The sequence below is a fragment of the Vigna unguiculata genome, chromosome 9, assembly GCF_037176805.1.
Source record: "Vigna unguiculata cultivar grain cowpea cultivar isolate G323 ecotype 2 chromosome 9, ASM3717680v1, whole genome shotgun sequence".
In the NCBI taxonomy this organism is placed as follows: Eukaryota; Viridiplantae; Streptophyta; class Magnoliopsida; order Fabales; family Fabaceae; genus Vigna; species Vigna unguiculata.
In genome coordinates this window covers 2,929,859-3,001,947 of record NC_140800.1, presented here as the reverse complement: position 1 = coordinate 3,001,947, position 72,089 = coordinate 2,929,859, and the positions used below count along the sequence as shown (strand labels likewise).

General features: G+C 29.0%; 6 protein-coding genes across 8 annotated transcripts; 3 read left to right on the top strand and 3 right to left on the bottom strand.

Moving 5' to 3' along the window:
* Nucleotides 1–7,126: 7,126 nt before the first annotated feature.
* On the bottom strand, nt 7,127–9,414 carry LOC114164244 (uncharacterized). The gene is made up of 9 exons (XM_028048833.2): nt 9,059–9,414; nt 8,811–8,973; nt 8,644–8,687; nt 8,457–8,534; nt 8,220–8,373; nt 7,953–8,105; nt 7,740–7,850; nt 7,491–7,556; nt 7,127–7,375 (listed from the first exon to the last, which is right to left on the bottom strand). Exons 1-9 carry the CDS (start codon nt 9,307–9,309, stop codon nt 7,280–7,282), a joined length of 1,116 nt encoding a protein of 371 aa, XP_027904634.1. The 5' UTR covers nt 9,310–9,414; the 3' UTR covers nt 7,127–7,279.
* A 7,828-nt stretch (nt 9,415–17,242) lies between these two features.
* Nucleotides 17,243–18,788, top strand: LOC114196260 (Ribosomal protein S16 family protein). Its single transcript, XM_028086847.2, has 3 exons — nt 17,243–17,515; nt 17,679–17,724; nt 18,095–18,788. Exons 1-3 carry the CDS (start codon nt 17,383–17,385, stop codon nt 18,315–18,317), a joined length of 402 nt encoding a protein of 133 aa, XP_027942648.1. The 5' UTR covers nt 17,243–17,382; the 3' UTR covers nt 18,318–18,788.
* A 3,315-nt stretch (nt 18,789–22,103) lies between these two features.
* Nucleotides 22,104–25,324, top strand: LOC114164754 (nucleosome assembly protein 1;2-like). Its single transcript, XM_028049510.2, has 11 exons — nt 22,104–22,283; nt 22,390–22,433; nt 22,606–22,701; nt 23,109–23,201; nt 23,441–23,519; nt 23,595–23,656; nt 23,774–23,958; nt 24,074–24,251; nt 24,339–24,382; nt 24,505–24,697; nt 24,979–25,324. Exons 1-11 carry the CDS (start codon nt 22,238–22,240, stop codon nt 25,045–25,047), a joined length of 1,089 nt encoding a protein of 362 aa, XP_027905311.1. The 5' UTR covers nt 22,104–22,237; the 3' UTR covers nt 25,048–25,324.
* A 1,583-nt stretch (nt 25,325–26,907) lies between these two features.
* LOC114196121 (DNA repair protein recA homolog 3, mitochondrial-like) lies at nt 26,908–32,880 on the top strand. Its single transcript, XM_028086653.2, has 8 exons — nt 26,908–27,175; nt 27,278–27,335; nt 27,700–27,917; nt 28,335–28,422; nt 29,230–29,402; nt 30,387–30,533; nt 31,528–31,662; nt 32,099–32,880. The coding sequence occupies exons 1-8, from the start codon at nt 27,104–27,106 to the stop codon at nt 32,498–32,500; spliced, it is 1,293 nt and encodes a 430-aa protein (XP_027942454.1). The 5' UTR covers nt 26,908–27,103; the 3' UTR covers nt 32,501–32,880.
* Nucleotides 32,881–38,895: 6,015 nt separating this feature from the next.
* LOC114162306 (putative transcription factor bHLH041) lies at nt 38,896–43,954 on the bottom strand. Of its 3 annotated transcripts, none has more exons than XM_085666264.1 (8): nt 43,881–43,954; nt 43,117–43,239; nt 42,876–42,981; nt 42,761–42,775; nt 42,583–42,645; nt 41,837–42,493; nt 41,311–41,706; nt 38,896–39,174 (listed from the first exon to the last, which is right to left on the bottom strand). In XM_085666264.1, exons 5-8 carry the CDS (start codon nt 42,631–42,633, stop codon nt 39,091–39,093), a joined length of 1,188 nt encoding a protein of 395 aa, XP_085522390.1. In that variant the 5' UTR covers nt 42,634–42,645; nt 42,761–42,775; nt 42,876–42,981; nt 43,117–43,239; nt 43,881–43,954; the 3' UTR covers nt 38,896–39,090. The 3 variants fall into 3 exon arrangements, with proteins under 3 accessions (XP_085522390.1, XP_027901949.1, XP_027901948.1); XM_028046148.2 differs by lacking the exon at nt 43,881–43,954 and adding an exon at nt 43,712–43,857; XM_028046147.2 differs by lacking the exon at nt 43,881–43,954 and adding an exon at nt 43,334–43,705.
* A 19,614-nt stretch (nt 43,955–63,568) lies between these two features.
* On the bottom strand, nt 63,569–67,590 carry LOC114162232 (cytokinin dehydrogenase 3-like). The gene is made up of 5 exons (XM_028046050.2): nt 66,818–67,590; nt 65,795–65,922; nt 64,845–65,123; nt 64,429–64,697; nt 63,569–64,337 (listed from the first exon to the last, which is right to left on the bottom strand). Exons 1-5 carry the CDS (start codon nt 67,464–67,466, stop codon nt 64,046–64,048), a joined length of 1,617 nt encoding a protein of 538 aa, XP_027901851.1. The 5' UTR covers nt 67,467–67,590; the 3' UTR covers nt 63,569–64,045.
* Nucleotides 67,591–72,089: the final 4,499 nt, after the last annotated feature.

The following is a 72,089-nucleotide window of genomic DNA, read 5'->3' as shown; positions in this document are numbered from 1 at the left end:
AAAATTAAGATAAGTGTTAATGTAATATTCAAGCTATTATTATAAATATATAAGAAAAAAAACTAACAATTGGAAAGAAAAAAATTATTATCATTATTGTCATTTATTATAATTATTTTTATTAAAAGCAAACACCTATAGTAGTATTTTAGAAATAAATAGAATTAAATTAAATTATATATATATATATATATATATATATATATATGTGTGTGTGTGTGTGTGTGTGTTTTATATTGTGTGTGTAATCTATTCTTTATCAATACTTAGTTATTAATTTTTCAAGTAAATTATATAATAAATAAAATAGTGCTACTTAATGTACTAAGATTATCATAATTATTTAATCACTAAACTTATATATATAAATATATATCATTAATGCTAACTATTTAATTATTCATTAATTAAATTTAATCTCAGCTATTGTAAATTAAAATTTTTGTCTTAAAAAAAATAGATAAATAAAAGTCTGCGAGTGTGAAACATATTAAAATTTTAAACTATATAATAAATAATAATAATACGAATAATTTAATTATATATTAATATAATTATGTCTATTAAGTTTGTTAGATTTAAACAAAGGTTATTCTAAAGCTTCACTTTTGTTAATGATAGTTAACAATTTAAGTCTATCTTATTATTATTATTATTATTATGATTATTATTATTATTATTAGTGGTGGTGGTGGTGAAACTTATATATGTAACGCCCCATTTAATTTAAAGCGCAAAATTAAAAAAAACGTCACACCGAGATAACAATGTAGCGTAGTCTTGGAGTCCTTAACACAACTCCTACAAACCGGACACACCATGATGTCAAGGGAACACCAAATAAAGTCTAACAAATAAGAAATGGGTAGCAAAGCGTAAACAATACATGGGTCACAGCCCTAACGAAAATCATGAAGGAAAGAAATATAAAATCCAGCCCCGACGGCTAAGCAGCGGAATCGCCATTTCCTTGTTGACCGCGGGAACCTCGCCCATCTGCTTCAATCAATTAGATTGATGATCATCGCAAGAAAGAACAGCCACATACAATACAACCATACAACCAAACGGGTAAGCTAGAGCCAATAACATATGCATCATACAATCAATTATATTTTCATCATCCCATACCCACACAACAACCAAGCATGTCATGACTCTTCATTCAATACACTACGACTCGACTCGACTCATCCGGATACGTATAACCTGGTCGGATTCAGCGGATGCCCGCACTTGTGGTGGATACCTCTGCTCACCCCCGAGCTGCTCACCCCCGAGCAAAGTGTTACAAGTGTTACGATGAATCAATTTTTCCTCACCACAAGGTTAGCCCTTAATGAATTTCAGGCCTCCTGCTACTCTCACCACAGGAGTCAGTCCGCTCTAAGTGAGACTAACTGGCTCCTTAGAGTGTCAGGATGCAACCTTAACTTGAATCCTTACCTAGTTATACAGATGGGGCACCACCATGGGCACCCACTAACAGGGGCCATAGAATTACGTCCCGACCACTGAAGCGCGACGCTGAAAGTCTCACCTAGAGACTCCAAGGAATTATGCACTGACACTTACCAACCATATTCACACAACCAAAGAATATTCACCATGCATAAGCATACATTAATCGTACTAACCTTTAAAGCCAAGGCCTTTCATGTTCTAGGCCCAACCCGTTTCCACTCATCATAAACCATCCATGTTCATAGGATTTCCATTCATCACATTTTCATGCCACTTTAACAATGACCAATTCACTTAGTTCACATGCCAACTTTCATACCAAACCCATCACTTATAATTCATGAATCATGCTATGTATACATCATACTCCATTATATACATGTCCCTCATCATACATTCATACCCAACCAAAACAGATCATCCAGAAATAAACAACCATCCAATCACCGCACTGTTTCGCCCAACACCTCGCTCAGGTTGAGGGATCTCGCTTAGGCGAGACAATCTCGCTCAGGCGAGTCCCCCTCCGCCTAGGCGAGGGCTCAATACGGAACAGGGCAGCAACGCGGGATCTCGCTTAGGCGAGACCCCTCTCGCCTGGGCGAGTTGTTTGCTCGCTCAAAAATTTGAACGGGTCGCCTAGGCAACCTTTCGCGCAAACTGGTATGGGCGAGCCTTCGTCAGACTCGCTTAGGCGAGTCCGACTCACCTGGGCGAGATTAACAGTCCTCGCCCTGATTCACCTGCAACAGATGCGTTTTTCCGATTCAACAAAGCAAAATCAAGCACCACACGACCCGCACACAGAAAGCAAAATTGTCCCTAGGATGGTCAGCAGGCTAGAACGAACGGTAAAACAGAGGGAAGGGGCGGGTTATTATCAAACCCTAACGGTAACAGTGAACATAGACCATGAAAATAAGAAGCATGAGCTGAGGAGTGACTTACGTAGAGTAGGAACTGGATTTGAAGTTAGCTCAAGTGAACCTTAGGACGAACCCTAGCAAAGCGTTCAGTGCGGAAAGGAGAGGTGACGGTTGCTGAGTTTTTTTGTAAGAGTGGGAAGTGTGAGTTAGGGCAACCTGAAAAGGGTTTTATCAATTGGGCCAGCCCTAGAATCAAACACAAGAGGGCAACCCTTAACTTTAGGGTAGAAATGGCCAACCAAACTTTAATGGACCTTACAATATCTATTCATATTTTTTATGACAAAAATAATAATAAAATTCTAATCATAAAAATAAATAATTTTTACAAGTTTATATTAAATAAATTTTTAAAATAATCTTTTTATTATAGATAATTATTTCAGCTTAAATTGGAACATAATTTTTTTAATTTTAAAAAAATAGTTACTTATTACAAAATAAAATTGAAAAGCAAAAATATATACATAAATAAGACTAATCATCTTTATATAATAACTAGCGTAACACAGGCGCGATAGCGCCTGTGTGTATGTATTTTTTAAAATGCGTGATATTATATTAGTAGGTGATAATATTATAATATTATTAAGTTAATATATATTTTAAAATTATATTTATTAAAAATAAAGTAAAATATATCAAAACAGATAAAAGAATAACCATTGATAAATAAAGAAGAAGAGAAGAAACAGAGACATCTGATTTTATAAAAAGTTTGTAAAAGTAACGGTCAATTTTTTAAAATTTAATAAATTGTTATATTTAAAGGGTAAAATCAGTATTTTGAAAAGTGGACACAAAAAGGAAAATCCCCTTTATATATTGTTATAGATGAATATATAAAGATTATAGATTATAAATATCTTAACATCTTAAAACATAAATAATGAATGGGAAAAAAAAGTTGAGAAATAAGATATGTTATAAAGTGTAAACTAGTTTATAAAAAATATTGTATATCCAACACATATAATCTAATTTAACAGACATTTGTAAATAAATGTACCTCTTATTTAATTTCAAATATAAATATGCATTGTCCACCATAAAACGTAAATTTAGAAATATGTGACCGAAAGTTTGAATCATAATATAAAATATATAAAGTACTTTTTATGAGAGATTCTTAGTCTCTTATAATACACAATAAATATTATATATATATATATATATATATATATATATATATATATATATATATATATATATATACTATTTGTTTAAAATGTTTAAAATATAGTATACAACCATCAAATTTTTGTAATGAGAAAAGTGAAAGGATTAAAAATAAAAACTGTCCTAAAATAATTTATAAACGATTACCACTCTTAAAAGTTTTTATATAGTATCATTAAATTTAAACTAAAAAATTGATATACTCATTAACTATAATATACAGATACAATATAAGTGTTGTATATGATAACTATATGATACGAGGATTCATTTTATTTTAAAAATTACTAGCGTAACACAGGCGCTATCGTGTCTGTGTATGTATTTTTTAAAATGCGTGATATTATATTAGTAAGTGATATTATTATAATGTTATTAAGTTAATATATATTTTAAAATTATATTTATTAAAAATAAAGTGAAATATATCAGAACAGATAAAAGAATAACCATTGATAAATAAAGAAGAACAGAAGAAGCAAAGACATCTGATTTTATAAAAAATTTGTAAAAGTAACGGTCAATTTTTTAAAATTTAATAAATTATTATATTTAAAGGGTAAAATCGGTATTTTGAAAAGTGGACAAAAAGGAGAATCCCCTTTATATATTGTTATAGATATACATTTATATTTATTATTATTATTATTATTATTACTATTATTATTATTATTATTATTATTATTATTATTATTATTATTATTATTATTATTATTATTATTATATCATCGGTGGTGTTGTTGTTATCCCATTTTCATCTAAAATAAAATATCATCTTTATCTGTATTTTTATATATGAACATTATATCCTCATTATGTTCTCCATCGGAGGATGGGTAGTGTATTTGTCCTTCTACGATCTAAATATATAAAAATAAATAAATCAGTAAAAATACAGATATTATTATGTATTAAATGTAAAAAAAATACATATTTTTTATGTCAAAATCAAGAAAGAAAGTATCATTGTATTGATATCGAATAAAAGTATAAACAACAAATCGATAAAGGTTAGCTAAAATATTTGAATATTTTTAACTGTAAAATAACCTTTTGAAGAAAAAATTTAAAATTAAAATATTAGATTGAAAACTTGAACTTCATAATCAGTTAGATTATATTTTATTATATAACATTTTTAATCAATAAACTCTTAGACCATATATTATTTAAAGTAAATAATCAGCTGAATATAACAATTATTTATATATTTAGTTTTTAGTAGACTAAAAAAATACAATCTCATTAAAAAAACAATAAGTTTAAGTATGTTAGTTTTGTTTGAACTCTCTTTAACATAATTAAGCATGTACTATTTAAATATTATTATTTCCGTGTGTGTTATTTAAAAAAAATGTTAACAAGCAATTAATTCCGAAGGAATCCTTAAAGATTTCAAAGTTATAAAGCAAAATCTAAAAGGTAAAATTAAAGATTTAACCCAAAATGTATTGGATTAAAAATAAAATATGTTAAAATATTCCTTTCAAATATTTTTCAACACTAAAAATGTTATTATCAAAGATAATTAAAAAAACTTGTTAAATTAATAACAATGTATATGTCACATCTATTTACAAAACCCAACATAATATTTCTTTTATTAAAATACTATTTTATTTTTCATAAAGTCTAAAATTAAAATTATACTTTCTATTGTAAAATATTATTTTTTCTTTATTTTTAAAGTCTTTTCCTCTTTTTTAAAAAGTTGCAAAAAAAATGTAGGTCAAAATTTGTTCATTGAGAAACTGAAATTTAACATGTTTTTTTTTTTTTTTTTGCCAGAAATCACTATTTATAGTTGAGAATTTGACTCTCCATTGCCGAACTTACATAATAAACAAGTGTAGATAAAAAGTGTGTGGGGATCTATTCGTGGATTTATTTATTTAATTTTTGTTAAAAAAACAGGAAAGACCAAGTTATGAGCAATTTTAATAACTTTTTTGTTGTCATGATACACATGAGAGTTAGAAAAAAAAAATAATGGTTAAATATGTTTTTTAACTTTGAGTGAAAATTGAAATTAGTATTTCTTAAAAATCTTAAACCAATTTAGTTTTTCATTTTTAAAAATATATGAATTTAGTCTTTTAAACAAATTTTTTTAAGTTTATTTGACGTTTCAAACACGTTTCTCAAATAACATTGAAGCAAAAATATATAAAAATATATCAAATGATATAAACAAACTAAGATACTATAATAAAATGTGTTTGAAACGTAAAATCAACTTAATAAAATGTGACTAAATTGATTTAAGAGACTAAATTGATTCAAAGTTTCCAAGAAGAACTAATTATAATTTTTTTCTGAAAATTGAATAACCAAAAACATATTTAATCCAAAAATAAAAAAAAATAATTTCAAAAATAAGTCATCCCAACAAAACTACCTAGGCAGTGGATAGAGTTACAACATGATATTCAATTTCACTAGAAGAATAAGAAACAATATGTGTTCATTGTTTTTCCAGGAAATGAGAGTCTCCTGGATGAATGAAAAGAAAAATACTGTTATAGACTTACCACCTCGAGAAGGTCACCAGCCAAATTAGCATTTGAGAAGTCTCTCATTAAGCAATGCAAAGAAGGTAAAAGTAGGAATTTCCTATAAAAAAGAAGAGTGAATTTGACAACTGTTATCACATCTCAATAAATTCCGAGTGTAAAATACTTAGATAGTTGTGTAGTTTACAATTTGGTTCATAAATTATATGATTTGCAGTTTCTGAAAAAAAAAATTGCACAATAGTTTTATAATTTGTCAAAAAGATTTTATAAAAATATTTACAATTTTTACCGGATAAATTGCATCAAGATTTGCACTTTTTTACTCATTAAGTAATAATATTTTTTTATTGAATTGTTTAGTAATTTTTTTTTAATATTTGTGGAGTGTGTCTTGACCTATGATGTACGGATACGATACGTGTATACGTATCCGATATGTCGATACGTTTATTTTGAAAATAATAAAACATGTACACAATATATGGATATTGAAAAGTGTGTACAGTAATTCTTAAAAACATAATAAATATATGATTGTTATTGTGTTAATCCAAATTAAAATTATATGTACTAAAGTTATCAACATAAAAAAATATAAATTATTCTCATCATAAAAGTATCACTATAAGAAAACTATTAAATAATGGCCAATTTTAGTAACAAAAAATATGTTAGAAACCAATTTTCTAATTAGAGACCAATTTATAAACTAATTATTTTGGTAGCCGAAACATTGGTAGCTAATGTTAATGACTAACTTAGAAACCAATTATTTTCGTAGTCAAAATATTGGAATTTAGAAATTATTTTAATGATTAATTTAGAGACTAATTATAACTTTTTGGAACTATTTTAGTTGCCAAAAAATTTTAAAAGATACTTAACTTATAAGTATTGATAAGATATCATAAAGGATCAAATAGAGATACTTGTCGGATACGGATACGTGATCCAAGTTGAAGTATCATTGTAGAGATTAAATGTATGGTGTGTTTTCTTATTTATGATAAGTGTTAAAAGGATCTTCTTCCCATTGCATAATTATCACAATTTCCGTGGACTAGGAATATATAGATTTAATGGAACAGAATCTGCCAAATGATACATAATACTTTCTAAGATCTCACAATATCAAACGTGCCAAATATTACTCTCACTTTCAAATCCACAATTACAATGCAAATTGCTCAACAATTAACACCACACAGATATAGCAGCTAACCAACTGGAGACTGATGATTGAATTTCCATCTCACCATTTTCATATACAGACAAAGGGGTGACAGTAACCTGTTTATCATTCCAAATCGAAACATGGAACAAATTAGCATAATAATATAGAACAATGCTTCATTCCCAAAAACAAGCATAGGGTAGGTACAAAAACACATAAATTATCACTCACAAATCCCTCTTCAAGTGCTCTACGGTCTAAATCATCCTCTTTATTCTCCTGCCTTTTTTCTGTTAACTGCAAATGACAATTCAGACCATCAATGCAATTTGTTGTCACACAAAACCACAACATGAAGAAGAAGAAGAAGAACATATTCTCAAACGTGTGATTTTATCAATCCTCATATTGTACCAAATTTAAACTAGATTCATGTGAGAACCTTGCTTAGCAAATGATGTTAAATGATGTTAATGGTACCTCCATTCTGAAGTATTTCTTTATGCTTTGTTGAGGACTGAATTTCCCAGCAACACCAGTTGATTCAATCTCCACGTTCTTGCGGTTTGAGTTTACACGGCGTGCTGCTGCCTGAAGAGTTGTATATGATACAATGCAAGTTCCATTAAAAAAAAAATGAGACAATTGAAAGAATGTTCCTATGAAGAAGAAAAGTAGATGAGATATTCTTACAGCAGCAGAGGCATCTCGTCCTAGTTTTGCTAACATGATTCCTACACTTTGCTGGTTTGACATGTAATGGCCTGCAGAAGGGTTCCTGTTTGTTGACACAGCTTGCCAATTTAAAGAAGCTCTGTTTGAACTTTGCCTTGTCACTTTCACACCCTATTCACAAAATGTATTGGGAAATTTACAATCTTTAACTAAATGTGTATGATTCATTTCAGAAAATGGAGTTTAAAATTTTTGGCAAACTGTAGAATATGAAAATATGATGACCTTGTTTGAGAGAGGACAACTTGGGATCGCTATATTGAGGAAGCAATTCTTGGGGAAAGTCCCTTTCTGAATATCACTTATGGCTGCGTGAATCAATGGTAAACATACACTAACTGCATCCTTCAAATCACTTTCACAACTCACATTCTTTTCCCTGCAACACGTTGCATAACGTAGTTCACAAGATCATAGGAGGGACAAAAGAAGAATAGGAAAATAAGAATGTGTGACATATACCAGTTCAATGATATACAAAGAGAAGGCACACCACACATCATAGCCTCTCTAGCTCCAGCAATAGCTCCAGAATACAACCTACATCAGTAAAAAAACACCAAATGCCAAAGTTTGAAAGCTGAATTAGAAAAGCAAAATAAAGTTGGATTGTATAAGATACCAAAAGAAGAGTTCATAACACACTTACGTGTCATAACCATAAGTTGCTCCTTTGTTTACTCCACTGATTACCTGGTTTCAGAGTAATGCAATTAAAATGGTGGTGTGAACACTGTACATATATATATATATATATATATATATATATGCATTTGATAGTTGATGATAGAGTTTGTGCACAGCACCAGAACCTACCAAAACAGGTTTTGACCAAGAAAACAATGCCCCCGATAAAGCCAAAGAGACACAATCTGCTGGGGTTCCTGACACTTCAAAGGCATTGGCACCACCAACTTGTGCTGAACACACAGCTAGTGTCTCCCCAGTGGTGACCGAGTGACCACACATCGATCTATCCCTGCATCACCAAAATCCCATTGTAAAGATCCTTGAGGGTTAAATCAACCTAAACTCACGAAAAATCATGTCTTGAGGAAACTTACGATTGTGGGGCACAGACATGAACATCAAGAAGAGCATCACGAAGGAGTGCCTCGACGAGGAATGCTAGACCTGGAGAATCTATGCCTTCACCATTGGTGACTAGTACCACAGGTTTTGAAGAAGCTTTGGTTGGTTCCTTGGCTTTGCTGTGGTGCTGTTCCTGCACACTGTCCTTTCTTCGGATCAGTGCTTGTTGGAGATTGGAAGCCAGTGCATGGTTCAGGAAGTTGTTCTTCACCGATGTAGCCATTGCAGACAGAAACTTAGTACCAAGTGAGACAAAGCGAGATAGATGCTCTGTGAATTGTACTTTAGTCTCTCTGCCAGATTCAAATTACATGCTTCTGGATGTTTACATTTATAAGGTTGTTCTTTTACTTCTACATGTTCTAGATTATTTTTTATCCATTGTTAAGTAACAGAAGTAACACATTATCTTTGTTCTTTTATGTATTTTAGTTAAAATGGAAGAAAATAGAAAAAAAAAAAAAAACATGTATTTTGTTTTGCTTGACTGTACAGAAAGTTAAAGTAAATTAACTTTCCTAATTTAAATTTCAAAATTTTCACTTTCTTTTCACTTTGCACCATCTAAGTGATAAGGTGTTTTGTTTTCCCTGGAATTTAATGTAAATATCTTGACGGTGTATAGTTTTTTTATAATATGAATTCAATCTCTGTTATAAAGGCATCACACTTCAAATTTTAATATAAATAAAAAAGTTGAAGAATATGTCACTGCAGTAATTTATTCTTTCAGGAACACATTTATGTGTGTTCTGAATCACTCCACATTTACGTTATGATCATATTAAAGTATAATTTATGATCGTGTGTGAAAAGTGGTTGAACATAAACCGGTGCAAGGATCTTCTCGTTCATCAACTTCTTCACATGTCTATCAGTGTGACCATGCTGCTTCTTTCTGTCTGATATGAAAACAGTGTCTGTCAGATTATTAATTTGCACCTGCTCTGCATAACTTTTCAACTGTCATCATAGATTCATAGGTTGAGCCAAGGAAAATCACAGCGGCCAAAAGGCTCTGCATTATTATTATAGAAAAATGATAATTTAACAAATTTTTTGTTTCAAATTTTGATAAGTAAATATTTTTGGTAAAAAAAATTTAAAACTTAGTAATTTTATCAACTTTATCAAAAATTTGTTTGTTAAAAAATTAATATAACTGCTATTGATCTCATTGAGGAGAAAGAAGCAGGCTAATGTACCTATCGACCTAAAACTATAATTAATGAAGAAATCAGAAACTTTTAGTTATGCAGGACTATTTCAGTTACTTTATTTTTCACTTTATTTCAGAGTTTTATGATTTATTTGTTTTCCAATTTTAATGTGTTCAATGCATCTTATATATTTTTTTAAAATAATTTTTTTAAGGATAAATATGATTTTAGTCCTTAAACTTTGATCAAAATTAAAATTCGTATATGTTCGAAATTTTGATACATTTTAGTTCTTAAACTTTAAAAATGAATAAATATAGTCTTTTTAATTCAATTACGTTAACATTTTTTTTAGATGTTAAATGCAATTCCTAGCAAATATTGAACGGAAAATGTAACAAACAATGTAAAACTCCAATATTAACATAAAACGCATTTGATATGTCAAAAAAAAAATCACGTAATTAAGTTAAAATGACTATATTCATTTATTTTTAAAGTTTAAGGACTAAAATATATCGAAATTTCAGACAATGACAAATTCTAAGTTTGAGTTAAAGTTTGGAGACTAAAAACATACTTAACCCAATTTTTTACTTAATTTAACCTTATTTTAATCATTCATTCGTATGACACCTGAAATATTTTTTTTATAAATATACTATAAATTTTAAGTTTAAGTTTAACTTAACCTTACAAAATTAAAATTTAAAATAAAATTTATACTTATTTATTATATTATAATAGAAGATATATAAATTTCAATTATAAAAGTAAACATCAAGTGGTTCTATAATAATATGATAGTAAATGAATGAATAAATTCAATAAACAACAAATTTTGTTAGGATAATTCTAATATTATATTAAAATATGAATTTTTAACCTGATAATAAAATTTAGATTCCCTTATATTATAGACGTAAAACTTTAGTTTATGACAAAAAATATCTATTAAAAATCAAACTTATTTTATGAATATAATAATTTTAGAAACGTATTCAATTGAATTAGTATTTTTGTAGATGTAACAAATAACATATTTTATTATAAAATATTTCAAATTTCTTTTATCCTATTGACTTATACCTTAAAAAAAATTCAATCCACGTACAAAGTTAATGTTGATATAGTATAGTTTGTATATAGATCGGAAATAATTTCAACCTAAAACAATGTGCCCTGGATATACTTAAATGTCTGTAGGAAAATGAGAGAAAATAAATTAATTAATAAAGTAAGTGAAAATAAAGTAAAAACTATATTTTTTTAGTTAAAAAAACAAAGAGAGAATTAACATAAATAAATAAATAATAAAATATTATCGGTATAGGTCATTCATTTTTTAACCTTTTCTATAATAGTGTGATTACAAAAAGTTGGTACGTGTAGAAACATTTAAATTAAAAGCGTGAGAATTATAACGTTAGTTCAAAATGTTGAAGTGTGGAAGCAAACCATTTAAGTCCACCATTTCAAATAAATTTGAATCTAAAAAGGCAAAAGTTTTTCCGTTAACAACGGAAAAGGTTCCCCAACTTATTTTCAATAAAGCATGGCCTTGTTAATTTTAATGTATAAAGATGTTTATTTCATATTTTCTTATTTTTATGAAATAAAAATATTCTTAAAAAAATTTCAACTTCCGTATTACAAATACAAACATAACTATATTCATGCATTTAAATGACCTCCCATTAAAAGTGGTACTCATGAATAATGATGCGATGCAAAATGAAGTGACGAAAGTAAATTAAGGAGGGAGTGGGTACACCTAATAGATATTTATTGGATTTCGAAGTGGATGATTTATTTCACGTTCATCTGACTACAAAATTTTGAATAAGTGTTTTTGAGTAAAAACAATCATGAGATGATCGTATTTTTTTAATGATATATATTTGTAGTTTTTTAATTTATAGACCTATATGAATAACAAATAAATATGATCACCAGGTTGTGTTATTATAAATGGATTCTATTTTTATCAAATATAATATCATATATATTTCTATATAATATCTTATATGTTATAAATATTATTTTTCTCTTATTTTTGAGCAGTTAATATATCATTTGGATCACATAGGTTTATCCTTCATTCATTTGTCATTTTGGATCTACCAAATAATAATAATATTATTATTATTAATTATTTCTTCCTGCATCTTCATATAACTTTTTATTTTTATTTTATCCTTGCACTAATTATGGTACTTGCTCCTCCATTTTTATCTTCTTATCCAATTCCCTCTCCACACCCACACAATTCTTCTCCAGCATGAAATGAAAGCCTCCACATCTTCTTTCACATGGATTTAGTAGTAGAAATCACACAAGTCGTATGCTCGGATTTCAGATTTTGTATTAGATTTGTTGGTACTGTTTTCTATTCAACATTAAAAATTAGGGGTGACAATTAGGATAAGGCTCGCCAGGCTGGTCCGTAAAAAAATGCGGGATAGGTCAGGGTAGTGAGTCCGCAGGCCCGTAGTGACCCGATCCGCATAAGCCTGCAGCCCGTGCGGGTCGGCCCGTAAGCCCGCATGAATTTTTTTTTTAATTTTTTCACTTATGTATATTAATTATTTTTTTATGGACTCTTGCATTAACGTTTCAAATTCTTATATAACTGGAAACGAAGTCAAGTATTATGTATTTTTTAATGTGCTAAAATTTAAATAATACATTGTGTATGTCATAGTATGAATATGATGAAAATGTTGAATTATCAATTTATCATCCAACTCCCCAAAGTTTTTCCTTAATTTTGTCAACTTCTTAAAGTTTTCTAATTTTTAAACATTGAAAATTTTATCATAAAAAAAAAAAAAGAGGGTCAGCCCGTGGACCAAGTGCGTGGCGGGACGGGCCAGTGTTTGCAGCTCGCACAAAATGTGCGAGGCATGGCGAGCACAAAATGCACCTTTAATATCTGACCCTTCCTTTGGTGCTTACTAAATATTTAATATAAATTTTTTGTTGTATTTAGATTTGCGAGTATTTTAGCTTATTTTTACATTTACACATTGAAAAGAATACAAATACATACATTTCTAATTTTGAAGATAGACCGAGAAAAAAAATACTAGTCGACTAGTTTTCTTCTCTTTGCAGTTTTTAGGTTTAATTATGCCTTTGGCTCCCATTTTGGAGTCAAAATCTCAAAATGGTATCCAAATTTTTAAAAGTTTCAAATTGGTCTCCTTTTTTGTTAAAACGTCTCACGTTTGCCCTTTCCGTTAAGTCAAAGTTGACGCCGTTAGAGGGAGTGCCACGTGTCAGTTCCTCGATTTTTTTAATTTTTGATTTTTTTTTAATTTTTAATTTTTAATTTTTTTAAAAAAATCAAAAAAATTGCCACGTGTCAAACTATCATCGTGCCACGTGGTAGTGACATAGTGATGTGGCAGTTACAGTGACACGTGTCAGTATTACGCCAAGTGTCATTTCCTTAATCTCAATTTGGTCCCTCTATTTTAATTTGTCTCAATTTAGTCCCATTTTTTGTAAAAATTAGCATTTTTGTCCCTCTCCAAATTGAAATCAAATTTAATTTCTATATAAATGTACACAAATATTTCCATCAAAATTGATATTTCAAGTAAATATTTTTAACCAAATTAAGTTCATTTAATTAATATTTTACATTGAACTTTATTTAAAATGGTTTAAAAGTTGTTAATAGAAAATAATGTTAATAGAAAAAAATTCATAAATTAACTAGTTCATATAACAATAAAACACATATAAATTTAAAATTTGAAAACAATTTTAAGTAAAGTTGAATGTGAAACATAATTTTAAATAAACTTAGCTATGTTAAAAATATATAATAAAAATATCAATTTGAATAAAAATATCAAATTTAATAAAAATATTTGTATAACATTTATATAAAATTAATTTTTATTTCAATTTGAAGAGGGACAAAATTGCTAATTTTTACAAAAATTGGGACTAAATTGAGACAAATTAAAATAAAGGGACCAAATTGAGACTAAGGAAATGACACCTGGCATAATACTGACATGTGTCACTGTCACTGCCACGTCACTTTGTCACTGCCATGTGACACGATGACAGCTTGACACGTGGCACTCTCTCTAACGGCGTCAACCTTGACTTAACGGAAATGGCAAACGTGAGACGTTTTAACAAAAAAAGGGACCAATTTGAGACTTTTAAAAATTTGGGTACTATTTTGAGATTTTTACTCCAAAATGGGGACCAAAGACATAATTAAACCAAGTTTTTACTACATTTTTAATAGTCACATTGTTGTAATTTGCATAATCGTGTTACTTTTCAAATTTTAGTCATACTATTTATATTGAACTTATTTTGTTTCTTATAGTGTGTTAGTGAAGATCAAGATGAAGAAAAATGATAAAAAATCTAAATGGTATATGTGAAGATCAAGAGGAAGAAAACTAACAAAAAATCTAAATGGCGTGTGTAAAGACCAAGATGAAGAGGAATGAAAGTATAAAAAAAATATTCATAAATTGTATTATCCCAGTAAACATAGTACTTTTTAAATAATTGTAATGGGAATTACCCGGTAAAATATTTAATGATTTTATGGACCTATTATTATTGGTTTTAGATATTATTGGAGTCATGGATAACGTGAGGTCTAATCCTCAGTCCAATAATGTTGTGTTTCATATAAAGGATTTCAGGTTAGTAATAATTTAGTATGCTTTGTTTTTTTATTATTGTGTTTTCATTTATGACTTCATATTGTTAAACTATGGTGGTTTCCTTCTACAGTTATGATGTCATTGGGTGCACGTTGTGGGATTCATATTACTTCAAATTTATGAGTAATTGGAGGGGTGACCCAGATTCATATATTGTTGTCGTTATGTTGACGCGGGCTAAGATAAGTTGTGTTCAAATTTGTCCATTTAATTTCAGTGTTTTGTGGTTTTGTCTATACTGATTTTGCTATTGCTTTTGGGATATAACTATATGTTAGATACATACTAAAAAGTTGTCCAAGTATTCCAATTGTTCAGAACAAACATAAGATATTTCCATCAAAACCACATACACCCTTTAAAAAATTAAACCTTAAGTACATGAATTACATTTTTCTGCTCATTGTCTATCACAAATTTCATTGCATCACCAGCTACTAAGAGACTATCTTTGCATAATCTTTTTAAGCCACATGTCATATAGGATTCAAAAGAAGTTTTACCAATCCACCAAATTCAACAAGGTCAACGCTTGGAAGTTCCATTTGTAATCAAATACCTCTTTCGACCCTTAACCAAAAATTGTCTAGCAAAATTCGAGTGTAGATACTGCAAACAAAAAGCAAATGCTTTAGACAAGAAATCGAAAACAAAATAACAAGGGAAAACATAACATTATAAACAAAAAATAAATAAAATAAATACCAAAGGTGAAGTTTGAACATCATATTCAATTAACTTCTTCACCATGGCCATTGTGACTATTATCATGGTCATCCCTAATCACCGCACCAACATTGTCAATAACAACATCACCATCATTGTCAATAATAGCATCACCATCATTGTTCAACCTAGCAACTGAAACCCTCCCATACATCATTTCTATTATTTCATGTGAGAAAATCTTATGAAGAAATATATTCTTTCCTATGTAATTTAAATGTAGGAAATCGTTGTTGTTCAAACTTAATAATTCATGAAGTTTGTCAAACTAGACAAAACAATATTCCCATTTATATTTGTGTCCACATATAACACAAACTTTTTGTATATAGAGCATACAATTCAACCTTGGAGTCAAGTTTAAGTTCATGTCCACAAAATATTTGAAATTCCTCTAGCAAAAGTATATATGGTTGTTCACAAACACGAGAAGCAAAACCAATATTACTAGTAATAAATATATATAAACAATATCGTAATAATAGATAAGGAATAAAAGATTATACCTTCGATGCATCGAACTTGACTTTGAAAGATTGGAAAAACCTAGGTGAACATGAAGGATTAAATCGTAAACCAGATCTCGACTGTCCTACAACAAGATATTGGACTTCATTCCAATCTAAGTCAAATACTCTTAACCTAAAGTATCTATCACCATAGTAGAGAGTACAAACGTATGCAACATCATCTATATCATAAAAGCCTAATATCTCTTTGCCACCGATAAACTTCCTCTCAGTCATAAGACTTTTCTCGAATACAATATTCAAAACGTTTTCCCTCGGATTTGAGAAATAGTTTGTCTCCATCAACAACGTTTTACCCCATTGCAAAAAGAAACCTTCACAAAAAAACTAAAAACTCTTGGAAAAACAAAATACCCAAGGTTGAAAGTTGAATGAAAACAAAAATTGATCTTTAAAACGAAAATGATTTTCGTAATCCAATAAGAAAAATGTGTCCATGAACGAAATCATGAACATGATTGAGCTTTGGAAGAAATTGTTAAAACTATAGCGTTTCGTAGTTGACATTTTTTCCTCCTTACAACTAGATGACATTCACGGTCCGTAAGGGTACACTTTTTCTTAATTCAGCAACTTATATATGGAAAATAAAATGATAAAACTCTTTAAGGACAAATATAGGAAACTCAAACGCCAAATCTTTACACAGACTACGAAATCAATGTGTAGAAATATCAAAAAGACATCGAAACCTGATTATTACTATACCAAAACCACAATCTTCAGGTTTATTCTCAAATGTAATCATTTCACTATCTAAAATATATTTACATGTCCACATAAATTATATCGATAATAACAATAATTTAATTTAATTTTTTATTAATATAATATATAATATTTAAACAAAATACCTACCATGATAATAAAAAAAAAAAGAAAAACTCGTACATACACACTTGTTTTATACTAGTTTAACCTAAAACACATTTTTTAATTAGTATTCCATGCATTTTCAATATAAAGTACTATTACATTAACTTGGTAATTTGAAATAAAGAAATTATTTTATCCAATAAAATGATAAATGTTCCACGATGTGAGCATCAGAAGCCCAATGCGTCGTCGTTCAGGGCAAAAGAAAGTGTTGAGATTGAACAACGAAACACAGTTGCAGAAGGAAACGTGGCTCTGCGACTAAACCCAGAACCCTATTATTGCTTTGGCTCTGAAAATGGTGGTGAGGATTCGGCTCTCGCGGTTCGGATGCAAGAACAAACCCTTCTATCGGGTCATGGCTGCTGATAGCAGATCTCCCAGAGATGGCAAACACCTAGAAGTTCTCGGTTACTACAATCCCTTACCAGGTTCTCACAATTCCTTTTTTTTTTTTTTTCTTAATTTTGCTTTTTCTAATTCCCAAAGATGATGTTTTTTTTTCCAATGTCCAAAGGGGATTAGTAAGATTCGTGCCTCTTACCGATGTCATCGTTCTTATCGATGTTATCGTGTTTTGTTGTTCCCTCTCAGGTCAAGATGGTGGCAAGAGAATGGGTCTCAACTTCGATCGGGTGAAGTAAGTGATTCTTTCTTTCTATGCCAGTTTGGGGGAGGTGATTCATATTTCAATAATTGTAGTTTTAATGAAATGAGCAAAATTGTTAAAATTCCTTTGTAAATTATATTTTTAACTTCAGTATAAGCTTGATTTAGTTTATGGAGAAACTTTTTTTTTTCATCTTCTAGAACCGTTTTGTAAGAAAATGTACCTCATCATGTCCTGATTAGAGTTAATTTAGTTGTTTCTGAGAAAGAAATAGAAGATTTTCTGGTTGTGTGAATATCCTGTTAGAAATTATTCACCAGGGACTTTTCTTGTTGACAGAAATGAGGAAGCTCTTGTCATTTTTTCTCTGATACTGTTGTTTTTTCTTGTTCTTCTTTAGGTATTGGCTTTCTGTTGGAGCTCAGCCTTCAGAGCCTGTGGAACGGCTTCTATTCAGAGCTGGGGTTCTGCCTCCACCACCTATGGTGGCAATGGGGCGTAAAGGTGGACTGCGTGATACTCGCCCTGTCGATGCTCTAACCGGGCGTGTACTGAATCAAGAGAAGCCGGCTAATGAGAAGAACAATGACCATGAACATGAAGCTGCTGAAAACCCTTTTTAGGATGCCCACCTTTCTGCTGACTATATTATTCTAGATATGTTTTTGATTTCTAGTTTACCAATTGGCTTACCGGGAGAACTGAATAGAATAACTAGTGTTTGTTTGTAGAAGTTGGGTTCTTTTCTGGGGTAAGACATTCATCAATTTTGTTGGCCAATAACTGTTATGTGTAATTGAGTCAATGGAAGTGAATTGGTAGGCTATCCTGCTCTGGTTTGCGTGCTACTTTTGTTTTGAGGAACTTCTTAAAGCTGCTAGGGCGATAGCAAAGGTAGTTCATTTCATTTTGGTCTTATTCCTTCATTGCTCTGTAAAGGGATTTGTGGTATTTTGTACTCTCCAGTTGATTTCTTTGTTTCTGTGCGTGCATTCTTGAAATGTTACCCATTTATCCTGCTCTCATACCGCATTCCTGAGAGTATGTTATTCTATTGTGTAATGAAGCCTGAGAGCTATTTGTTTGTTTGGTAACTCAGGTAGCAATTGTCTGAGTTTTGGGTCTGAACTGATATGGCGATTGTCATTCTATTGTTTAATACTTTGTAGCAAATATCGGGGAACTCTAGTCAGCTACTGCTACCTAATTTTGGGTATTTGGTTTATGATGTATTTGTTTATTCTCCAAATAATCCTATTGTGTGCGGATGTTTGTGTATGATAAGTGTTGATCATTGTGGCTGTTCAACGAATGATTATAGCCACAGGTTTCTGTTGTTGCCTTGCTCTGGATTTGACCACAAGGATGACATTTAATCCTGAGAATTGTGTGGCTTGGTTGGGTAGGAGTCTGTCTTGTTTGACAAAGACTTAAAATTTGAATGTTATCACCAAACTTTCAATTCATGGCTTATTTATTTCTGTTTATGGTAAAAGGGTGAATCCTGATATTGTTTAAATCCTTTCAAGATTATATTCGACCCCTTGCATCTTCCTTATATATATATATATATATATATATATATATATATATATATATATATATATATATATATATATATATATATAACATTGGCTTATGAAGGTATGACATTAGTACTTAGTTTGTGTTTGTTTTTTAAGATGAATTTGGAAGAGTAAATTTAAAGGGAAAGAGAGGGGAATGTGAAGTTGAAAAATGGTGAGAAATGAAGGAAAATGAAAGATAAGTTTATGAAAGTCATTCGGTGATGGGATCGGTTTGATGGATAAAAGATGTTTTAATTGGTTACTATGTTATCTTTGGTCATAAAACTAATGTAATTAGTGTAAATTATGATAAAATGAACTGTGAGTTATCATTTAAAATAAAAGAATTAAAATTGATAAAACTATGTTGAAATAAAAATGGGATTGAGAAAGTTGAAGTAAGTTATTGGTGAATAGTTTAAATAAATTTGAATAAGAATTTTGGTATAGAAATTATTATTATCTATAACTACATATAAAGAATATTTTCTCTGGTCCACGATTTTTTATTTTTAATTTACTCCTTATAATATAATTATGTATTTATTTTTTAAAGACTAACAATTGTTTTTCATGTTTTTTATAAATCTATTCAAACAAATTTTGTTTTCATTCATAAAAATTTATTTTCTCAATTTATTTCACTTTCTTTTTTAATAAATAAACATTTACTTTGTATATTAACATGACAATATTACATTATCATCAATTATTACTATAATATTATATATCTATATGTATTTAAAAAATGTATATATATTACAGACTTTATTATTATTATTATTATTTATAATATTAAATATGTTTTTAGTATCCAAATTTATGCATATCAAAATATGTCTTTGTACAAAATTGTGATATATTTACATCTCTAAAGTTTAAAAATAAATAAATACATTCCTCTTAATAAATTAACTATTAAATCAAAAGACATATTTAATTTTTATTTATATTATTATTATCACTATTGTTTGTATTAGATTTTATGTTATTGTTGTTATGTTAAATATTTTGATATAATTTCTTAAGCATTACTTAAGTATGATTAAGACATTTGCTCATTCCAAAGTATTTGTATTATACAACCTACAAATCTCTCTTTTGTGGTAATATCATCAACCATGACAAAACATGTACAAACTTGTCATAAAATCCCAACAATTCTACTCAAGCGATCCCTAACTTTGGTAAGCACGTAGAAGTAGCAACAACCTTTAATAGTTTTAACGAGTTTCATACTACTTTCTATGTTTTTTTACTAAGAAAAAATATCACTTAACAAACACCAATATTCACCAATCTCCATTGGAATGTGTTGTTGACAATGAATTATAAACATGAGAAAAAGATCACGCTTTTTCTCACAAAGTTAAAGTGTAATCTTCCTTTTGAAGTTGCTGAATTCAAGTTCGACTTTTCTCAAATAAAGTTTGATGTTTTTGTTTCACCATAATCTAATTTTGGTGTAATGCAAAAAATGTAACACCTTTAATGATTTATAAAATATAACAATATAGTATTAAATTATTTATCCATTATAAAACACACACATAAACTACATAAAAAAAAAAAAATCCTTTGTGACTTGATCATCTTCACCCACTATGATGAAGAAAGCAAAAGCAAAAAATAACTATATATACAAATAAAATTTATATTTTCTATTTGATTTATTTAGAATTTAATTATCATTTGAGTTCGTCAACATTATTTGTATTTTTAATGTTATTTTCCATTGTTATTCTCATGCATATTCGTGATATTTATGTTTTTGTGTTATACGTGTTTTTAGTATAATTATTAATTTTATTAGTTTAAATTTAATACTCTACCACAATTAATTTGACATAAGCATTATTTTTAAAACATAACAATACTTTTTAATTATCATTTAATAATTATTTATCATTCTAATAATCAATAAATCTAATATAATAGTAAATGTTCTACCATTAATCAATTTGATTCCAAATATACAAATATATTTGCAAATTAAATTTATTATTAGAGTATGTTTTAAATTTTTAACGATGAATTTACCACATTATCAATATTAAAATTAAACTAATGTTTATAATATTAGCCTAAATAAACTGTTTAAAATTTTACTGCAAATAATTATTCTTAAATAATATTTGTTCTAACTATAATATATTTATGTTAGTGATTAATTATATTTTACATAATATTAAATGATGAATAACTGTGACAAATCCTTTTCAAACAACTAATTTAGTATAATTTATTTATTCTTTAAACAACATCTTTAAAATTTGCAATTTCTCAAAAGTAACAATAATAATAATAATCTATCATCTAACTTAATGTAATACATTTGTTTTTAATAATAAATCACACATTTACTAATAAATTTTAATTAATAGTAATAATGAATTTAAAGTATTTTCAAAATTTATTGATAAAATTGATTAATTTTAATATAATATGATTTTTTATTAGTAGTTTACATTTTCCATGTAATAATTGAAAACATCGATATTAGTTTACTTTTATTATATTTGAATTAAATTTGTTGAAATTTATATTTTTTATATAATTTTCAATTTATATAGAAATTCGAGCCCTACAAATTCTGGTACGTTTATAGTAAAAGAATACCAAATTGAGATTCAAATTCGATCTCAGAACCCAAATTCTAACCTACAAAGTTAGGTGTACTTGAGTAAATTTTTTCAAAAAAGTGTAGTTGGATAATTTTCCTTTTTTTTTTTTAAAAAAAAATGGCATATTGGTGAAAATTTTGGAAAGATTTTTTTTTTAGCACATTGAATTATTTAATTATGAAAATAAAATAGTAGTATTAAATAATAATAGTGTGAGGGTAAGGAGTGTTGTGTTTAAAAAGAGTGGGAGAAGAAGATTCGACGGCATCGTCAAACCCTGCTTCATTCCCCTCTTTCTAGGGTTTTAGTTCTCTTCCTGTTTCCCTCTTTTCCTCTTCAACCTTCTTCTCAATGTCCAACAACAACGATAACATCACCATGACCGATCTCACTTCTGGTTCTTTCTCCTTCCTCTCGCAATTTCATCTCTCTTTCTTTCTTTTCCTTTCTAAATCTTCTTTTTCAGTTCAAATTTGCTGAGTTCGTTTGGTTTTCGTGTGCAGCCCTCAACGAAGACAATCGCGCCGATCTAGTCAGTGCTCTCAAGGTATGCTTTACTGTTTTGCAGTTCCTGAAATCGAATTTGTTTACTCTCCATAAAGTTTTACAGATAACGATTCTTCTGCTTGCCTATCCAGAATACAAGTTTTTTTATGTTTGCTGGAGTTTTGGATTAGTTTATTGGTATATGATTTTTGCGGGACTGAATTTGTTTGCAGAGTAAGATACAGAGTCTGGCTGGACAGCATTCGGATGTTCTGGAGAGTTTATCGCCTATCGTCAGGAAGCGTGTTGAATCTCTTAGAGAGATTCAGGTATATCCTCTTGTTAATTTTTCAGTATTGATGCTGCTTCTTCTCGACTACTTATATTTTTTAACTTCAAATTTTAATTTGGGGGAGGACTGATTTGTTGAGTTTCTGATTTTTGTTGAACTTTTGTATAATCAGAAGTTAGCTTTGACTTGATGCAAAACTTTTTTGCGATGATGTAAACTTCTTTTTTAAAATATTTTATACCTTACCCTGACTATCTGTATTTATTATGTTAGGTAAAATAATTGTTGAGTTTTTTTTGTAATATTTTGAATTGGTGTTTTTATTGTTTTTCACTAATTGTTTTTCACATGAGCTTCTCCATTATTAATCTGTTATTTTTAAATTAGCTATTGTGAATGTGTTGTTGCGTAGTACCAGCTTCTTAATGTTTATTGATTGTGCAGGGCAAACATGATGAACTAGAGGCAGAATTCTTCAAGGAGAGAGAAGCTCTTGAAGCTAAGTACCAAAAGTTGTATCAGCCGTTATACACCAAGGTATCCTGAGTATTCTGTAACGTATAGACATGCATGTGATATTTAAGTTATCTTTCTGTTTTCCATAACATGCTTCTCGTAGATTCCAGACTTGGTGCTAATTGAGGCATCTTTTGTTTTTATTAATGATCTTTTAATCTATTTTGAAATTCTTCATTCTGATTTGTGTTGGATAATAATTTGATAATTTGATTTTATGTAATATTCTTGTCAATGAACTTATTAATAAATGGATGCAGCGCTATGAAATAGTAAATGGTGTTACTGAAGTGGAAGAGGCAGCAAATGAAACAACCGACAGATCAGAAGAGGATAGTGGTGAGTAGAGACTATAAAATGTCTCCTTATTATGTTGTTTCAATTCTGAGATATCAATTTGCTTGTGATTTGTAGAGAAAGGAGTACCTTCTTTTTGGCTCAATGCAATGAAAAATAATGATGTGTTGGCTGAAGAGGTTAGTCAATTTCTTACCCGCTGAATCTTCCTAGTTTTGCATCGAAGTTACATCTTTAGTTGGACTCAAATTATGTTTTTAAGTGATTCTTTTACTGTTTTTTTTTTTGTGGAGTAGATTTCAGAGCGTGATGAAGGTGCTCTCAAGTTTCTAAAAGACATCAAGTGGAGCCGGATAGATGACCCCAAAGGGTTCAAGCTTGAGTTCTTTTTTGATACCAATCCTTACTTTTCAAACTCTGTCTTGACTAAAACATATCATATGATTGATGAGGATGAACCTATATTGGAGAAAGCAATTGGGTATGGTGTTCATTTTACATGATGGTGTTATGTAATGTGTTTACACTGTTTACAGTATTGTCCAAAGGGTTAGGCTTGATGTGGATTAACTTTTGGTTGCTACCCTTTTTAATAGGACGGAAATTGAATGGTACCCGGGAAAATGCTTGACTCAGAAGGTGTTGAAGAAAAAGCCCAAGAAGGGTGCAAAGAATGCTAAACCAATTACCAAAACTGAAAACTGTGAAAGCTTCTTCAATTTTTTCAAACCACCAGAAGTTCCTGAAGATGATGATGACATTGATGAAGATTTGGTATGGCATTTTGTCACAATAAACTGAAATCTAAAACTAAAGACGAAACTTTTGTGTATTGTTATAATAGTTTCATTATTTCTACAGGCTGAGGAACTTCAGAATCAGATGGAACAAGATTATGACATTGGGTAAGCTTGATTGATGTTTTTCATTAGTACGAGCCTTATACTTTTTTGTTGAACAAGTTGCATGATTATCTTACGCTGTCTAAGCATAACGTGGTGCTCCTTGTATCTGTATTCTTGTTTAGGTCAACTATAAGGGACAAAATTATCCCTCATGCTGTATCTTGGTTTACTGGGGAGGCTGTTCAGGGAGATGAGTTTGAAGACCTGGAGGATGATGAAGACGAAGATGACGATGAGGAGGATGAAGAGGAGGATGAAGATGAAGATGATGATGACGACGAGGAAGAGGAAGAAGACAGTAAGACCAAAAAGAAGGTATAATTTAATTTATTTGGAGTATTGAACCTTGGTTTTGTTATTTGATAGGTTGGGACCTGAATTAATGCATTTGTTTTTCACCTGCATTGTTACCAATTTCCTTTGGCATGTTGCAGTCATCTGCCTCTAACGTGAGATATTTTCATTGTGGTCTGAATGAAATTATTCATGGACACATAATGTTTTCTGTTTTAAGTTTTTTTGTTTGGTATTGTGTAGTTAACTTTCTCGTTATTTTTCATTACTCTGGTCACCGCATTTGTATTTCTGATTTTCAGAAGAGTGGAAGGGCACAGATTGGTGATGGTCAGCAGGGTGAGCGACCTCCAGAGTGCAAGCAGCAGTAATTTACTTCTTTGATGTGTTGTTATGCAGCTGATGGGTATTTTTGAGGTCCTATGGTGCTTGATGGGCTTCAATTTCGTGCAGTTTTGGGTGGTCCTTTGATTCATTTTCCTCCCTAGATCCTATAGTCTGAATTTATTTATCATTTCTTTTTTTTCCATTCATTTGGAGAGAATGTGGTTATTATATATAGTCAGGGGTACTGCGATTTGTTATGTTGGACTTTGGATTTCATTTCGGGTACTGAATTATTTTATAGGTTGTGTGCTTTGGTTATTATTTATCTTGGTTAAATTTTTATACACAATTTTGTTTTTAATATGAATTGGTATAGCGTCGAAAGTACATTTTACTCATGTTATTTCTCCAAAAAAAAACGCAGCACTCCATTTTAAATGATATATTTATGGTGTTTAACGTATTAGATTCGGATGGGGCAATATTTACTTTAGTACTTAAGAAAATGAAGTTGTACACTTTCACCCTCAAGAAAATGACTAGACAAAAAATAGAAGTAGTGACGTGATGCCCTCTTGTACCGTATCAACGTCACTACGTGAATTAAATAGTGAACAGACTATATTGATATATTTGGCATCTAGTCCTGATGGATATTTAATACGATTGAAATAGAGACCTCAAACCATTAAATGTACTCTTGTGTTGAAATAGAGTCCTGGTGCCCTCTTGTGTTGATTTTTTTGTGTATCGTTTTTCTATTGTACATTATCATTAATTTTAATGTTTTAAAATATATTAAAAAATATTTAAAATATCAGTATATTTTTAATGTTGAGAATAACATTAAAAAAAATTAGTGGAGAATCTGGATTCGGTATTATTATGGCGTAATAGTGCTGGCTATTGTGTAACCAATAAGGTGTAGTTGACATATGTTTGAAGCTGAAGTGAAGATACAAGATAAACCGTCGCCAATGAATTGGCTTAGTTACAATATTTAACTGAAGTGCACACAGCAGTAATTCTGATACCCTTGATAGCAAGCTGTAGTGCAGCCCAAGTCTCATTTCCATCCCCTCCATCAATAATGCATAAAAACTACAGTTGCAATAGGTGCATAAAAAGTAATGGCTCATGAATTTTAACTTTTTCTCTCTATAATCCATGAAAATAAAAGTTATTTTGTTTACGAAGGAAGTGAACAATAGTTGGACCAAATGTTATCAGAACATATAAAGTACTTTCCATTGAATGGGCGAACGGATACACTTAAAATTAGGATGATACTTGATAAATCATGCAAATAGATGAAAACTTGGTAAAACTGGCACCAATTTGTTTTTACATGAGATAGAGGTCTATTTAGAGTTGTAAATACCAGAGGATTGTTGAAATTCATGTAGGTAAAGAAAGTGAGTTGTATAAAAGATCTTCATAAACTCATTGTTGTATCTTTCCTAGCCTAGTTCATTTTTAATGGATTGTCGCCTTAATATTCTTATCGGCTACCATTTGAATCTCGATTCATAATCCCTGGTTAATACAAAACAATTCGCGCTTAGAAAAGGGAAACCATTGATATTGAACTTCATAAACGAAAATAGAAGTATTCATATTTAAGATCGTACAAGATTGACAAGTAAAATAGAGCTCGAGATATAATTTTGAAAACAATTATAAATTATTAAATGTTTAAAAGTCATGCAGGCAAATGAAGGGACATCATTTTACACCTCACCATATTTTACGAATAAAATTCAGTACATAACAATACCATATACTTTTGTTTTTTATGTGAACTCGATAAAAGATCTAAATCAGTGAAACTTCATGGGCCTGGCCCAACAAAGATGTACACACCCCAACCTTTCCTTACACAAAATAAAAAAAAATTGTTCCCTAGGAAATTGGCAGTCAGTGGCAATGGCAATGGAAATTGAAAATGGAGGGAAAGCAAACCCTAAATTCATTGCAGCAATATAAAATTAAGAGAAAAAGAAGAGGAAAAAGACATTCTAGTTTACTTCAGATACTGACACTGCTCACTTCATTTGTGAGCAAAAACAAATTATTATTCCTTTTTAGGGCCTCTGTTCCATGGCGTGGCTGCTTCGCACCGCTAACTCTTCCCTCCTTAAATGTTCTTTCTTCCATTCCGACCTTCTGACGGTGATGCATTATATGTTTTTTTTAAAGAATATATATGTTTTAAAAAAGTTATTTGGTGCATGAATGAATGATGATGATTTTTTGGCACCCTTTTGCTTGCAGCGCTTTTGCTTCAAGCCAGGACTATTGGGCACGTCTCAAGTGTTGAACTTTTCAACTCGTAAGGGTTTTCTAAACTATTATTTCGGTTTTATTGTCTAATACAAGATTGTGGAATAAGGAATCTCTCTGTTGGAGTCACCAAGCCTGTTCATTTTTTGTGTTGACTCTCATACTTTGTTCGATATTTGTTGCTCTGAACCAAGCAGAAGCAGAAATAAATGTGCATTTCACTTGTTTTTATTGCATGGGTTTTGTGCCTTTTAGTCCTAGTAAGTTCAGATGCTGGCTTAGGGGTTGCTGTCTTTTTCTTCCTGTAACATTTTGTTATATTACTTATTCTTTTTTAGATTTTTTGGGTTCTTCTTGGAGTTTGACGCTGATTATAAGTTAATAGCCTTTTTAATTTTTTCATACACTTGAAGGAAAAAGGAGGTCTAAATCAGATGGAAGTGACTCAGGTGAAGAGGGCATGTCTAAGAAAGATGTGGCCTTACAACAAGCTATTGATCAGATCACTTCTGCATATGGGAAGGGATCTATCATGTGGCTTGGTCGTTCTGTGGCACCTAAAAATATTCCTGTGGTGTCTACTGGTTCATTTGCTCTTGATATAGCACTTGGGGTTGGAGGTCTTCCAAAGGTATCTTTTTTTCCTTTTGTACTGGAACTAATGGGGAACTCTTTCAATATATTGAATGAGTTCTTTTGTTGATGACAAAAAGCCTTTTCATTTTCTTATTGTGGGGTGGGGGTTCAATTTGGTAGATTTCTCTCTACAATTTTTTTGTGTATTTGCCAATTATAATTATACATCTTTATCTGGTCTTTGGAAATATCAATTTATATGGCTATTATATCTTGTTAATTTTGTTAGTTACTCTATAACTGCAAAATATGTGTTTGGTTATGAGATGTTGCTAGCATTTTAGTTTCCGTATATGTTAGCCACTTACTTGGGATAAATATATATCGAGAAGAGCATCAAGGAATGAAACAATTCTATGCTTCATTATGCAACTGCTACATTATGATAATTTTATGTAACTGATGTGTGTAGGGGCGTGTTGTGGAAATATTTGGTCCGGAGGCTTCTGGGAAAACAACTCTTGCTTTGCATGTGATTGCAGAAGCACAAAAGCTAGGAGGTTATCTTTATATGCTATTTTTAAAGTGACAGTTAAAATGTCAATTGCCTTTTGTTGTTTTAAATATACAATTACAATCCAACTTGTCTTATATGATCATGAAAGTAGTGTAGTGATCATTTTGTCTTTTGTGTGGCTGCCTTTTGCTTTTATTGTTATGATTTTTAATGATTTTATTTTTATTGTTATGATTTTTTAATGATTGTCTAAATCATGTTCTAATGCAGTCTTCTAACTGATCTTGTTTGAAAGTGAAAATTGTGTTTTGATCCATGATAGGGTTCTCATTTTATCAATCCATGCTTCTATACTATTAGCCAGTTTTTGATGAACTTTTAAACAAGCACTTGCCGGAGAAAATGCTAAAGTGAATGAAGGAGCTAAAAATGAATCTAACATTTTGCACAAGTATCAACTTATGCAGCTCAATTTAGAATTTCCATCTGTAACTTCTTTCTAAGCATTGATGAACTTAAGGGAGCCTGACATTCTTTCCTTTGGAAAGTCTTAAGAATAAATTTAGCTGTTGAAAATCTGGTGAAACTTAGAAACTAGTCGAAATTGAGGTTATACCGACAATTTGTATGTGCTTCCAGATTCAGTTAATAGTCCAAAACGGGTGTATCAGAAGAAGAGGTTGTTTGTGTAAGTTAATTGAGCAGAGAAGTTATCTTTTGTCTAGGGGAAGCTATGTCAAATCTGGATTTATGTTCCCATAACTTTAATGATAACTAGAAGACTCTATATTTTTGTTACCGTTTACTTTTTATGTTATCTCTTTAATTAATTTGTTTTTTTGTTATGCAGGCTACTGTGCCTTTGTTGATGCTGAGCATGCACTTGATAAGACACTTGCAGAGTCAATTGGTGTAAATACTAAGAACTTGCTTCTTTCACAACCTGATTGTGGTGAACAAGCACTTGGCCTTGTGGATACTTTAATCCGGAGTGGTTCGGTTGATGTAATTGTTGTTGACAGTGTAAGTATGGAATCCTTCATGTTTTGGTTTTATTAGTACTTACTCTGTAAGTGTGATTATTGATTGTGTACATGTCCACGGGGCGTGAATTGTGGAAGCATTAATGCACCCATTTATATGCTTTAAATAATTTGAAAAAGGTAAATGTTGAAAGACTGATGTTTCTTTATATATTAAATACGTTCCCAATATTTTCAACTTCTAGTCTTCTCATTCTCAACTGCAGTGCTTCCTACACACGTGTGTTAATATGTATGCATTGTGAAATAACCCTAATCTTAGTTATGCACTTGGAAATCGTTATTGCTGCCTATATTGTGCAGAAAATAATGTGTTGATTGCAAGTTGGGAGCCTGAAATATGTGATGTGGATACTGTTCTGCAATTAACATATTTTCTAACATAGACCCCGTCTAACTTCGATGTTAAATTTTTATGCCATGTTTGTTGGGCTTAAATTTGTTTATAGTCCCTGGAGGATGAGTGAGTTTGGTCCCTTTGAAATTTTTGTGTCCTTCCAAAATTGAAAATGATCATTTTTTATCCCTAATATATGACACAAATGAATTACTTATGTGTTGAACAACAGGTTAAATGATTATTCCAAGTAACATACCAGTGTTGTAACTTGTAATTTCTTGCGTTACCGCAAGAAAAACTTTTAAGATCCTTATAATAAATATTATTCATCTATCCTAAAAAGAGTATTAGGGACTAAAAACAGTGATTTAAAGTTTTAGATGGATGAAAATCAAATAAAAATATTTTACTGGGACTAAAACCAAAATTCACACATTTTATAAGGGATGAAAATAAATAAAAGTTTATAGGGTCCAAAATAAAAAATGTTAATTTCAAAGGGACTAAAATCATATTTCAGCCTTTTTGTTTTTCTTTTTAACTTAATATCTTGTTTCACTGGGTTGGTGTTCTTATAAGTTTTGAGCTAATGTGTACAACTTTTTGCTATGTCTCCATTTATAGGTGGCTGCTCTTGTTCCTAAAGGTGAGCTTGATGGTGAGATGGGTGATGCTCACATGGCAATGCAAGCTAGGTTGATGAGTCAGGCTCTTCGGAAATTGTGCCACTCTTTGTCTCTTTCACAGTGTATATTGGTTTTTATAAACCAGGTATTAGCTGCAGTTGCATTGCATCGGTATCAAATTTCCTATGGTTAAATGGATATTATAGTCTTATGTGTACTCATTTCATCTTTGTCTTTGAGTATGTTTTGTGGACCTTCTGAACCAAAGGGCTTTGCTTTCTAATTTGTGGTTGAGATTGGTCAGTCTTACAGTCAATGTGGTTTTAGGTTCACTATTACGTGTTTGCTGTTGTAATTATCATGTTTTATAACTTTTCTTGATTGTTATGTTGTATTTAAATTAAAGGTTTGTTCCCTATCTATCTTTTTTCCTTCCTATTTACTGTTTTTGCCTAGCTACATTTTCTTGCTCTTTCTTTTTTACCCAGTTAAAGCTGCGTGAGTACAAGATTTAGTGCCTGCTTTTATTTGTGGAATTTAGAGGTAAAAAGCTAAGCTATAAAATAATCGACAGCTGTGGTCAAGGGATGTACTACAACATGCATATGGTGTCCTGGAATATCCATATATTCAAATTCAACTGATTATATCTTTTTCGAATATGTTATGGTATTAGCCTTTTCCTGGTGTATATATCAGACCCAGTAAACTCTAAAATAAGATGAAATGTGTTAATGTACTTTTGTTTTCTTGATTATATAAATTAGTTGAATGTGATATTGATCTATTTGTACTGAAGTATTGGTGTGCCAGTTTCTATTTGCTTATTAACCAATTTTATGCATTTGTGATATTGATTGTGCTGGATTGAGGTTGTTTTTTGATCCCAGGGAATGTTTATGCATTTGTGATATTGATTGTGCTGGATTGAGGTTGTTTTTCGATCCCAGGGAATATTCTTGACTTGCATGTTTCTAGATTTTACTGTTTGTACACACTTACACTCACACACACTCATACATATATTGTATAAAAATGTGTCTATTCCTTTAAGTATAAGTAATTCTGTTGAAATTACTTGAGACTTGAGAGAACTGGTTACCTTTTAGTTATGGGAATTCTTGTGTATGCTTCTCCAGGTGAGGTCAAAGATTTCTACTTTTGGGGGATTTGGTGGTCCTACTGAAGTTACATGTGGTGGTAATGCACTGAAGTTTTATGCTTCTGTGAGGCTAAATATCAAAAGAATTGGGTTTATCAAGAAGGGGGAAGAGGTAGAAATCATCTTCAAACTCTTCCATGCACACTGCATTACTATTCCCATGCCTTCTCAACTAGCATGGTTTCAAATAAGCATGAATAAATACGTGAACTTTTCACTTCTCTTTCTAATACATTGTAATTTGTACCTTTACACAAGTACTATAAATAACAATTAGATAGCAGATCTTTATAAGAAACCAAGCAAAATTGTTTTACATAATATTTTGTTGGATGCATTGGAAGATTGTTCTGATGGTGACCCTTAAACCAGTGCTCTTCACTAGCTATCTGCTGTTGACTCTTTTTTTCACACTTAATCTTCTGTATGTGGTCTCTGCTTGTGCAATATTTCATAGCGGCAGGTCTTAATATTGATTTGAACAATACATTAGTCTCTAATTTATGATATAAAATGAATACTTATTCTTAATGGCATTTCTTTTGCAGACTTTGGGAAGTCAGGTTCTTGTCAAGGTTGTGAAGAACAAGCATGCCCCTCCATTTAAAACTGCACAGTTTGAGCTTGAGTTTGGCAAGGGTATAAGTAGAGAAGCAGAGGTTATAGAGTTGAGCATAAAACACAAACTCATAAGGAAGAGTGGTTCATTTTATGAATATAACGGCCAGAATTTCCATGGCAAGGATGCTCTAAAGAGGTTTCTGGTGGACAGTGACAGTGTACAAGAATTAGCAACAAAGCTCAGGGAGAAGATTCTTAATGCGGCTCCGGAACTTGACCCGGAGGAGCAGGTGATGATCGAAGACGTTATGGAACAAATGGAAGAAATGGTATCTCTTGATTCTACTGATGAAACTGCTTCTGATGCTGCTGCTGCTGTAGAAGCATAAATTTGTTAGTAACCTTAAAATATAGGGTGCTGCAGTTTCCCTGCTTCAAAAAGGAAACCCTACTCAGAAGGGCTGTCCCAGATGAAGGTGGCTCTAACAAGGTGAAAAGGATGCCACATGGTTCTTAGTTTGGAACAAATTTTCCTCCTTGTGAGCATAAGGCACATTGCCTTTGTAAATTGAAATTTTTGGTCATTTTATGCGAGCCATCATGAGTCCTGTGGTGCATCTAAGTTTTGTGACTGATGAGGAATCAAGGGCCCTAGGCTCATCAAAACTTCAGTCATTTATATGATTCTGTGTGTATATGTATTCCTTGTAAGAATTTTGCATGAATCAACACTATTAGATGAATATCTTGGTGATAATATTTTAGCTTAGTATATGAGACTTATGCTGTGTTTGGATGCAAGTCATGATCTACAATGAATTCAAATTACAAAATGATGCAGAAGCTTATTCTAGCTACTTCTGCTTTTGTATGTATACATGTTGATCTCAACACTATTGATTATATAATTATTCAACTTTGACACAACTTATTTATAAAATGTTATGAAATAATGAGTAGAGCTTTGATAAATTTTGTAAGAAAGTTAATTTAAGTTTGATTTAATTCTGTAAAATTAGCTTAAAAGGTGAGCTTTGTCTCTATATTCTGTAGTTTTTTCAACAATAAGTTTAGACACTGTACGCAAATAAGATTTTTGTTTTTCTTTATTATTAGTACTGGTTTAAAAATATGTTTCTTTATTGAAAATGTAGCATTTATTTCTCCTACTCTTTTACGGTGACATTTAATAATTTAGCAAAAAAATGAATTTGTCAACGTTAAAATCATTAGCTTTTACTTTGAAAACTTGAAGTGACTGCGCAATCAACGATGCGTTATGAAGAAAAAATGAACTGAAAATGCGTCACTTCCGAATGTGTCCTTCAGTTAGGCATAACAAGAATTTAGTCCAATCTAACAAATTTCCATTTCTATATGAAGCTTGGATTATTAAAACTTTACCATTATGTAAGTATTTTCAACATGGTTACATCAAAGGTAGGAAATAATTTTCATCAGTTGTTGGAATGGATATGACTAAAGAAACTTGTCTATAAATATTTTTAAGAGAAAAAAAAATTCCTATTTGTCAAATTTGAATTAAAAGTAATTTTTAAGGAAAGTAATATGAAATATTGAAAAAAATATTGCAAAAAAAAAAAATAAATGAAGAAACTATAATTTATTATATAAAAATTTGTAACATGGTTTCTCTTCATAATCAATGTTTTCAACATTTCACTTTAAAAACTAATTCTACTAAAATTTAAATAAAAGGTATCTGGATTTACCAAGTATTAGATGTCCAGAATATTTGAAAAATCATGACCTAACCTTTTAGGAAGATTCGGAATAGATCTTATTGAAGAAAAGAGAGAAACTAAAAACTATATTTTGTCTTAAAAATTTATTGAAAGGTTTGAAGAATTTGGGAGGAGATGGAGAGTCAAAACCGCCGTCTCAAAAGCTCACAACAGATTTTCCACATAGAATTTTGATTGACTAACGTTGTAATCTTAAGAATAAGTACAAAATAATTGTGGGTATTTAATATGACTTTGTTATCATTTTGACCATCTTTTGAATTCAAACTGAATGTACCCATCAATGTGTGTTTTTCATTGCCAAATGTTGTTGCTCCAATGGTCCCTGTAACAAAAATGGCTGTCTCGTAACATTAGGTACCAAAATTGGTTTTGACTTGCATGTCAACTACTAGCCATGATTAGTAAATTGCTTTCGTCTTTTAATTCATAAATAAAAATTAAAAAAAAAACATAATTTAAAAAATAATTAATAGACTAATATGGATTCATTTTATCATATCTAAGTAGCCTTATAATATTTAATCAATACAAGAAATTTTAAATTAGTTTTAACCTTGATCTTATTGTAATTGAAAAGTTCCTTGCATCAAGTACTTATCACACGAACACAATAAATAGGAAAGTTAAAAAATCTGTTAAGAAAGTTTAACACAATTAATTAAACAATGAGAATTATTTAATTTATATTTAAGAGTTTAACCCTCAAAACCAATCCAATTCATATGACATACTAATGTACCGACAACAAATGTATGAGATACACGTGGCTTTAAACCAGTCAGTTTGGTCTTCGGATGATAGGAATTTTGTTTTTGTTTATATATATATATATATATATATATATATATATATATATATATATATATATATATATATATATATATATATATATATATATGATACTGCCATTTTAACATTGTTAGAAACCCAGTTTGACTGGGATTTAGTGGGTAGACCGAATTGAATTAATAATTAGATAAAAAAATATATATTTGACCTTTATATATATATATATATATATATATATATATATATATATATATATATATATATATATATATATATATATATATATATATATATATATATAAAGAGGAATGATCAATATAAATTTCATCAAATATTATTAAAAATAAACAACAATGGGATAGTAATAGAGTCATGAATTATATTTTAGTATATTTTAAAATACATATATTAAGTTACTTTTTAATTTATATAAATGAAATATCAAATACTTTTAGATTAATATAAATTTTGTATATAACAGCTATGTGAATAATTTTAATTTCAATCATACATGGTTAATTTTAGGATTCTGCCATGCACTTTTTTATTTAGGTATTTGTATTTGTTAGTAAGAGTTTGATTTTAGTTGAGTTATTTTTCACTGATAATATTTTAAAATTTAAACTGTAAAATTATATTGTATTTAATTTTTTTTATTTCATATATTAACATTTATTAATATGAAAATTGAAATTTTAGTTGAACTTATCAAGCCATATTAGAAATATATAATATATTTTTTAATGCACATAAACTTGCAACAATTTATATTATACGATGAAAATATAATACACCAATTCAACCTTTCAAAACCTTTTAACAAAAATAATAAATAATAAATTTATAAATATAAAGTAGTTAATTAGTAGGACATGAATAAATTTATATAGAAAAAAATGTAAATTCTTAGTGTGACAACAAATAAATAACTAAAAGTAAAAAATATATTTTCATGATCATCATATCAAACTCTTTTTCTCTACATTGTCAACATTGATATAATAAACTCTATAATCAATAATATCAAGTTTATCAACCCTGACATGAGAAAAAATTGAATCAATACCACCTATAAATATTGTGAATTTTTTAAATTAATCATGAAATAAATAAATAACTTTAAAAGCAAATTAAAAACAAAACACATCCAATCAAAATAAAAAAAAATACAAAATTATTAGATTTTTTGTTAGAAAAAATGTTGAGAGAATCGGTACAAATGAATCATAAACATTCACTAGTACAGAAAAGTAAAGAGATTTGACATCGGTTATTTTCATAGTTCTATGTTTTCTAACTAAAACATATCAAGGTGAAGTAAAAAAAAGAAGACTTTAGGCTTTAGTTCTTAATTGAAGCATATTCTTTATAGATAGATTTCAGTTGCCTCCAGAACCGAAGTCTATATGTGATATTAAAAAAAAAAACATTGACGTGTACGAGATGGGCAACACAATAAGCAATGCTTGGACAATGGAAGGAGAATGCGTGAAAAATGGATTAAAGAAATGGAGTAAGGTGTGACCTTAATGAACTTGTGACGAAGATCAAAATACGTCATTGTGTGTCTCCTCATTGCGAACAAACATTAAACATACTAAAACAAATTCGAGAAAGAGGAAAACAAACCTCCAAACAACAAGAGATGATTTGTGGCTACCAATAATGGAAATGGATAGGAGAGGAGAATAAGATGTTTCACGACAATCAACAATGGCAATGGAGAATGATTCACGTGGAGAGGAGATCAATAATGACCTATTAAGTTATAATGGAAAAAGGATAGTGTGGGTTTTTGCAAGTGTAGAGGAGATAAAAAGATTCTACAGCGGCACAATGTTGTGGTAGAAAAATAACGTTGCCAAAAATTGAGTGCTAGGCAGAAGAATAGACTTCGGTTATTTATTTGTATAATCGAAGCTTATAATTGTGGTGCAAATATTTTCAAAAAATGTCACCACGTCATTATAAGTTTCGTTCTTTAAATATCCGAAGCATGTACAATATATGCTTTGATTATTTTACAACCAAAACCTATATTTGTGCAAATAACTTAAAAAATGTTACCACATTTTGAAAGAATTCATTTTTTCTTGAAATCGAAGCCTATTAGACAAAGTTAAATCATCTTTTTGCATTAATGATTCCATAAATAATCAAGAAATTACTTTCAATAAAAAAATCTCAATGAAACATTGGGATACTCCAACTCATCTATACAAAATGTCAAAAGATTAAATGCAAAAAGAATGTAAATATATAAGCAACATTGGAGCTTAGATCCCTAAACCCGAAAAATTAACCTAATACAAATAAACTTTCCCCATAAAAACACCCCTTGTATTGCGATGCAAATTCGAATTGACAAATCTATTATGTGACTTAAATTTGAATCTATAGATATTTTACTTTGGTTGAATGTAGTTCGAGTCAATGTGTGATAAGTGAACAAAACTCAAACCTTTACAAGTTTACATGCTAAGTCTAAATAAAACCTAAAACGTAAACAAACCTTAAATTCTATAATAATTAAGGTTGAATTCATATTCTTCCAATCTTTAAGTTCATTCAAATCATATATACGCTACAAAAATATCTAATTTTAATGGGGATTTATTACTGGGGTTATATATAACCGTTTAATTTTAAGTAAAAATTAGAATTAGTCAATCTTTAAATTTTTTGATCAATTTAGTTCTTTGATTTTAGAAATGCATTAATTTAGTCATTTTAGCCAAATTTTGTTAAACTTACTAAAATTTGATTAAAATGATTAAATCTATGCAATTTTAAACATAAAAGACTAGATTGATCCAAAATTTTGAAGAGAGATTAATTCCAATTTTTTTTTTCGAACATTAAGGAACATAAACATATTTTATCATATTTAATTATAGCCACAACCCTTACGTATCTAAAACTTCCAATTACTACTATCATAAAAAATTTAGGATTCTATTTTACATTTAAACCACCTATAATTTCGCTTTCCATATTTCTTTACTTCTTCTTAATTTACCATTTATCTAATTACATAAATTATTCTTCAATCTTACATTTTTTTTTTATAAATGTCATAAGAAATTTTATTAGATATTCACTACTAGAAATTATCATATTACATTGGATTTTTCCTTCTAATTTGTTAAAAAAATTTGCAAGAAAAGACGGTTTTTTACCATTTTTTGTAAAAATTTTGATTGACAGATAATTCCTTCATAGGTAATCATTTCCTACAAAATTATAAAATTTGCAGGTATTTCCTACAAAATTTGTTGCAGAAAGTGTTTTATACAAAATATTTTGCAAGAAAATTAGTAGCAATTTCTTGCAAATTTTTTTTCATAACAAAATTTGTAAATATTTCCTACGAAAAAAATTTTCAAAACAAAATTGGCAGGAAATATGATTTTTTTTAGTAGTGATTGTTCTTTTCATTATAAGAGTTTTATTAGATAATGTTCTCTTCACACAATGAGTTTTATTGGATATTAAAGGTTGTAATGCGAGGTAGTTTGGCTCGTTTAGGCCTGTTGCATATTTGATTCGCAAAATATGAGTTAGATTGGCCCGTCCACTTTTGAAATGTGATTTCAAATATCTAACCCACCTCGTATTAAGTTTTATCCACGAATATGTAGGCTGGCTCGCGTAAAAAACAATAATAAATATTTATTTTAAATTTCTTAAGAACACTGTGATTTATACCACATATTTATTTTATTTTTCGTGATATTTAAAATAATGAAAAAAAAGAATGTTATTTTATAGGAACAATAGGAAGCTTTAATTCTTATAAACAAGTCGTGGTGTTTGTATATATATGTAAGGGAATATAGCTTTGTCAGGTCAACAACTGAGGCTCCTTTTTCTAATAGATATATTGTTCTTTTCGCATGTCACCATTTTAAAAAATATTATTAGGTATATATGAACAATTACCATTAAGGTAAATATCATTGAATTTAAATAATTACTACTCCATCCATAACTATTTATGATTAATATATATATATATATATATATATATATATATATATATATTAAGAAATTTTTAATGATGAAACATATACTTATATTTAAATCAAATGTATATATTAATATTTCGAACTTTACTGCTCATTAATGAAATTCAGTACAATAGAGAAAAATAAATATTAACTATGCTTGAATTTTTAAAACATAATCATGTTGACACAAAAAAACTAAAAGGTCTACTAGAGTCATGAAAAAGGATATGTAATGATAAATTAGTAGAGAAAAATGGGCATATTCAATACTAATTAAGATCAACTGCTGAAACTAACACAAATTATAATAAATATGCAGACCTAATTAATAAAACCAATTTAATCATGAAACCAACGTATAACAACAACTTGGATTTGATGGAGAAAGAGTGGTAAAGTTTTTGGTCAAAGTTATTGGTCCTCTTGGTACTGTGCCAAGTCACCAACCACTCTTCTCACAGCTTCCTCGAAGGTACACTCGTCCCAATCACTTCCCTACACAAACATCAAAAACCTCATTATTCTTCACACCAATAACAACTGTCCCTACTAAATAAACTTAGTCTTTGAGAGTGACTTTGTGGTTTTTTGTGAGTTTTACTGTCATTTCTGACATATGTGATGCCAAATACTACATGCAACCACCACAAGTTTAGTTTTCTTCTTTTAGGAGGCAACTTTATACGTATGGAAGTTATCATCATATTCATGCTGACTCATGCATATGTTCTATGGCTGCCAAAATAGAACCAACTTTTTTGAATTGAATATGCCATTTTCTGACATCATGGGATGCTGACAAACCACACCTTCACTATCATCAACTGCACTTTCGAAGTGTTGGGAATAGTCCAAGTGTGAGTCAAAGTCCCACATTGGATAGAAAAGACAAAGTTAAACACTATATAAGAATAAAGGCCCATAACAACATAGCCTTAAGGTTTTGGTGTAAAAGTGGTGTCTAAGGTCTTATATGTGTAAGACTAATGTTATATAACCATATAGAACCACAATCTCTCAATGACCATAACTATGCCATGACCATGACTATAAACCATATATGAAAAAATATAACCTATCAGTGGTATCAGAGCCGATGGTTCGGAGTGACTGACCGCATAACCACCACCATAAACAAAAAGGGGTCACCGATGTGACTGACCGCATAACCATAACCAAAGGGGTCAAAAAGGGGTCATCGATGTGACTGACCGCATAACCATAACCAAAGGGGTCACTCATACCTGAAGGGAAATATACCATATGAAAAAGAAAAAAAAATAAGGGACTCACCCTTGAGGGGAGATGTTGGGAATAGTCCAAGTGTGAGTCAAAGTCCCACATTGGATAGAAAAGACAAAGTTAAACACTATATAAGAATAAAGGCCCATAACAACATAGCCTTAAGGTTTTGGTGTAAAAGTGGTGTCTAAGGTCTTATATGTGTAAGACTAATGTTATATAACCATATAGAACCACAATCTCTCAATGACCATAACTATGCCATGACCATGACTATAAACCATATATGAAAAAATATAACCTATCACGAAGTTACTTCGTTTTAACTTTAAAACATTAATTGTAACAAAAAAAGAAATTTATTTTTCCATCATTGTATATTCTGATCAAGGGGGGTTCTTGGATCCTGCCGAAAAGAAGCCGCCACTTTTTTCCTCATCGAATTCTGATTTTGTATGCAGAATTCTACTCTCTCAATAATGCAGAGATAATAGACTTGTCCTGCGCCACCCACTTTTGAAAAGTTTGACACACTGCAAATGGTTACTATCATCTATATAAACATTCTTTTATTTGAATATTTATGTTCTTCATGCGTGCTGGTTTTGAAACTTATCATCTTCCTTATTATATTTTCATGAACAAACTTTCTGTACTTTACTATATATATATATAACACTAAAACTACTTCATATATAATATATATTTTCTATCTCCCTCACGTATATTTTAGCCACATGTGGCTATCAACGTGTATACATATATATATATATATATATATATATATATATATATATACCAGTTGCTGATATGTATAATTAATTACAACTTTATATAGTTTATGTGTTTTGATCCTGTGGACCATCCTATTTATATTTATATTTATATATAGCTTGATTCAATATAAGAACTGGAGAAGTAGCAGGTGAAAATACTCGACTTGGTTTAAATCAAATGCGCATAGGCAATTTGTTCCTGTAAAAAGCCTAATTGTAATCAACTAATACTCGTAACCTTATACTAAGAAAAATATTTACAATGCAATAAAAAAATCTATATGTAACACGAAACAATATCAGTTGATAGAGTTGTTTTCATAACTATAGTTTTTTGTAAAATAAAATAATCAATGTAAATATATGCATGCTGGTATTTTGATATATCGTATTAGTAGTGTAATCTATATACCAAATCTTATACTATAGTATTGTCTATCGTATTGTCTATATACCAAATCTTATACTATACTATATGACAATGGTATTGTCTGTTGAACCGACAATGTAAAACAAAAATTATACATGACAACAGCTTCCATTATCATATAACATTTGAGTCTAACTAAGTACAGTATTTCATGAATTGTTGTAGAGATAAACATACACATACCTGAATAATCCTTAATCTGAAGGTAAGTTGATGAATGACATTATTATTCCCCTCTGCAATGTGGGTGTTTGCGTCCATGGAAACCAAGCTCACGCTGAGACACTGTTTTAAGAATTCCAATAAGCAGATTGACAAATCAATTTGAGAAACCTGTGCTCTCACATTCACTTGCAACTCCACCATTCGCTCCTGTGACGAGCTTGATTCGGGTACATGAGAAACTCGGACACTTAATCTTTCATTCGGAGATAATCTAGCCTTGCTTTCTTCAGTTGTAGGTTCTTTGGATGGCAAAAATGATGTCAAACCCTCATTCCTTTTGCTTAGTTGATCAACTTCAGCCATCAGAGAGCTCAATGTGTCCTTTGCTGCTATTAGTATAGACGCTTTATCTTTCTAACAAATTACACCATGTTAAAATTCAAGGCCTTAATTGGAATGAATACACCACACATCAAATGTTGTCAAAGTTTGAATTATCATATATTGCTTATAGAAGAACATAGAATGGATTAGTTTTCAGTACCTTTGTTCCCGGAGGAAGTAAGGCTCTAAGTGCTTGGAAATTCTCGTTTAGTTTCTCACGCCTTCTTCTCTCTGATATCATATGATGCAGCTGGGTATTAGTGGGACGGGAAGTTGCTTGAATGCGTTCTCTCATTCTCATGAAATTCAAGTTTCTAAAGAATGTTAAAGATCTCTTCATGAAGCTTTGCTTTCTGATATTGGAAGCCATGTTGGGGCCAATGTCTGATCTGTATCTCTGGAAAGCACTGGCATCTGGATGAACCACTGGAGCAAAGGGCAAGTTTTGGTGGTGATGAGAAGTTGGAGATATAACATGGAGAATTGCTCTCATGATTGCATAATGTTCGGTTTCTGGTGTGGGGAATTGGGTTAGAGGGGCTTGTGCCAGTGCTTCAATGGCTTGTTGGTGAGGACCAGTGGCTGTGTTTGGCACTGGCTGCATTGGTAACACTCTTGCTCCTCCAAGTGTTTCAGGAAAGTGGGATTGTGAAGTGCCTGGAATACTGAACAGAAGAGATGAGTATTCAGGGCTACCTGTGGATATTGATCTCAAAGAAGATGAAGATGATGTAGGAGGGTTTTGATCAATTTGCTGAGACTGTCCAGTGGAAAATTCTCCAGGAAACAAACTTCTAAGTGCTGTTTGAATGTCAACCTGCACAGAAAAAACTCAAAATTCAATTCATTCACGATAGATACCTCCTATGGTTAATGGAACATGGCATTACATATATAGTTTCTTACTTGGGACATGTTTAAGAAACCGAGCTCAATTTCTCCTTTGTTACACCCCATGAAAACAGCACTCTGAGAAGAATAAGGCACAGACATTATTAGTTATAAGATTCCTGGTTCATCATGAATCTCACTAGGAAACAAAGTTAATGTAAAGTATTTTCAGGTTCCTTGACAACAGACGAACCTTAATCCTTGCCTCCTGTAAAATAAAAAAGAAAAAACTAATCTTAGTATAAAGAGATGCTTAAATGTATAACTTTGAAGATAATTAATTCTCTTCCGTCAGAAGAATAAACTACCTGAAAGAATTGTGTTTGTATTTCTGTTGATGCAAGTCTCAGAAGTTCCAATCGTTGCAACTCTAGGTAGGGACGCTGGTTCCGAAAAGCTAGTCCAGGAACACGGCTGAATAAAACAAAAGCACACGTTTACCTTTTTGTTAAAAACCAAACTGTTTATTTATTGCATTCAAAATGCAAATAAATATGTCGATTTGCGTTAAAAGTTATATATGGAACACAACACAAGAGCTAGCCTTACTCATCATTAACATCAAATGTTAAGGTTCTGAACTGTCTGAAAAGCTGTTGTGCCACAGTCCCCAAACTAGAACCTGGTTGGTCGTTTGTTACATTGTAGATACCATCCAAGAAGCACAAACGACTATTTTTGCCAAAAAAGAAAAAAACACAGACCAAGTTGTGATCAGAAGTATGACATGTTTATAATGAAAATAGAATAATGTGTGTGAATATACTTGGGTGAAATAGAATCATATGCCCATAGACAGATGTAGCTGCAGCCAAAAGACTGCAGCAGAAATTGGATAAAATCAGCCCTGGCGGCTACAGGAAGAGAGAAGACATTTTCCATGGGGTGCATGATGCTTGATGCTAATGCTTTTGCATCATGATCATGAGATAGAAGAGAATATGTTTTGTGCCTCTAGTAATACTTTTCTTCTCCTTTCTACATGCCATTTGAATTTACTTTTTGGAGATGCAATCTACTGCTATATGAGTGAGGGAGTGGCTTGGTTTCATTGGCAAAATAACCAAAAATAAAAAATCACAGAGATACAAAGAAAAGAATGTATGAAGCATGGTATGTTTGGGAGACAAATTAATCTTCAAACCTCATAAATAATAATCCATTGAAAATTTCAAGATGGGTATTTATTTCACGTGTGAAAGAAAGAAAGAATCAAAGAGAGAAAGAAAGGGTTTTGAAAAGTACTAAAGTATATCGGAAGAGACATGGTAAGAAATGTGAAAGGCAAATGAATAAATGAATGGAGGAGAAACCTGGACGTAGGAAAAAGAAATGTGGTGTCTGAAACACTGAAGTGAGAGAAGAAGATGGGAAGAAAGAAGAGGACATTGAGATGGAAAGTGAAAGGATGAAAGGGAATGGTGGAAAAGTAGTAAAGTCAAAGTCCATGCTTGAATGTTTTGAAAATTAGTCAAGGGTGGAAGGCACGGTGTTTGTTTCCACATTTCTTTTGAAATTTCTACTCTTCTCACTAAACACTTTTATATTTGCTTCCTTTTAGGCCACATATGTTTAGAACAAGAACCTTCTCTCTAAATTACAAACATCATTAATTATAGAAAAAAAAGTTATATTTAAAGTATTATAATAAAGTTCTTAAATAATAATCCACTGTCAAAAAATTGTCACTACAGTGATCAATATAGATGTCAATTTCAAAAATAAAAATAAAATTGTTACTAAAATAGTCACTATTATAAATAAAAAATTATAATTGGTCACTAAATTGGTCTTTAAAATTAGTTTCCAAAATTTTGACTATCAAAGAAATTAGTTTCTAAATTGATTACTAAAAATTAGCTATCAAAATTTTGACTATCAAAGTAATTAATTTCTAAATTAGCCTTTAATCAATTTGTGACCTATTATAAATTTTTATTCATAATAATAATAACTATTTTTAACCAATGATCTTTAGTTTTGTAAATTTGTATCTAAATTGGTCACTATAGTGACTAATGATTTTTTTTAAATAATTATATTTTGACTCCCACAATTTAATTTCCATCTTGTATTTTCTCTCGTGACTTAATGTGGAACATTGATTAATATACTACTATATTTTTCTTTGAAAGAATTAATACTCAATACTAAGTCACGTCAGAAATACAAAATAGGAATCAAATGATAAGATTCAAAAATATCATTGTCTATTTTTTTTTATTTCTAAAATTAGTTTCTAATGGAAAATTTTCTTCTAAGGAAGGTAACATATATTTAATTGTTACATAGAAATGGAAGATTCAATCTTTTTTTTTTGTTTTAATTAATGAACTTATTAAGTGTTAAATTATTTGTTCTAACAACCTTTTGATAAATACTTGTTTGTTTGCACTTTATATTTTAAGCAAACATTAAGAAGAAAGAGATAGAAGCTTAGCCTACTGATAAATACTTCTTATTAATTAATAGTAATCCTGTTTATATTATTATAACATCTACTCATTCATTATGCTGTGTGTGCCAATATAGATTAAAAAAGTTCTCAAAAGAGACATCTAAATTAACCTATTTGTTTACCAATAATATTGTAACTTTGACTCTGATTTTTTTAGTTTAATTTGTACTGAGTCGCTGCATCAACTTTTGTAACTCTCCTAAATTATTTAGCAATAAACGAAAAATCAACTTGTAGTTTTATTTTATTTGTTCATATACGTGGATTAAGTGGTAATGTTAGTACTAAAGTTGTTGATTTACAATTGACTATTTTGAAAATTCATGTATGAGTTTTAGAATGCAGCAGCCACGTTTGATTAATCTTAAATGCATGTAAGATTCTGCAACTACCGTTAGCTTCTTCTTCTGTAATGTGGTCCATAACACTATATTTGGGATATAAGACAAAAAGAAATAAATAACTATAAAAAAATTCTACTGGTCTCTGAATATTCATGCTGTGTTTGACCTGGTTGATTAGTTAATAATTAAGAAAAGCAGAGAATAAAATTGAAACCTGGTAAGATAAATAAGCGAGTAAATTAAAAGGATTTAATTAACTGATAAACTGATTAACACATACGAAATAACATAAAATACACATTAATTTTTTCAATAACATATATACAATTAAATTCGTTATATATTTGCAATAATAACAGAGGATAGTGTAATTTATAAGAAAATAAAAAGGTGAATAAATACATAGTATAATTTGAGTTAAGTTTAAAATAAATAAATAAATAAATTTTAAATAATTACTTATATAAGAAATAGATAAATTTTGTTTACTAAAAAAAAGTGTTTATTTTTAAAATAATAGAAATAGAGACAAACACATAAAAATGTTAAAAGAACTATTTAATTTTATTGAAAAAAAACACCCTTTAAAAAAAACATAAACAATTTATATCAAAATACAAATCAAATCGTGATGGAACAAAAATGAAAAATCCATAAAGCCAAAATCGTAGGAATAGAAATTTAGGTAAACTAATCTCGTGTTAGGAAAGAAAACTATCTCCAAGACAATTAGGTATCTCGTTTCAACTAACAAAAGTTAACTTATTATACCCAAAAACATTAATTATGTCTCTTATGTATGTGTGAAGCTTCGCAAAGGGATATTCCCTGATGCTACACAATATTTCAAGTTACAATTTTTAAATTTTCCATAGCATTTTATTCTTAACTAAGTTAATTCAACCTTACAACTAGGGATAATCAAGTTAGAACAATATCCTTATTTAATATATTTATTATTAATGATAAAAAAATACAGTAATAATTAATAATAAACAAGAAGCATATAGAGTGCATAATGTAAGTTTCAAAGTTATCTAAAAATAGTTATAATATACTTTGACAATTTGGTAGTATTAAGTTGATGTTTTTTAAAATTAAATTATATATATATATATATATATATATATATATATATATATAATATTGTTAAAATAAAATTATTAAGGAGTGCTTTGTTGGTAAAGGATATTAAAATATAATTCATCTAAAAATTTCACCATTATGATCCCGGAAAATATCAACAATATATTAACTCTAGTAGAGTTGTTAGAGTTGCATTTGATGGGAGATATGATATACTAACAACTTGTTAAAATAATATATTAATATGAATATTCGAATTCATAAGATAATTTTTAAATATTATATTATTTTACTATTATAATAAAATTCAAATGCTTCTATCTGAAGAAAAAAAATGTCAAAATATAATTTTTTTTCCTAAAAACATTTAAAACTTTAAACTCATCACAATAGTATTCATACAAAAGTAATAAAATGACAGCCGGGAACTTTCCAGAGATAATTCTATCACCAACTGTTAACTTATCATTCAAGTTTTTAGAAAGTTCTAGAAAATAAATTTCCTATAAACTACGAGAATGAACAATGTCCAGAAAAGTAAGAAAAAAAAGTATTATGTGTAGAATAATCTTTATGTTTAAAAAGTAAGTTTTAGAAAATTCCAGATCAAATATATATATATATATATATAATATGGCATTTTCTATTGAAGCAAGTTTATTAAAATTAATAAGTTTTTTATTAAATTAATTTTTATCTCATTTAAATTCTTTTAGATGAGATTACAAAATAATTTTTATGGCAAATATTCGTAGTGATCAAAATAAAAATAAAGTTCTTAATAAGAAAAATATTGAAAAATGTTTAGAATTTGATTTTATATATTTATAATTTTTTATTTAAATATGTGAAATTGAATTGTTTTTAGAAAAGATAAATTTTTAAAATTTATTGAGCAATATCGATTTTGGACTATCCGAGATTCTAATAACGAAACAAGTGGAAATTGTTTGTTAAATTCCCTTGCTTAGCAGTTACACAGAAGGAGAGGGAGAAAAAGATCATGGGTTTAGGTCGAGAGTTCAATTTCTTGATGAAAATATGTTAATTGATGCGTAATCTTATTTAGAAATGTTGATTGAAAATATTATCGAGAGATAAATAACTAAGAAGTTTTTTAAAATTTTCTTGAAAATGTAATGAATAATATTAAAAAATATTATTAATCATGAAAACATTGAAAACAATATATAGAAAATCAATTTAAGACATCTTAATCGATTATGTCTACAGTTAATTATTTTGTTCTTAATCAATAAGTTAAATGTGCATTGAAAAAAAGAAGAAGAGAGAATCATTTACATATTAAATAATTGATTACACATTTATCTTTGGAAATCAATTATAAAATAATCCATGATTACTAAAGATATATTACTTAACTAATGCTAATGAATTTTAAGTGATAATCAATTAATATGTTTTAATTTCTAAAAAATATTTAAAAATATTTTATAAAAACTTTTAAGTAAAAATCAAGTGAGAATGCTTCTTATTTTAAGATAAATACATGATTCATACTCATTCAATCACAAAAGCTATAAACTATCAATACATTTGTAATCTTCAAGATCCTTAATAATCATTTAATCAACAAAGATTGAGAGTTTACATTAGGTAAAAAAAAATGATAGTTCTACAAGTTTTTTGTATTTAATAGTGTAATAGTCTAAGATACAAATTTAATTTTAATGAGATAATTGTTAAGAGAGATATTCTTAGAAGTTACATTTATTCTTGACAGAAAATAAGTTAATCAATTCACAAACGGATTACTATATTCTTATATAGAGACTTTGGCTTATTATACTCTTATGTAGAAAAAATTGAACTTCAACATCCAGTTATAATTTTTGATTTAATAATAAATATTTAATTAAAGAAAGATGGAATAAAAATTAATAAATGATAAAACAAAGGTGTAAGAAAGTGTGGCTGTAAATAATAGACTATTGGTTGAGAAGTTGGAGAGTGATGTGGTGTACACTTAGTGGACTCATGTTCTGTCGGTGAAGGAAGTGAGACTCTAGGAAAAAAGAAAAGAGAAAAAAACATTGTTATTTTTTTGTTTAACTTGAAAAGAAATGTTATTTTTTGGTTTAATTTGAAAAAAAACATATTTACAACTTTATTACCATTTCTTTTATTATTACCACCAGATTGAAATCATTAATAAGTTGTTATAAAATTATGTTTATTCATTAACATATATATACATTAACAAAACATATATACTTCTCTTTACCTAAAATTTTGTAAGAATTTTTTTTCTACTATTTTACCTAAAAATTTTAATTGATAAGTAAATTTGTTTGTGAATAATTATTAATCACTAAATTATAAAATTTTTAAATATTTCCTGAAAAAAAATTTTGTATGCAAGATATTTTAAAAAAATGACAATAAATTATTATAAACTATTATTCATAGTAAGTAAAATATGTGAGTATTTTTTAAGAAAATTTTTTCAAAATAAATTAGTAAAAAAATGTGTTTTTTAACGTTATTTTTAGATATTTTATATAGTGTAAATATAAATAACGACATAATTAACTATTTGGAATAAATTAAAAATTAAAAATTAAAATTTATTGAAAACTGAAAATATTATTTACTTTATTTATTTTTAAACCTAAAATGCAATTATTGGAGACAGATAATATAACATCTCGTACCAAGACTTTCGAAATTGAGAAAGGTTGTGATTGAAGCAAACCTCTTTCGGCATGGGCTTTTCATTATTGCCAAAGGAAGCTTCCACGCATTAAAATTTTGAATCTGTTAGTCTGTTCTAACCCTGCACAATTCTCCAAATTGGTACATTAGTCGTGACTCGTTTTATTTTTTATTTTTTAAAAGATTAAATTTTTTATATTATATTTTTGTAAAGATGTAAATACATAATTTATACTTTTACAAATTAAATTTCAAATATTAGTTATAATAGAATAATTTAACATGTAAATATAATAATTTATTCAATTAAAAATATTAGTTAATCAATTAAAAATTTTAAAAATATTTATATGATTAAATATGTTTTTAATATTTATTTATAGAGTTAAATATGTTTTTGGTCCTTCAATTTTTAGTAAAAATTGGAATTAGTTCCTCTTAGAAACATTTAACCAATTTAGTCTCTCATATTTATGAATTTAGTTCTTTAAACCAAATTTCTTAAGTTTATTTGATATTTCAAACACATTTCATCATAGTATTTTAGTTTGTTTACACAGTTTGACACATGTTCACTTCAATAGATAGTAGGTGAGAAACTCGTTTGAAACGTCAAAATAAACTTAATAAAATTTGATTAAAATGACTAAATTCACACATTTACAAAGTTGAAAGACTAGGTAAAAGTTTTTAAGATTGACTAATTCTTATTTTCACTAAAAGTTAAAGTACTAAAAACATATTTAACCCTTATTTATAAGTATATATAAACAAATTTAAAAAAAAAAAACTAAAAACAAAAACAAAAAAAAGTGGCGAGGGTTAGATCGCCCTTTGATGGAATGAGTTACAATTTCTAGCATTTTTTTTTTTAACGAGTCATCCTGACCTGTTTTTAACCGGTCAAGGATGAACCAACCCAAAAAATAAATGTATCCAATCCGTTTTACCACTCATAATATATATATATATATATATATATATATATATATATATATATTCCATCTCATTCATAATTAAAAAAAAATCAAGTATTACACACATACTCGTACCCATTTGGGATTTTCCACCTAAGAAAGAACAGATTCAAAGAATATCTACAAAGACAGTTTATATGACATTCATACTTTTAAGTACAATATTCTAACGAAGTTTTAGACCATAATAACATACAATATTTTAGATATAATGATTAATCCTAATCATAACAATATTACCACACCAGACTCGAGGTAGAAACAAATAATGAATATTTATTTATATCACAAAATTGATTTTAAATAAATATTTTGAAATATAATAATTAAATTATAATTATATATAATTTTTTTTCAAGCATATAAATTATATTTTAGATTTATGAAAATATAATATAATTTTGACATTATATTTTTAAAACATTGAATTCCAATTTAAAACTAAAATTTTTGAAATTGATAATGTGAAAGAGATATAAAAAAACACCTAAAACTATTGTCATTGACCAAAAGTTCAACAAAATGAACGTTTATTAAGAAATGACTTAAAAAAACATTTTCGTTTGAGATAAATATTATTCTAAATTATATATTCAGTGAGAATGACCAGCAGGGTTAAGTCTAAGTCTATCATAGCAACTATTTTCTCCCACAAAGCGACAAATTAACGTTCAAATTTTGATTAAAAAATGTTCTTTTATTTAATACATATTTAGATAATTCCTCCAAGCACACTTTAAAGAAAAATAATAAACTTTTTACATAAATTAAAAATTTAGATAAACGGTATAGAATATCCTGTAAATTATATTAAGTATAAATTAGTTTTAATTTATGAAAAACCTTGTGGTTTAATTTTGAAAATACTTATAAATAATTATTTAAGAATACAAATTAAATAGTTGTATAATTACTTTATACAATTAAAAATGACATATGATTAAACATAAGATACAATTCTATATTTATTAAATTTAATAATAATAAAATTATCTAGTTAAATAAAATATATATAAAAAAAACAGATATGAAAGGTATGTTATGTTTGCATGTGTTCCAAAAACTGAATGAGACGACATCTCACAATTAGTCTTCTTCCCGGGACCATAGTCTTTAGGTTAGAATTGACCTAATTTTGCAAGGTTGAGAAGGGTGACTATTCCTTATACTATTTTTTTTTCTTTTTTTTTTTTTTTTGTTACCAAAAACAACAGCCACCAATTTGGAAGATGGTAACATGAACATATAAGTCAATTAATTAAGGTCATGTACAACTATATGCTCTTCTTTTAATTATAAGGTTATTTTCTGCATCATATTTCAATTGGATTTTAATTTCCGTTTCTAATTAAAATATTTTTTCACATTGGTAGTTTTTTTCTTTTTAATTTTAGAGTTAAATATGTTTTTTTTTCTTCAAGAATAACAATAAAAATTAGTTTATCTTTAAGACTTTAAATTTTTTGACCCATTTAGTCTCATATTTAAAACTTGTAAATATAAATGTAAATATAAATTATTTTTACAATATAACATAATTTTTATTTATTTATTTTATAATTATTTTTTTTATTATCAATAACTATTTTAGTTAAAAAAATTAGTTAAATGTTAAAAAGATGATAAAAAACACGATTAAATTTTATATAAATATCACTTATAAATAATAAAATTGATATGTTAATCATTTTAATTTAAAAAATAGTTACTTATTAAAAAGTAAAGTTGGAAAACAAAATCTGGACGCCAGAAAATGAATCCATGGTACAAATTTAAATTTATTTTCAACCTATTTTTTTGTCTCTATGCCTTTTTCTTTGTGTGTTTTTTTTATATGAATCTGTTTTCGTTTGGTTATTGAGAATATTTGGTTGTGACTTACAATATTATTTAAAGTAAAATCAGAAATATTTATGTAGACCTAGTAAATTAATTATTGTCATATAAAAAAATATATAATTAAAAAAAATTAAATATAAATAATTTTATGAAGATAATTTAAGAAACTGTGTAGCTATTTTGATAGGTTATGTCGTTAATTTTTTTAAGAAATAATATCGGTTTAACAAGCTAATCAATATCATATGTTAAAATGAATGTATTCAACTAAAATCAAGATTATGTCGTACTTAAAATCTAGGACATGTACAATGTTAACTCTATAGTCCCAAGTAATTCTGTAAAAATAATATAAATAAGTGATAATATTAATATATACATTATTTATTAATTACATAATTATTATTTTATTTACTTTCAAATTGACTTGAAGTAACGTGGTTGCAAATTCTCTCGGTCTCGGTTCTTGGTCGAAGTAGGATAAAAAAGACAAAAGCGTCTAAAACATGTTTTTGTAAAGATAGAACAAGTTAAAGAAATTGTAATATATTTCATTAAATAAAAACAGAGTTGAATTAAAAATCAGAAAAAAATTATAATTTTTTTTAATCTCCTTGATATAGTTAATCATAAAGTTATGCAAAACTATTTTGAAAAACCTTATATACTAATTTGGTTTTTTATTTTGGTCTAATTTCTTGAATTTAATTCTTATTTTGTTATCGTGTCTGATTATATCTAACTATTTTGTTAGTTTTTGTATAATTTATTCATTTTGTTAACACCATCTAAATTAATATCGTTAACAGTAAAATAGATAATGTGGTCGATTAATATTACATGACACATGATAGTCATTATTAATTCTCGTTAATCATTTAAATAAAATTAGTAAAAAAAATTAAATTGAATAAAATTGACAAAAATTAGGACTTAATTGAAAAAAAAAATAACATTAAGAATAAATTAACAAAACTAACAAAAATAGAACATAATGTGTAATATAACCTTAAAAAAAGTATTTATTTTTGTTTTTTTGAAAAATTACTTATTTTAAGTTTAAAACCACGTGTTTATTATAACTTAAGATAAAACTGAAAACGAGTTCCAGATGTGATAATTTGTTTGTCATGTGTCAAAAAGAACTAACGACGTTCAATATTAAGGACCAATTCCAAGTATTTCAAAATATGAGAGACCATACCTAAATAGAACAAACGTTATATGATGGATGAAAACCAAAATTGCTTAATACTTGAGGAATTAAAAATATAATTAACGTTTAGGCCTTGTTCTTTTGAGTATATTTAATGTTCAAGGGGAATGGAGAGGAAGGAATAGAGGGTGAGCACCATGTTGTTCTTTTTGGGGGTGATGTAAGGGAATGACAAGTGTGGAATAGAAGGATTGTTAAAAAATTTCATCCACTATTATTGAAAAGATCATAGAGTAATGGATGAGAAATTATCACTTTATGCTAATTATATTTATTTTAGTCATGTTTATTGTTTGAAAAACTATTTGTATGTATAGTTTTTTAATTTGTACATAAATTTATCTTTTACTCTTAAACTATTTTGTTAATAAATTTTTCAATAAAATTTTGTTTTCAAATATTTGTTAATTATTTAATAAAATAGTTAAAAAAATGATTGTAATTTATTATGTCTTTAAATTTTGATATGTTTTTTTACGTGTGAAAATATTATTTATTTTAAATCTTTTAGATAATTTAGTTTATTATATTTAGCAATTTTAATTTTTAAAAAATAAATATATGTAATTTTAGTTTTAATATATTAATAAAATTAAAAAAAAAATATTAATAAACATCTAAAAATCTAAAAGTTAAGAATATATTAACAATATATAATTTTATAAAATTTGAAGAAAATAAAACAAATTTATAAAAACCATTACCTATATACCTATATTATTAACAAATCAAATTAAAAAATATGTCCATATCAAATAAACCAAAATTTTTATACTTCAAAGAATACAATTAAAAAAAAGTATGAAACGTAAGTAAACTATTTCAATGTATAAATTAAATTAGTAATGTCAAATATAATTTCATACCAAATAAATTTTATTATTTATTTTTTATAAATATATTTTTTGTTAATTTAGATAATCAATAAAAATTAAATAAATTATTCTAAATTATGTTTATAACATTTTATATTATTTTTAACATTAAAAATATTTTAATATTTTTTTTTTATTTATTAAAAATTGTTTTAATATGTCATATAATTGAATTCAATTACAAACTTTAAAAAAATTTAGTCTTTAATTTATTTTAAAAATGACTTTTTAACCGATTAAAAAGAAGAACATAAAATTTATCCTCTAATTCAATGGATCTATTCAGAGGCGGAACAAGGTTGTGACATAGGGGAGCCAGGGCTCCCCCAACCATTTCTATTTTTGCTTTTTTTGTTATTTAAAAAATAATATTTATATATTATTATTTTATTTACATTAATTGATTTTTATTTTACTTTATTTTATATATTTTAAAAAAAATATTTATATACTCATATTTTATTTATATATAATTACTATTATTATCTTATTTATATTAATTTAGTTTGAATTTTTTTTAAATTTAAAAATCATATTTTTTTTCTCTATTATAATTTTTTATATTTTTTTATTTGGTTTTTCTCTTTCATGTTTTCATCTCTTTCTCTCATTTTATTTTCATCTCAATTTTCATCATCATTTCTTTATTATTTTTAAAATCAAATTATACTACGACAAAATTGAAAAGTTAATGAATGTTTTGAATAAAAATGATGTAAGAAATTACTTTCTTTTAATTAAAAATAATAATTTATATATAACAAATATAATTTGATCCCCTTAAATTTTTGTCAAGTTCCGTCACTGGATCTATTTCTCTTCTTCTCTCTTTAATCTTTCTGCTCAAAATAACACATCCTTCGAAAAGAATCATGATAATCAGTGCACGAGAATCGAAGTAAAAACATGCAGACGCAGATGGAGGCCATTTGGATAAAATTGGGAATTGATCCTTTTGAAAAAGGCAGAGAAGAGGAAGCAGCCTTGAAGATGGGTCTGTCCTTTGCTTTAATCAGTCACGCATTCTCATTCACGATTCAATAATCTAATGTTCAGCGACACACAATCACAATACAACACCCAATCTTTTCGATGTTCAAAGGTATGTTTCTTCTGCATTCTAACCAACCCTTCTTTTTCTTCTTCTTCTAGAACTTATTCTACTCAAATGGGCTCCACCTCTCTGTTTTTTCGTAACTTTAGAAGTCGTATTTTCCTTGAAGGGAAAGTGAAGGTTTGTTTCAGTATGGTAACTATTGGGCAAAGTTTGATGATTTACATGCTGTACTTCAACATTCCCATGATTCTTTCTCCTTACCTGTGAATAATTCTACCAACAAGTGTCTGTTGGAAAATGGGAACAAGTGTCACTCTATAAGTTAGCTTTTAGAAGAAGCTTGGTTTAGAACCAAACTCAGATTCTAAGAATTAGAGCTTAGATTAGATATGTTATTATGCAACGGTGTACTCAGAAAAACCCAGATTCTAAATTCACAATATGATACAACTGAAATAATGTATGTAAATGAAGAATAAACCTCAGTTTATATAACTTAGATTTTATGATCAAGTTGGACTCAAATCCAAATTCTAAGAATGCGAGAAGAATGTTTTGAGAGATCTTATACCATTATATTTAGTGTCTGTTGATATTTGATGATTTGTTGATAGAGTTTGGCCTTCTATTAGACAGGTTTATGTAAGGATAGGGAAATATTATAACTTGTAACTCACATATATCAGAATTGGTTTAGGGAGGATCAGGTTTCTCAGACTATTTTTTTTTCATTCTTCACTAATATATTTCCTCTTTATTCTTTGGGCAAACCTTCTGTCTCTCTTCTCAGCAAATTTGATTTCTGTTCTTAACAATTATTTTATTATAGGAATTTTTCCTTTAGCTATACTTTTAAGGGAGATTATGTATTGGCTTTTTTCAGATTCAATAAAATAGATTGAATCTAATATCCTAATCTATTTTAATTAGTGTCAAATTGAATTGGATTTTTCCAATCCAATTTAAATTAAATGAAATTTATTTTGCATCATTTTTTCAAAATTAAATTTGAATTGACTATACTTGAATTCGATTTGACCATAAACAATCTCATGTGTTAAGTCTTACTTGTTATGTGCTTGATGTAAACCTAATTCGACATTATCAAACTTGATTTGAGTTGAATTTGTGATTTGGTTCATCCAAACTTTGGTTAGGCTTGATTTAGTCTAATATAAGCTTGACTTGACTCAATTTAGAATAACTCGAGTTCAATATATTAAGTCAATTATAATTATAACGTGCTAATATAAATGAATTTTGGAAGATGAACACTAGCAAAATGAAGTATTAAGTTCGGGTGTAGACAATTTGAATTTAGATGAAAACTTGGTTTCAATCCAAGTTGAGATGGTAAAACTCTAAATAAACATGATCTAGACATTAGTGATTGGAATTGTACAAGATATAGAGTTGGAAATGATGGAGATGAAAGTCAATTATGATTTCTACTTGACAAAGATTATTTGTTTTGGATAAATTGTTTTTTTGTAATTAGGATACAAATCTTCTTTGGAAATACGAAGCTATTAGTTAACTATTTTATAATTAGGAAGAAGTTATTGCTACGTAACTTGAATGTGTTCTTTATATCTATTGATTTATTTCTTTATATGTTTATTATATTTATTGTTTTGTTTGTCATTATACCTTAAAAAATTCAATTATAACTTTTGAGTGAGATGTAGTACTTTATGTATGCGTATATGAACTTCATGTAGAATCTTACCACTGGCGTTAACATCTACAATTTCGTTTGTAATTTTGAGTAAAATCTCAATTTTGACTCACTTGATTACATGTACACAACATCAATATGAAAATGAAGATTAGTTATGTATAAAATGGTGTTGAAATTATCCTTCGTGCCTTTATCTAAACTTGGCTTATATTCCTTCTCGAAAACCATTATTTCCACTTCATTTGTCATGCATAGTGCTTAAATTGGTAATTGAGAATTGTTTTGTATAGTTTTTATTTGTGTAAATTCCTTTTGATAGTTGACAGCACTTGTGGTGTGACACTAAAAAGGCAAAAGGTCTCATAATAATTGTTTTTGAATTATTATGACTCATCCATAAATGGTGTTCTTCATTTGACTAGTCAATTTTCTCTTCCATCGAGTTAAAACAAGATTCGGAGTAATTATGCTTTCAGGTTGAATGCATATTTCGTTGGTTTGAAATGGATTTGGTTTTCAATTGATTATGCTATTACTGTGATGTGTTTGATATTATTCTCTCATGGTGCTTAGGTATCTGAATTTATCTGAATTGGGTATCATTCAATATAGTGCGGATCCTATTATTAGTTTACGAAAATATAAAAAATCATTGTTCATGGTTGGTGCTTACTACATGCTTGTGAAAATGTTTCGGAAGGTGATGCAATTTTTTTTAAGGATAGTTCTAACTGTTAGTTATTAACTTTTTTTTTTAATTATTTTTTATTTGTAAAAGATTTTGTTGAGACACTTTTGTTTATTGTCAAGTGAGAATAATGGTTTGAAAAATATTGACACTTCCACCCTTATTAGCTGTGAAATAACTATTATTTAATTATATATAGAGAAAAAGTAGTAAAATTCAATTGTTATCCTTCCTCTAATTTTCATAGTAAAATTCAATGAAGTTTGCTAGGTTTGCTTCAATACACACACTTATAAAGACACTAAAAGAAATTGCACCGTTTATCTTAACAAGTATGAAAAAAAAAGAAAAAAGATTAAGGTCGTTTAAGTTTAACTTTGATCTTTGTAAAAGTCTTGACCTACTTTATCTATTCGTGTCACATACTCTTAAAAGATATTAAAAGATATTGTATTGCATGTTTTCATCAAACTTGATGAAGATTTTATTCTCTCTCGTTTTGTGTACATGATATTATCTTTCTCGAGCATAACAAAATAAACACAAGATTGGAGGATAACCAAGAATGAGGAAATATAGAATTGGTTTAAAAGTTGTGCACATTTACTACCAAGGTACATTATATAATCATATATTAAGAAAAAAGAAGTGGCTACTATGAGGATGAAAAATAAACTTAGCATTCTTAGAATTTATTTTCGTATTAATAAAAATATACAGATTGATTAAACATGAAATATGAATAAGAGTAATAATCATTTTTTAAATTACTTAAGTTCGTTTGTGTAATAATTTATTTTGAAATTTATATTATTATAAACATATTATTTAATAATTATTTAAATAGGTGTGAGCGGAAACATATTGTTTATATAGTTTACCTATATTAAGAACATGGATAGATATACATTTTTATTTTGAAGATAAAGATAAATATAGTCAAACTATAATTTTTCTGTTTTGATTTTACATGCTTTACAAACTTTCTCATGTTTTTCTTATATGTTTCTCTACTAATTTTTTCTTATTCAAAAATAAAAAATTATTTATTTTAAATACGTGATTAAGCTCCATTTAACATTTAAGTGGATATGTGTAGAAATAAGGGTATTTTGGATCACTTGAATTACGAAAATGACAATTAAAATGAAAATACCCTTATATGTTAAATGAAAATATAATTTGATTACTATTTATATTATTATATCATAAATACCCTTATATTTTCTTTAAAATGAAAATAGTCAGTCGTCGTCATTAATCGATTACTATTTAATAAAATTATAAATTGAACAATTTCGAAAGTAATTTTGATTAATTAAGAATTTATGAACAGTTATATAAAATATACAATAATTTATTTTGTGCCTATAAAATGAATTTAAATTGAGTGATTTAGGGACAAATTAAATTGCCAATTATAACTAAAGTTAATATTGGAATCAAGATGATTGGATTTTATTAATTAGTTGAATTCAAATATACAAAGGAGTATAGAAATATCAACTTAAAAAGACTTTATTTAATTTTTCAATTCTTAGTTATCGAAACCAATCCACATCCCAATAAATTTTGGAAGTAATATTAATTGAATTTGGACCCAAATATAAAAACGAATATTAAATATAAACTTAAAAAATGAATTTTATGTAATTTTTCAATTCCTTATTTATTATGATTGAAATACCAATGCAGAAGTTTTTAATAATAGTTAAAACTTCATTTGAAAATAAAAGAATATTTGTGACACATGATGAAACTAAAAAAAGTGTCATGTTAAGAATTGATTATAATAATCAGTGAACAAATCATAGTCTTAACATAATTTTATGTTTTGTTGTCTCAATGGGATTATTATGTTGGAAGGAAATTTTTATAGTGCTGGAAATTGCTATAAAACTCGTGAATTGTGTGTAACATGTTGAGTGTTATCATTATTTTGATTTATTTCTATTTTCAAAGTAAGAGATATAAATGATAGTAAAAAATTTATTTAAATTTTGTGCTTTGGTCAAACTTAAATAAATAAAACTCTTTGTTTACCTATTCGAGTCTTTAATGAAATAGTTTCCTTCTACTTCTATATATAGACCCAAAGTCCAAAAGAATTTTTTTTTTCACATTACAATACGATAAAATGAAATTGGTCGAGTTTAGTAAATTGTGAGAATGTGTATTATCTTAGAAGTCTTGTAGATTATAATCACAATCTCTATGTTTTTTTTTTCAACAATAAATAATATGTAAATGAAAAATATTTAGGATGTTATCCTTTTTAAAAAGTAGAAATCAAAGTTCACAAAATGAATTAAGGATGAAAATATAACAATGTACTCGAATAAAGTTTTTTTTTATTTTTATCAGCATGTACTCAAATAAAGTGATCCACTCATCTCAAATATATATATATTTTTTTGAAACCTCTTAATATCCTGCATAAATATTATAATCTTCAATTAAAAGATTTAAATTTTTCGTCATGGTCTTGTTAAGTAGACTTTCTAAATTTTGGTTAACTAAAATTAAATTTTATAATTACTGTTGAGAAGTAAATTTTTAGTTTAAATCAATTTTAATGATAGATGTAACAAGTCATAAATTTTTTTAAGATAGATTCTAACCGATAACTGTATATCATATAAAAAAATTGAATTTTAAATTTAGTTCAACTCTAAAAAATAAACTTGTAAAATAAGATTTAGGTGGACTAGAAAAATAAACTTGTAAAATAAGATTTGTTTTGGCTTGTATATTATAAATTCGAAACTTATCTTGTGGACGTGAGACTTTTACCAATTACGTATCTTATCATTCGATTACATTGATAAGGAATAAAGAGAAAAAAAAAATCCATAACTTACACACTCACTGATTTATCTAACAAGAGAGAGGATTATCAAATTAGAAGAAAAACTCTTGTATCATGATAAAAAAGAATTAATATCCACTAATTAAACACTAGAATTTTTTTCATTAATATCAATACGAAAATAAGGTATAATAGTTATGCATACTGATTCAAAAACTCCATTTCAGACTTAAAATTTGGAAAGACATTTTATGATAGATATAGTTGAGCATAAAATAGAAAGTGATTTATAGAATCTTTGAGTGTGGCATCTAATTATTATGTTAGGCTACATCTATTAAGCTATATATTAATACAAGATATAGCTTCTGATCCTACCCAAAAGCAAAACGAATCCCTGAGATCAGAAAATCCTCCAAAGCAAACTTAAACAACAAACTCTAACTTAATTTACTAAATCACCCAATTTCTTTATAACTTTCAACAATTAAACTAATACCAACATGTTTGGAAGTGGAAAACAAACGGGTAACAAAGTGATTCAGCGCTGAGGATTTGCGGAAAGCGACAAAGAAGTTACGATTTGGTTATGATTACGTGGTGGTATCATGATTTAATTAATGAAAAACATGTTACATTAATTGTTGTCGTAAAATCTATCGTCGTTAACACACATAATTTCATGGTATCACCGTGTGTGAATGTTGGAATTTCGTGTCCTAGATTTTGCACAACAACAATTAAAGCATTGATTCTCTATAGGCAGCAAGAAAAAGTCAACAAAATGATGAGGCTACTAACTTTTTCTGTCTCCTTGTTGCCTGTAAGCTGGAATTAAGTGTTGCATTGCCTCTTTTCTTCACAATTACTCATTTCTTTATTTAATTAATTAATTAATTAATTAATGAAACTTAATTATAAGGTCCCAAATGTGGCCGCAAAGCACGTTGTTAACACAAAAGTAAAGGGAAAAAAAGTTTCACTTTATTATGGAATCTTTTAGTTAATTAACAATAAACGATAGCAACAAATTCAATGCTCTTATTGATGGATAACACGAAGGATGAGGTTTTGCTTTAATTTAAATCAACACTAATTATTTGATTAGAACAAGAACTTTGCCTAATACTTTGTCACAACAAAGCCACTCACTCGTGGGTCTGTCTCATACCCCAAAAGCAAAAAGTTATTCCTATTCGATCCAACACTGCTTTTTTGTTTTTAATTATTATTGTCTCTTAAATATTCCAACACATTTAAGATATTCCAATTTGTCATGTGAAATGTTAGTTTTTAATTGGCGGCATTTACGTTGTACTAATTATACCAAACATGTTGTGAACCCCTTTTTCGGAAAAAGAAAAAATGCAAAGTAGAATAAATCTATTACAGCGCACTACGAGGAATAAATCCCTCAAATGTAAAGGTGTTAGGTTTTGAATCTAGGGCATTTTATACCTCCCCAAACTTTAAGAATAGGTCTACCAAAATTATACCTTTAATAGGTGCAGAAACATTTCTATGAAATCGCTAAGTTTTGATTAGAGTATTTAAACAAGGCTAATCAGTGTTCTAAATTTAAGAAATCGAAAGAGATTTTTTTTTTTAGATACTCATAATCTCTCTCTTTGCAGTTTTCCACAATTTCTAATAAAAAAAATCATTTTATTTCTTTAATAAATGGTTCTAGGACATGCAAGTGCTTTAAACAATGAGGCCATGCATGATGCATGGCCACTCAGCAAAAATCAACGTTCTTATATTTACTATATTTGCATTTGTTGTCTGTTATTTATAAATATTTTTCAAAATTTGTATGTTTGTGAATAATTAGAGTATTTGGTTTTCCATTACGATTTTAGCTAGAACATATTAATTGTTTTGGGCGTTTTTCTTCTACCTGTAGGAAGTATATTTTATTTTCTAACTAAAACTATTGGAAATTCTTGGCAAAAATAGAGCTTTTATATATAACGTTTTTGAATGGTTCAATAACATCTAAATAAGTGAGTTTATCTAATTTAATATTATAAGATTGACTTATAAAATAAAAATTAGATTTTATTTATATATTATAATTCGATAATTATTGATGTTGGATTTGTAGCATTCATATTAGATAAGAAAAATTATTAAAAGCCAAAAGCTAACAAATATCATGGTGGTTTCTATTAATCAAGAAAAAAAAACTGAGAAAAAAGAAACTAAGAATATGATATAAAAAAATGCTATTAAATTGTTAAAAAAAAAATCATCTAACATATCTATGGGACTTCATTTTATAATTATTGTCGTCGTTGCTGTATTCCTTCATTATCACGAAGACACACATTTCTGGATTTTTGTATTCTTGTTGTCTAGTTGCAATTGACTTGATTATTTTATTTCTTATGAGGAAATTAATTAAAATCCAATTAAAACTTTAAATTAAAATATTCATCACTGCCACTTGTGTGTCCTTTCAGTGATATACTACAATATCCCCAAATTCTTCGCAAAATCGAGATACGTAGATTGCATTCCTTGGTTACTGCAATGATTCATGTCTAAACTCGTTTTATTTTAATGAAATATGATATTTCCCCATAACAGAAGGTTAATCCCTTCTAAAAGTAAGAAAAAAAAAATCTTTATCGTGCTTTTAAAGTGTTGGATGTTTTAAAGTGATAGGTTGAGAAACTTTAACATCAATTAGTCATGAATAGTTTTATATCAAAGATTAAAATATTCAATCTAAAAAACTTAAGGATATATATATATATATATATATATATATATATATATATATATATATATATATATATATATATATCATGTGAGTTTTTTATTTACTAATGCATTATTTATCTTTCCTATTTTAAGTTGATATACAGAACTTTAAATTAACTTTGTTAAATTTAAAAAAATTACAATTGTATCGAACTTGATTTAAACTATATACTTCATGGATTATACACAACAGCATTTGTTTATTGGACGATTCTTTAGATTAATTAAGGAGTAATGAGTTGTATTCTCTTGTAAAGCAGCATAATCTTTTTAATGATATATAATTAAGAGGAAGGATCTCGCAATGGAGATTAATTATAGTATTTGAAGGCATTTGGCGTTATCACATCTATCTAGCAACCTACGATGATTTATTATTATGCCATACAGCTAGGACTCTCAATTTCGACACAATAATGATGTTCCTCCTTAACCTAGGATCTCAATTATTGCTAGGGTGCCCATGTTCAAAATTAGGAAGGCAAAACCAAAACTATAGCAATAATAATGCCACCAAACAAACTCATTGCACACATTAATTAACAATTTATGTAGGATTAGAACAACGTGATCAAAATCAAATCAACCCTCCACATATTCATCAAGTTCTAAACTACTCTCAATGAGTTTAAACTTGAAATCTTAATAAACTCATATTTGAGAGACAGAAGAAGATGAAAATTGAAACTTTTTATCAGATGAAAAACTAAGCATGGAATTGATCTGTGTGTGGTGATGATGATAGACAAACGAAAGAGAGTGAGGGAAAAGAAAGGTACAGCTAGCTGTGTGCATCTTTCACACATGATTTTGTCAACCTAACGTATCTAAAGTATGTGTAACCTGATCTACATATATGCCAAAGTCATGCAGCTTTTAACCCCACCCTCTTAACAAAAACAAGTACAAACCCTATCATCTCAACTCTGGGTCCTATGTGTACACTTAGGGTAGTCCCACCATATTTTTTATTTGGGGGGAAAATATTATAAAAAAACCTAGTTTAATTGTTAAAGATTCTTTGTCCAGGTGATAGAATCATTCTTGGATCAAACTGGTGTTTTCTTTCTACAAAAGTCCTCCATTTAGGGCCAAAATGGTTTGTCCAATCTTCTTGTGTGCGGTAGTGGGGAAGATATTGCTTAATCTTGATCCCAGCATCATTACAAAACTGCACAATTTCTTTATTTTGAGTATCATACTCTTTCCAATTATCAAACCCACTTGAATGCAAAAACCCAACTGTGTAGAAGATATCCTCGTCTGGTATTGATGCTGACATCCTATTGTCCCACCTGAATCAAGGTTTTTACAATTTCAATTCAGTAAAGAAAACAACAGTGACATAAATTGAGGTTAATCAGTTAAGTAGTTCAGCTCAATTACTTGTTTCTGTTCATGGGATAAACCAAGACAGGTCCTGTGGTGATGTTTCGTTTAAGGATGATGTTCTTGAACACGCCCGAGTCAAAATCCATGATTTGAGATTTGGGTATGAACAAATTGAGCCAAGGGTGAGGAACATCCCACAGTCCTTGTGACTGTAGCTTCAACTCTCCACTTCGGACTCTGTTCAAGAACTCAACGTACGAGACGTCTTTTTCGTAGTAAAATCCAGGGATGTAGCTCAATCCATGGAGTAAAACTTGGAGTTCCTACACCAACATGAAAATAAGAATGTTACTTACAACATTAAAGTTATAATAACATGGAGTGTGACAAGGGGTTATTTGGAAGATATATAGGACAAGAGAAACGAAAGGACACATCATGAAGGCAATTGCACATGAATGGAGACGTACCTTGTCCACATTGTTTTCACTTTGGCCATCATAATATTTGGCAACTTCTAGGCAATAGAGGACTCTGTGTTGAGTTACTTGTGAAATTATTCGACCATGGTCGGCTAAAGGGAAGAAAGAAGATCTCCAATTATTTATGGGCCCTTGGTGCATTAGCAACGATCCTTCCACATAATCCAGACCAATAATGTTTTGTTTCCTTCCAGTGATTGAGATTAATTGTTCTTGGTCTTTGGTAAAAGCAGAAAAGTCGCTGTACAAAAGTCTAACCCATTTAACCTGCCAATAATAAAAATAAAAGAAATTCACCCTATCATTAATTAACTCATTATCGTACCAATGAAAAACAATAATGATCACATGATTATAGTTTATGCAGTGAGTCCCATCAAATAGTACTGCTGGAGTACTTATGTGAAATTCAATTCCATCTTCTCACTCACCAACTTTCTTATCCTTTCTAGTGGAAACATATTAATGTATGGGCCTATGTTCTTGGTAGTATTTTCAAAATACAGTTGTTATATCAGTTGATTTTTTATAAAGAAAAAATTAGAGGTTGAATCGTTGACGAGAGAGGGTAATAGGAGCCTAATTATTGGTCGGTTTAGTCACTGTGTATATTTCAAAAGACTTTGAGTTATATGATATAGGTACATTTTTCCAGCACACATTTTAATGGGTTTTCGATTTGAAGAAATCCACGTTGTTCACCTGTAACTCGTCTGGTTTTCGTTTTCATGTGTGTCTCTCATGGATGACATAATGTGAAACTTATGTGTGTGTCAAGAAAAATGGTGACATAAAGGTTTTAGGACAAGGACATTTGATGCTTCCGTAAAGCTTGATGGTTGAATAATATAGCATGTAGAATTGGCGTCACTATGTGAAATGTTGGAAGAAGAAGCTACAAGACAAAGTCCTAGTCAATTCTGAAGATTTAAACGTACCCTCTTGGGAGCTGGCGCAAGAGCAATTCTTGCCCTTGTTATAATTCCAAATTGTCCTAAACCTCCAAGAACACCGTGAAACAACTCCGAATTTGTCTGAGAGGAGCAGGTCACAGATTCTCCCTTTCCTGAATCAAACCAAAACTTCATTAAAACAAAAACAATAATAATCATAATATATATAATTGCTTGCATGCATGCACATGTTCTTTTAACAAACATTTCAAATCAAAATTCAGCTGCCGGTTATTGTTTTTAATAAAACAATTGACGAAAGAACGACTTGGACCAATAGTATATGAACATGTTCTAAAAAAACAAGTCACCGCGTGAACTGAATCCACAGTTAAGAAGTTTTCAAACATGCTTGCTAAAACATTCACCAAAAATTGTAGACCAAGACTCGATTCCGGTGTTAGATTATAACAATATAAAACGAAATCAAGTTTGTCAAACACATATAATTCGAATAAAAAACAAGGAACACAGGTCCGAAAAGCAAGGTTTTATAAATTTCAATCGCAATCACAGTCTGATGCATTACAGCACTTGTCAATTTTCTTTCCTTTAAAATATGAACAAAGGGCACTTTAAAATACCCGAAGTTGCAATGAAGTTCTGAAAACATTCACAACCACGGCACGTTGGTTACCTCAATTAGAGTTATGAATATTAAAAAAAACTTAATTTTTGTTTTTTCAAAGCAACTCATCGTAACCATTATTTTATCTCCTTTCCCCTCCCAAACCCCCTCTTTCCTTCCTTTCCAAGCTGTGACACTTTCCAAGGTGCCCAATGAAAAATTCTCACAATATTAAAACACCGACTATTTAAATCTAAGAGCTTTGACACTCCCAATAAAGAAAACTTAGATAAAACTTCACTTTATGCAGTCATTTCCTCGTCAGAGTTGAAGTTGTATCTGAAGGTTGAAGTGATATAAAGAAGAATATTTAGGTTTGTTGGAGTTACTGTTAGGTATATAGTGAGTGAGTATAGTGAGGAGAAAAGAAAGTGTGATACCAGTGATGACATCGAGTTCACGAACGGTGGAGATTTGAGGACCATAGCGGAAGGTTTGGCCACTGATGCCGGCATTGGAGAGAGTTCCTCCGACTGTCAAGTAGAGGTAATCGGTCCAAGAGAGAGGTGCAAGTCCATGCTCGAGCGTGGCGTGAAGAACATCGATCCAAAGTTGTTCCCCTCCGACATCAGCGTAGTGAAAGTAACCAACCGAAGGGTCCACCGTGTTGCCCACCCTTATCCCCACCCCACTGCCCCTCTCTCTGAACCCTGCCATGTCCACCACCACGCCGCCACGTGCCATCGCCTGCCCCCGCGTGGAGTGCCCTTGTCCCCTCGCCGCCACCTTGAAGGGGACAGCGCCCCTGTACGACGCCTTGATCAGCCGCGCGATGTCCTGCGCCGACGCCGGGTGGAACACCGCCAGTGGGACTTCCCGCGCTATGTTGCCGTAGTCCTTGGAAGCTCTTCCCTGAAGAGCTTCGGAGTCTCCTCGGAGCTTGTCGAAGACATCCTCGTCTACCCCGGCAAGCTCGGCAGGTAAAACAGCCTTCCATTGGGAGGTTTTTCCGACAGTGGAGATCAAACGCGTGATGGTTATGAGCAGGAGGATGAAGTATGTGGGAGAAGGGTGGTTCTCAGCTACCATTTTTGTGGTTTGGAGGGAGAGAATGAGAATGGGAGAAGAAAGAAGAGAGAGTGATTTTTTGTTTCAGTGTGGATGGAATTGTTTGGTTGTTGGTGTTTGTTGTAGTGGGGAATGGAGGTGGAGGAGGTAGGGGGCTATATATAGAATGGAAGAGTACTTTGCATGATAAAAGAGGATATGGGAAAATATTTAATTTCAGAAACACATGTAGAGATAGAGAGAGAATGGGGTGGTTTCATTTTTCATTCAATTCATTTTTTTTCTTAAATACAGTAAATGTAAAATAGTTATCATTTGATTTTATCATATTTTAAAAAGTATATAATATTTTAATTACTTCCACACATTTTTGTTGTAAATTAAAAAAAGAGGGGGAGAGAAATTAAATATGTTTACTGCTTCCTATATTATTTTTCACTGGGATTGAACAATATTCAAACCAAATCATACATTGTAAAACAAAAATTTTAAATTGGGTGTGCCAAATGTCAAACTAAAAGATACGATGGAGAGATTGCATTTGGTCCTTCTTGGGAAAAGTCGTGAAGTATTTTGTGTGAAGCAATTAAACTGAGCAGAAGCAATTAATGAAGTGTTAATTAGGCCTTCCAACAGTTGCTTTGCTTCCTTTTCTGTGATTGCGTTTGTCTCATCATCATAATCACCACCAGCAAAAAACAGAAGCCACAAGCTTCTTCTTCCATTGTTGACCGTGGCATAGTAAAATAAATAAATAATATTGCAGCTGAATTGGAGCCGTTGGATTCTTATCTTAGGGTCAAAGATGGGTCAAAATTAGTCAATTGAAACAGGCTTCATATTTTATAATATTAGAAAATGAAGTTTTGAAATTTTAAGAATTTAAAGAGAGAGTCAAAATGGGGTAATTATCAGAAGGATCTCAGAAGATTTTCTTTCCCCGGGACCATGGACTTCTTCCCTTTGGATGAAACTATATACTGCATTAAACTTTTGTAATTCATGGAATGGTGATGTCAATGGGAAGTGAGAGAGACATCACACCAGATTTTCTTGGGGCCAAGATTTTGTTGAAGAACAAGATATCTATTCCAACATATATGTTATCAAAAGAAAACGAAAGCTAACCGTAACACAACAATGTGCCTCCTAAGCCATATGAATGTCTCCACACGACATCATTTTCTTCCCCGCCAGTTTCAACATGTTCTTAGCCAAACACAATAAAGGTGACAGATACCACCATGCCATTATTAAAATAGGGATCAAATAATTAATATTGAACTAATCCTAATTAATTACGTGGTGAGTGAAGATATATATATATATATAAAATAAAATAAAAAATGAAAAGCACCTGGCATGCCTTTTATCAGAATATAGGAAGAAAACAATGGCATGCTATGCACACGCAAGAGAATCCAGTGAACTGTTTAATAATATAATTTATTTTGGCTATGGCTAGCTTTCAGGGGAAGTCTTCGTAGTTGGTATAATATTTATATTTATATGTATGCATGTCACAATTATTTGAAGTGTATAAAATATATGTTGTTTTAGCAAATGGGCAAATGCAAACAAATGTGAAATTTGCAGGTCCAAGACAAGGACAAAGAAAATTAATCAGAGTAGTAAGAACAAAGGGCATTCAAAGAACAATCTTTGACCAATAGATCTCGCTGGTGAGAGGAGCTATCAGATATTGCAAGACCCTCCACCGAGTATGTATATATAAGATTCTGAAGAACATATATATTCCACAATGCTTCGTAGTGAAGATTGTGATCTTTGACGATATAGATTTTTTGATGCAGGACTAATAAATGCAGAAAAGAAAAAAAGTGATAAACTATAAATTGGTAGGGATGGTGGTGTGCAATTTATGTTGGAGATGCTGAAATGGAGGAGTTGATGAGCACATAATAATTATGCATACCTTGTCACATGTTGAAACAGCGATAGTTAGGTCTTGTACCTAACCAAACCAGTATCTTCTTATCTCTTCAAAAGAAGGAGGGAGGGGAAAAATAATGCCACCGAGAGGAAAAGGGTTTCTATTTGTAAAGTAAATTTTGGTGCCCTCAAAAAAAAAATAAAAATACCATATACCCTTGTTGTGTAGGTCCACTTACGTGTCTCGGAGATGTTTGGTGAAATTGAAATTCAACATTGGGAATAGAATAGAGATGTAGTATGTTGCCACCACCAGTGACTGAGGTTGAATATTCCACACTTTTTTCTTGTGTATTATCATAAGCATACACTACACATGCAACCCAATATTCGGATCAATCCCTATAATGGCACTAGTATAAACCCATAATCATACTTATACTTTAGGGAAAAACCCAATTCCTGTTTCAAAAGTTTATATAACAATATACCAATTTTTTTTTAATTTATAATAATAATAATAATAATACAAAAAATCCCATAATTCATCTCTGAAAATCATTCTATATTTGATTTTTTTTGTATACATAATGAGAAGGGTTAGATGTATTTGGGGGCATGCATGAATGATGAATGTGAGGAGAAAAAATGAAGAAAGAGAGAAAGTTGTGGGGGGACTGTTTCCAAGATATTGGAGATCTTTATGGGGATCTAAGCCAGGCAGAAGAGAGAAGCAATGAGATCACGTGGTCCAAGAAAACAACAAAAACAACAACAGCAGCTTTTCACACACTCCTAAGAACACCATCGTATCCATGTCACTTTGATTGGCGGATACTGCTGTAACCATTACACAGCCGTACGTGCATGGAATTTCAGCAAGTACTATGTCATCACCACCTTCTTCTTCTTCTTCGTCTTAATTCTCTTATGCTTCATCTCAACATCATTCAACAACAACATCAACTACAACAACGTTAACCCTCTAAATTGCATGTATGTTCAGGTGTTCAGTGACATTGTAACAACTACCCATCCAAATCCTTTGAACCAACCAACCAGACACCCCAACCCCAGTGCTTATCTTTCCGATATCCTCATTTTATGTGCTCAAGATGTCTCTCCTTTCTCACTCTTATCCCATTAATTTGATTGATGCGTGTTGTCTCAATTATGAAATGATTGACATTTCATCAGTCAATTGACGAACGATCGAACGATCGTTTGTGCAATTCTCCTATTCCCCTTAAAAGACAAAAGACAACCCCTCCCTTTTCATTAACTCTATCTCCTTTATTACCAATTCCATAATTACTTCATTTCCTAAATCACAAATCCTAATTCAAACTCATATAGTTGAAGAGAAGATGAAAAGGAAAAGAAAAAAATTTTAAATTTTAAATAATCTTTTATTCATTTTTACATATTTATTATATACATACACGTGTGTGTTTTTCTTTGAATTGTTAAGTAAAAATAAAATGGTCGAATATGAATATAATCAACTTAATATAATGTTTTTTTTATTTTTATTTCTACAATAAACTTAAATATCATTCTCGTGTCCCTACATATTATTATTATTATTATAAATATCAATTAAATAATTCTTTTACAAAAGATATAACAAAAGAATATGATATTATTAAGTACTCAATATTAAAAAAATACATCTTTTTTCAATATTAAATATCAAAAAGAAATTATAATTTTATAAATATAAAAAAAAATATTAAATAACAGTTGAATAAATATTAAATAATTATAATATGTATCTTAAAAATAAGTTAAAATAAAGAAGAACTAATATTCTAATAAATAAAAAATATTTTACTAATTTAAAATAAGATAAATATAAAGATGGAGACAGGTATATTGAAATATCTAATTAAAAATATCATATATTATTCATTCTAATCAAATAAATATGTGAGGATTCTGCCATAAAAAAGTAAGTATGAATTTGAAGAAAATTTACATGAACAAATTTATCTGTGATGTTAAACTTACCTTGAATGAAAAATGTTTAGTTCTTTTGTTCTGCTTAAGGTGTATTCTTTTCTTTCTTTCTTTTTTCTTTAAAAGGTTAAAAAGATATTAGTATGAATTGAACGGACCAAAGCAAAACACATGCTAAAGTCTAACACAATTATTAATTAGGTCTTTTTCTGTCAACTAAAATAATTGTCCAAAACGTCTATACAAAATATGCATTATCTTATCCTTTATTTGTTCAATTTATATAGCAACTTGGACGGGTAACAGCATGGTGGTTGATTAAATTGACATAAAAATAGGAAAATAGAACATTAAAACAAAGTCAACAAAAGATTTTGCTAAAGGGATAAATATTAGATATGGTTGAGTTGATGCTATTTGTGTGGCTATTGAATTAGAATTAGAGTTTTAATTCCAATAGTTTGTACAATATAAATATTTGCTGTTTTCTTCACAAATGACATTATTCTTGTCATGCATACTCAATATTGATAATTAATGAGACGATTTCAAAGGTACATATGACATTTTTGTTTTGAAAGTCTACTACATCTAGGTGGCATGTCCTATAGAAGTCACTAATCCAATTGACACATTCCATAAACATCTACTTGATTATAAAATTTTATAGGACAAGGCCAGATTGGTTCAAGTAATTAAATAATAAAAATAGAAAATGAGTGTTTCTTCTTCATATGAAATAATGATTAATTTTAATGACAAAAAATAATTACTCACTATAGTATTCAATTT

What these genes read in the sequence shown, in the direction of transcription:
- LOC114162306 (XM_028046147.2), bottom strand. Translation starts at nt 43,458, where the DNA reads ATGCACCCCATGGAAAATGTCTTCTCTCTTCCTGTAGCCGCCAGGGCT. An exon ending in TACTTCCTCCGGGAACAAAG is followed by an intron (nt 41,707 to 41,836) that starts GTACTGAAAACT and finishes GTAATTTGTTAG; the next exon opens with AAAGATAAAGCGTCTATACT. An exon ending in TCAGATTAAGGATTATTCAG is followed by an intron (nt 39,175 to 41,310) that starts GTATGTGTATGT and finishes ATGTTTGTGTAG; the next exon opens with GGAAGTGATTGGGACGAGTG.
- LOC114196260 (XM_028086847.2), top strand. Translation starts at nt 17,383, where the DNA reads ATGGTGGTGAGGATTCGGCTCTCGCGGTTCGGATGCAAGAACAAACCC. An exon ending in TTACTACAATCCCTTACCAG is followed by an intron (nt 17,516 to 17,678) that starts GTTCTCACAATT and finishes GTTCCCTCTCAG; the next exon opens with GTCAAGATGGTGGCAAGAGA. An exon ending in CTCAACTTCGATCGGGTGAA is followed by an intron (nt 17,725 to 18,094) that starts GTAAGTGATTCT and finishes GTTCTTCTTTAG; the next exon opens with GTATTGGCTTTCTGTTGGAG.
- LOC114164244 (XM_028048833.2), bottom strand. Translation starts at nt 9,309, where the DNA reads ATGGCTACATCGGTGAAGAACAACTTCCTGAACCATGCACTGGCTTCC. An exon ending in CTTGGTCAAAACCTGTTTTG is followed by an intron (nt 8,688 to 8,810) that starts GTAGGTTCTGGT and finishes CTCTGAAACCAG; the next exon opens with GTAATCAGTGGAGTAAACAA. An exon ending in CTTTGTATATCATTGAACTG is followed by an intron (nt 8,374 to 8,456) that starts GTATATGTCACA and finishes AACGTGTTGCAG; the next exon opens with GGAAAAGAATGTGAGTTGTG.
- LOC114164754 (XM_028049510.2), top strand. Translation starts at nt 22,238, where the DNA reads ATGTCCAACAACAACGATAACATCACCATGACCGATCTCACTTCTG. An exon ending in ATGACATTGATGAAGATTTG is followed by an intron (nt 24,252 to 24,338) that starts GTATGGCATTTT and finishes TTATTTCTACAG; the next exon opens with GCTGAGGAACTTCAGAATCA. An exon ending in GAACAAGATTATGACATTGG is followed by an intron (nt 24,383 to 24,504) that starts GTAAGCTTGATT and finishes ATTCTTGTTTAG; the next exon opens with GTCAACTATAAGGGACAAAA.
- LOC114196121 (XM_028086653.2), top strand. Translation starts at nt 27,104, where the DNA reads ATGGCGTGGCTGCTTCGCACCGCTAACTCTTCCCTCCTTAAATGTTCT. An exon ending in AGTGTTGAACTTTTCAACTC is followed by an intron (nt 27,336 to 27,699) that starts GTAAGGGTTTTC and finishes ATACACTTGAAG; the next exon opens with GAAAAAGGAGGTCTAAATCA. An exon ending in GGGTTGGAGGTCTTCCAAAG is followed by an intron (nt 27,918 to 28,334) that starts GTATCTTTTTTT and finishes TGATGTGTGTAG; the next exon opens with GGGCGTGTTGTGGAAATATT.
- LOC114162232 (XM_028046050.2), bottom strand. Translation starts at nt 67,466, where the DNA reads ATGGTAGCTGAGAACCACCCTTCTCCCACATACTTCATCCTCCTGCTC. An exon ending in GTGAAAACAATGTGGACAAG is followed by an intron (nt 64,698 to 64,844) that starts GTACGTCTCCAT and finishes ATGTTGGTGTAG; the next exon opens with GAACTCCAAGTTTTACTCCA. An exon ending in TATCCCATGAACAGAAACAA is followed by an intron (nt 64,338 to 64,428) that starts GTAATTGAGCTG and finishes ACCTTGATTCAG; the next exon opens with GTGGGACAATAGGATGTCAG.